The sequence below is a fragment of the Desmodus rotundus genome, chromosome 3 (assembly GCF_022682495.2).
Source record: "Desmodus rotundus isolate HL8 chromosome 3, HLdesRot8A.1, whole genome shotgun sequence".
Lineage (NCBI taxonomy): Eukaryota > Metazoa > Chordata > Mammalia > Chiroptera > Phyllostomidae > Desmodus > Desmodus rotundus.
Window position 1 is genome coordinate 138505276 of NC_071389.1, and position 72089 is coordinate 138577364.

A 72089-nucleotide genomic window follows, 5' to 3' on the forward strand; every position below is an offset into this window, starting at 1 on the left:
TGTAATATAATTTTAAATCCCGTTTTATCGTTGGGGAAGATGTAATGTGCCCACAGAGACTGTAACTGGTGGAACTGGAGTGGGATCTGGACCGTGTGGTTAGAGAGCCAGTGTCGGCCCAGAGACAGCACTGCTGTCACGGCGTGTGGCAGAGACGCATTGCTCTCTGAATGGCTGGCATTGTCACCTCCCTCTGGTCAGCATTTCCTCAGAGTTACATGTGACAGGTTGACTTTTTGTTTTCAGTAACAGAGCTATGGTTTATGGAACTAGGCACATCTCCAGAATCACAGATCCCTTTTTTAAGTAAAGGTATTTCCTTTGTCTGAATTTTCTCAAGAGACTTTCCTTAGAAAGACCCCCTTTGTTGGGCAAATGCAGAGAATTCTTTCTGTGTTCAACATGGGCCCTTGAAAAAAAGGAACACAAGTCCTTTCACGTTAGTGGCTGTTACCAGATGGCTCCATAACGTAAGCAGGATGGGCAACGTTGAAGCCATTTTTGGAAGATCTTAGTGAACACCACTCATCTGGCGAGATGTATGTTGTGCCTAGAACTTTGCCACCATACATTGTTTATTTGTTTTTAAAGTAAGAGGATTTATTTCTTAGGTAACACAAGTAGAAAACACCCTCAGGACTGCAACTGGAGAAGTAGTGGTGTAATGGAAACAGCTGTAGGAGCAATTCTTGTAGCTCTGTTTATGATCACCTCCTTTTGGGAGACGGGGAAGGAAAAGCAGATGTCAGCCTGTGAAATATTTTATAGAGAATTATTTATGATTATGTCACCTCGAGTAGAAGGAGAAGTAAAAAAGACACTTCATGCTTAGTTGAAATATAGGATGAATTGGGGATTTTTTGGCATTGGTGAGCAAGATCTGGCCCAGTGGGCAAGTAAGCCAATAGCAGTTGGGAAGGGGGATTAGTGAGAGACCGGCCTTGCTCATATGGACAGGGGTGTGTGTGTGTGAGAGAGAAAGATGGGAGAGGACGGGGCATGGTGCCAAGTACCTCCTAGTACATCTCTCTTAGCCTGTCAATTTTCTCTTTTTAAACAGCCTGTTGTTCTTGATGACATCTTACTCTATTTGTGGACTGAGAGGTTTTTTATATCTATTTCCTTCTACAAAAACATCTCCAGCTAACTCAGAGATGCCATTACTATATAGCTCTAGAAAAATCAAGAGACCACAGGCTTTCTGCCTCTGCCACTAACTAGCTGTGTGGCCTTGAGCAAGTCACTTGAACTCCCTGGGCCCCAGATATGTTATCAAGAAATGTCCTTGTCAATGCTAAGTTTTCAGGGCCAGCTTTCCCATGAAATCCACTGGAGATCTCTGTGCCGGTTCACATGTTGTATTTCAATGGTCACGAATGAAACTTGGTAAAGGCTGGTAGTTCGGTGTGGGAGAGAACATGGGTCTGCAGTAGATGGGTTCTGTCTGCAAGATTGGCTACACTTACTGTGCATTGCTGAGCAAGAAGATGTTACTTTATTCTGTAAGCTGAGCCCTGACAGATATACTCCTATCTCCTTAAAACAAATATTTGTGGAAAATTCCTGGGGTTGTTCATTCATAATAACTTTACTCTTTTTAAATGCAACATCCATTAAATAGTCTCATAGTATTGGATAATCATTGGGATCTTACTTCATTTTAAGATCTTACTGCGTATGATAATGAATGAAACCCCTTTATAAAATCATTGTCTCACTTCATTATAACTTACCTGTTTTCAAATCTGCTTTGCCAACTAATTTGTGAGCCCTTGAAGGTAGAACTCATGTATTATTTTTTTCTAGTCCCTCCTGCTGAGTATAGTATTCTGACTCACTGTATAGTTATCATTTTTTTAAATCTTCACCTGAGGATATGTTTATTGATTTTAGAGAGAGAGAGGAAGAGAGAGAGAAAGAGAGGGAGAGAGAGAGGGAGAGAGAGAGGGAGAGCCAAAAAGAGAAAGAGCCCTGGCTGGTGTGGCTCAGTGGGTTGATAGTTGGCCTCTGAACCAAAGGGTTGGAGGTTCTATTCCCAAACAGGGCACATGCCTGGGTTGCTGGCCAGGTCCCCAGTAGGGAGCACACAAGAGGCAACCACACATTGATGTTTCCTTGTCTTTCTCCCTCCTTTCCCCTCTCTAAAAATAAATAAAATCTTTGAGAGAGAGAGAGAGAGAGAGGCATCAATGTGAAGGAGAAACATTCATCAATTTCCTCCCATATGCGTTCTGATCGGGGATCAAACCTGCAACCTCTCAGTGTGTGGGATGAGACTTTAACCAACTGAGCCACCTGGTTAAGGACTCAATAGTTATCTTTTGAATAAAAGATAATGAACTCACCACTGTTAATTCATGTCACAACTTAGACTTCGCTCAGTCTCTCCACGCATTGTGTTAAGAAGGGCACAGTAGTGTGGGTCTCATGAGGCTCACCTGAAAGCCTTCTCTGGCTCCTCTGCCCTCCTATTCACACACTTAGTGGTAATGGAAGGGGTGTATTTCAAAAAGACCCCACAGATGATTATATTATATATATTTTTCATCTTCAGGAAGGAAAAAGAAACACACTCGAAAGTCATACATTTCCTGGACATTCCTCTGTGGGTTCTGGGCTCTGTATCTGTAGTTCCTAGGTTGCTCGAAACACTGAACAGATGTATGGGAACATGATTTGGGATAGAAGGAGACAGAGGCTTTCCCACTGTGCCAGCCTGCATGGGGACAGAGAGAGGAAAAACAATACCCCCTTCTCTGAGTGCCTGCTCTCCTCTCCATGCTAGGAGACCACACCCACCCAAACTGAAGTCTCATGCACTGGGAGTGAGCACGTTTTCAAGGCCAGTTTGTTGATGCAGCTGAGATAGATATACTGAGAAGAAAAAGGGGAGTAGAGAACTATTTCGTGTAAAAATAAATCTTACCAACCAGCCTTTCAAGCAATATAGCCTTTCAAATTAATATAGAATTGTTCACAAAGAAACTTCGCCAAAAGGAAAAAACTTCAAGTATTTGGAAATAGTAAACCAAAGTGATGAAACTGCACGAAGTAGAAACATTTGGATTGAGTGTTAATTGGAAACAAACCGGGGCTTCCATGAACTCTGTGGAAGTTTGAGATCTTCAGCTCCAATGCCAGGTCCTTGGAGCACTTTCTCTGACTTTCTCCCAGTCTAACGTGGCCTACCGGTCTTCATTCACACGCTCCTTCCTGTCACTCCCTCTCGTCATATTGCCCTGTTCCATTTTTTTTCTCAGAATGTACTATCTGAAATTATCTTATTTATTGGTTTTCTGTACAATGTCCTTGAGGCATCCTCTCTGTCTTACTTTCTACTGGGCCCCAGCTCCTTGGCATGAGTAGGTGCTTGGCAAAGACTTATGAACTAAATGACAGAATGAATATTATGCATGGTCATTGAAGACTGTTCCTTAAAACTATTTTCAAGATGGAAAAACTGTCAGGAAAAAACAGCAACAACAAAAAATCACTGTTTAGGACTTGCCTCCCAAGAATTCCTGGAGAGCTGCCCTAGCAGAGAGGCTAATGGTGCAGAGTGGAGAGTCGGAATTCCGGACTGTGTCTCCTGTAGAGCCCAGGACAGCATCCACTGAACATCTACCGAGGGAAAGTTTCAAGATTCAGTTCCAGTTTGTGCTCACGGCATTAGAACACATTATTCACTTTGAAACACTCATACGGTGGGGCCCAGAATGTAGCATGAGAATGAATATGAGATTCTTTTAAAAATAAATTCCATGCTTAAGGAATGACTATATTTACTAACCTCAAGAATTATTTTCTTCTTTGTGTCTTCCATGAAAACACAAACATTGAAGACTTTAAAAATCAACCATGGCACAAAACCTGTCCCCTGGTTGTTTTGTGCAGCAGCACAGAAGGTAGAGTCGACGATGTTAGTTCTGGTTCAAACTTGGTCACTTACTAGCTTGAGCGAATCACTCAATCTCTGTGGGCCTCGCTTTATTTATGTGTTAAAAATTTAAAAAGGCAGTAATAACAAACATTCTTTTCCCATCCGGGGTGGCGGTTAGACTCCAGGGATATAACCTATAAGGGAGTGCTCAGTAATGGTGCTAACTATTAAGGATTGTGAAGATATGAGCTGTGATGATGGAAAGATGTGTCAACCTAAATAAAGAGGTAAACTGAGGCAAGCTCCAATTACCAAAAATTGAGTTTCTTTGGGAATAGCAGAGGAATTGCCACTTGGGAAATGCATGCTTTACAAGCTACAAGGGAGTCGGTGGAGGATATGGGGTGGGCGGTATTTGTGGGCAAGGAGTGCAGAGAGGGGAATGAATTAACTTACTGCACCAGGGTCCAAGCAGTAAGTTAATTGGCTTGAGGATGGGGAAGGATTCTTGCCAGATGTTGATAGGTCAGGAGATAAGTCTCAGTCTTCCTTAAATTGGGCATTTAGGAGATATCAGCCTTTCAATTCTTAAGTTCTGTTCTCTTGAAAGTCTCCATTTTTATATTCTTCAGTTCCATTTTCCATTGAAATCCTTTCACAGATATAAGCATATTATGACTTTGTTACTGGTAGAGAATTCTGTTTCAGCAATTATAGTGAAATACTCAACTGCCTGAAATAGTAATACTCTGCCTTCAAGATGAAATAAAGTGGTAAACACCAGAAATAATGATAGAGCAGAAGCTGAAGTTATGGAGGCATTTCTGTGCTAATTGGGCAGAGTGTTTACCTGAAACTTAGCAAGTGAAATAAATGCCTAGAAATCTAATTATATGGTCTCAGTACAGTAAGAGACACTAAATGGGAAAATTATGTTCTGATTCCTCCTGCTTATTTTTATTAACATTCAAACAATTAAATCTTTTCTTACTCTGCCCTGTCTCTTCCAGTCCATCAAGACTCCCTGCTTACATTCAAAAGTCCTAGTTTCCTCATAAAACCTTTTTCATTTCCTGAGCCACCAGCCTTCATCATTTAGAACAGGCTAAAATGTTAACAGTGGGTACCTCTGGATCGTAAGATTATGAGTAACATTTTCTTATTATACTTTTCTGTACTTAACAGTTTTCCGCAATGAGCATTTGTTTTTTTCATAGTAATAGGAAAAAATGTAAGTAAATAGATTTAGTTAGGCAGCATTACTTAGAGTATTGTAGATACTACCAATCTTAGGAGATATCTTGCGAGAAATAAGATAGCTGACCAAATCAGTTCAGGAAATACTCCTTTTGAGAGAGTCCCAAAAGACAGTAGTATTTTCAACACTTGCAAGATCCTGCAAAAAAGAAGCCTGCCTAATCCAGCATTTTCTTCTTCCACAAAACATGTTTTTCATGTAAAATCTCAAAGTATTTTGTGAAACTAATGACCCAAGAATGGGCAATGTTTTAGTACAGAAATGCTATACCTGGGACATCGTTATACTAAAAATTATTAGTTGTTTATCTGAAATTCAAACTAAACTGAGCATTCTATGTCTTATCTCACAATCCTAGTTAACTCAAATTTATTAACACTGGGCTGTGGAGCACACTATAAGCAATGCCTCTTTATTCCAAGTGAGATGGTCCATGGACCATCAGCATCTCCTGGAAAGCTCTCTAGAAATGCACAATGTCAGGCTCCACCACAGGCCTGCTGAGTGAGAGCCTGCGTCGCATCAAGATCTGTCCGTGAAGTGCCCCCATGTTCAAGTTTGAGAGACCCTGATAAAAAGAATTCCTGACATGATGTTTTCAACCTTGGCTGCACAAGCTTTAAAAATATGCAGGGCTAACTCTCAGAGCATCAGATTTAGTTGATCTGAGGCACAATCTTAGGCATTGATATTTTTAACACCCCCTCACTAACACCCTGAATGATTACAATGTGTAGCTGTGACACTATGATTTATAGGAAATATATAAAATTTCAAAAAAAGAAATATATGTTTGATCATTCAGGTGATCAAAATATAGTTCTCATATATACAAGTATATTTAGTCTTCATCCATGGTTCCTGACTCAAAGCTCCCCAAACCATTGGGATTTCCTGAGTGATAAGTGCAATGTGACTATCTTTTGTTATAAACTTTGGTCTCTTGTCCTCAATTCCTGAAATCACTTCAGAACTATAAAGGTGGTTTGGGTGTTATTCATAGCAAGCATTTCTCCACCACAACTGGGTTTAGGCTAATGATGTGACTCTTGGAAAACACTAAAGATGGGGGACTGGTTGTCAGATGAACCACCCATGTGATTCGAGGGTTGGAACTTTCATTCCCACCCCACAGCCTCTGAAAGGGGAGAGGGCCGCAAGGTCGAATCAGTCCCCATTGGCTAATGATTTAGTGAAAGCTCCATAAGAGCCTAAAGAAGAGGGTTCCGACAATGTCAGGTTGGTGAGAGCATGGAAACCCCGTGCCCCTCTCCCCATGCCTCGCCCTTTGTACCTCTTCCGTCTGGCTGGTCCTGAGTTAAATCCTTTTATGATTCACTGGTGATATGGTAAGTAAAGTGTTTCTCTGAGTTGTGAGCCACTGTAGCACATTAACTAAACCTGAGAAGGGGGTTGTGGGAATTTGATTTATAGCCAGTCAGTCAAGGGTATATAGGTAACAACATGGAATTTCTACTGGCATCTGAGGTGGGAGTGACGGGGGCAGTCTTGTGAGACTGAGCACATAATCTGGGGTACCTGATGCTATCGCCAGGTGTATAATGTCAGAAGTGAATTGAACTGTAGGACACCCAACTAGTGTTGGAGAATTACTTGATGCAAGGAACCATCCCCCACCGGACTGGGTGTAGAAATTTTAGTAGCCAAGGTGTAACCTTTATTTAAAGTCAGGGACCCAACCAAGATGGTCTTTATCAGAACCACGTGTGGGGAGTTTCTCACCATTTTTGAGCCCAACCCAGGTCTAGTGAACCAAAATCCTTAGGTGTGTCTGCAACTTCAGAAAGCGTCGGGTACAATTCTGCTGTATGCTCTCTCTCCAGTTGAGAACCATTAACGTTTCGGCCCCCTGAAATGGAGTTCTCAGCGCTATCTGGCTGCCAAGTTACTGAGGGAAGAAGGCTCGACCATGGGAACTCGGCATTCAGCTTAGGTTAGTCTTCATTTCCCTCCTGTCCCCTGGCACCCACAGAACTACAAGTGGGAGGTCACAAAAAACAAGGCAGCATGGCCTTCAACTGCCAGAGGGAATCTCATGAATGTTCTAATTTCTATGAAGAATTGCTGTGATGCCTGAGGATGAAGGCGTTCGCTGTCTTCTACCAGATTAAATCATTTGGTTTGACTCTTGGGATGTGAAATGGCATCCCCAAGTCTATTTAGAATGCTAAAAGAGTCATGAAACGGTTCTAGCAGAAGTGGGGAATGATTTAATTAATTCTGGTGTATACGATCCAGTGCAGACAATATAAAACCCAGCTACAGAGAATGACAGAAAGTGCCTGTCAGGTACGATGGATCCCTGGGCTGACAAATGGGCCAACAGTGATAGTTACAGAAATCTCATCTTTTTCTCCAGCAGCACGTGGTAATTGAGTACAAATCTTGAAAAGAGGCAGACAGAATTTTAGTCGAAGAAAAGAACTTGCTAAATTGATTGAAATCATATGGATTTCTTCTGAGATTGAGCCTTCAAAATGTCTTTGTCTTTTGTTAGTTATTTTGCCACTTCTTTTGGAAGAAACTGAATGTCAATTGAAGGAGCACTTAAGAGCACTTAGGAGCAAATGGTTTACACATTCCGGACCATCTCAGGACAGCACGTCCTAGGTCCTCGTGCCTCTTCGATGACTTTCTTTAAAAATGAAACTAACCAGAAAATAACCCCTGGGCCCACAGTACACACATTTTGATGGCTCAACACATTGAAGGACACACCTGAAAAGCTAATGAATATTCTGTTAAGACACTCCCCTGAGATTTTCCCTAGGATTCCAGCTGGCCAAAGAAAGATTAAATACCTCAAGACAAAGGACATATGGAGGGCTCTCACAAGAGCAGGCCCTTGCCTTGAATTTCTGGTGTTTTTTTCCTAAACTCTAAGGGATCCCCTGAGACTTGCAACCAGAGGAGCAGTGGGCAGTGGCAGCTCATCCTGGTCGGACCCCCTGAACCTGTCTCTAAGGTCCCCTTTCTCTCTGACATTCTCTCTCCTGTTGCTTCTTCTACCTTAAGCCCTTCCTTTGTTTCACTGTCCCCAGCTTTAATAAACATACTCTCCCTTCCAAGTACTAACGAGGCCTGACCCTGCTTAGCTTCTGAGATCAGACAAAATCAGGCATGTTTAGGATGGTATGGCCATAGACAACATACCCTCGAAATCACCTGGACTTGTATTGTGCAATCTTTTCTACAGGAAGTCAAGAGTCCACATATCACTGGGAAGCCCAAGGCAGACCTGCTGTGGGCCCAGACCCCATCTGGTAATAAGTTAATTAACACTTTTCTCAGTCTTGGATTTGTGTTCCTTTTAGTTAAAAGAAAGAAATGCTTGAGTTCCTTGAGGAAGGATAAGAAATGGGATATAAATGCAGTAATAGCTGAGAAAGTGTCTTTGTTAGAAGCAAATAGGCCTATTTCTGGGCTTATGACCATGTTGGTGGCCTGGAGGCTTGAAGGCAAGTTCATGTGGTTGATGACATTGATACAAGGCAGCCAGTGGGCCATTTAGTTCAAAGGAGGTAAGCTGTAGTTTTATTCTTTTTCAGAAGTTCCATTCAAAAGGCTGAAATGTTTGAGGATTTTATTCCGGTTAAATGCATGTAGTTTACTATCTTTATGTTGTGTTAAACCCTCCTTTAATCGCAAAAGTGCTTAAGGACCATCTGGGGATCTTGTTAAAATGCAGTTCTGATTGAGGAAATCTGATGTGGTCTGGGGTTGTACATTTCTAACAAGCTCCTAGCTCCTGTCTGTGCTGCTGGCCTGCAGACCACGCTTTGAGTAGCAAGGCTGCAGAACTTTTGTTCAAGCTATGTGCATCAGTCAGAGTGTTCTAGAGAGAACCAACAGAATAGGTGTGTGTGTGTATGTATTGACAGAGAGGTATCACTTTAAGGAATTGGCTCATGCTATTGTGGGGGTTGGCAAGTTCAAAGTTCACAGGACAGAGGCTGGAAATTCAGGCAGGAGTTAATCCTGCAGTCTCCAGGCAGAATTCTTCTCCAGGAAACCTCGGTTTTTGCTCTTAAGGCCTTTGAACTGCTTGCACAGTCCCACTCACATTATTGAAGGTAATCTCCTTTACTTAATCTCCTTTACTTAAGGTCAACTGATTATGGATGTTAACCACATCCACAACATACCTTTACAGCCACACCTAGATCAGTGCTTGAGTAAATGATTATAGGGCAGCCAAGTTGATCCATAAAACTAACCATCACACCTTGTAACTCTTCCTTGAAAGGACTGTTTCCAAATATGTCTAACAAGCAAAACAGATAAAAGCGTAAGTGCTCTGTTTAAATTAGGAATCTGATCCTGGAGCCTGGCCCCTCATCCCCCAGCTCCTGCCCATTCCCAGCTCCTACCCACTCCCCTAAGGAACATAATTTTAAATCATCACCTTATGTTTCTCCACCTGTAAAATGCAGATAGTAGTAGTACTTGACTCAGGATTCAGTGAGATCATCTGAGGAGAAAAACATTTAACACAGTGCCTGGCACTATTGTGGGCATCACACATCAGCAGCTTTTAGTACTATTGATATTAATCAAAACAACTTCAAAATAATCCTTGCAGAGACATAAAAACTTGAAATATTTTAGTATAAAGCTTAGTGAGCTGCTAGGATGTATTTCCCCCTCTGCTTTTGCTGCTCACTTTTGGTGGCCAAGTGGTCCAGCTTCCTTTGCCTCCACTGTTTCAGAAAGTTTCCATTCAATGTAACAGATATTTCTAACCTAAAATTATTAATTGTAGCTATAATTAAGGTCAGAAAGAAAAGAGCAGCATGCAGGCAAGGCAGGGTGAGTAACTATGAGTGGTTATGCCAACATTTGATTTTAGACAAATTTGGGCTCAAGCTCAAGTTCCAATTAGTTACTGAATGCCTATAAACCCTATCATTATTTTTTGTCTATAAAATGTAGTAATATTTCATAGGGTTGTTTTGAGGATTAAAGAAAACAAATCATGCAAGTATTCAGTAAATGTAAAATACTGCTCGTGGGTTAGGAAAAGAGAGCTGGAGCAAAGCCAGGCCCAGGCCCTCCCAGGAATCACCAGGCTGTGGTGCCCATAGGATACCACAAGGAGGTTCTAAGAGTAAGTACAATAAATCACATGCAATCCTGTTTAAATTGTTCCAGGGGTCTACTGGGATACATCTCGCTCACAGCTGTGATGCTATGGGCAAGATAATCTCTCTAAGCTGCTGTTCCCTGTAAATTGGAGTCACAGAACCTACCTCATGGGGATTTTTTCTCTTAATAAACTTAATTTTGGAGTAATTTTGGATTAACAGAAAAATTGCAAAGATAGTATAGTTTTCCCTTAGATCTCTCACCCAGTTTTCTCCATTGATTACGTCTTATGTTATCATGATACATTTGTCAAAATCAACAAACTGGCATTGGTAAATTATTATTAAGTAAACTCCAGGCTTCGTTTTGATTTCTCCAGTTTTACCATTGATGGCTTCTTTGCGTTTCAGGATCCAATCCAGGAATCCACATTGCATTTTGTTGTTTTTTCTCCCCAGTCTCAACTAATCTACGACAGTTTCTCAACATTTTCTTATTTTCCATGACCTTGAGAGTCTTAAGGAAAATTGTTACAGAACCCACCTATGTTGTTCTGGAACAGCTGTGGGGTTTGATTGCCTGCCTCCAAGAAGCGTGACTCCCAATGCAAGAGTTTGGTGAGAAAGGAAAGAGGTTGTTTATTTAAAAGTTATACAGATTCAGAATAATGGCAGAATTCTGCCATTAAGTCCCATTCCCTTCAAAACACCTCAAAACACATAGTCTTACCTCTCTTTGTCAACCCAGACCAGTCTCAGGTACACCAGTCAGAGGTACCATCTTTCAGAAAAGCAGAAGTCCACAGCTCAGCATTCCTAGTCACAGTTGAGCATTCCGGGCATCTCCCACGAATCCGTGCTTGGTTGGGCAGGTCCCTGCCATTCCCAACACCGTCAGCCATGCTGCCGTGTACTCCAGGCAGGTTTCCTAGTGGGTCTCCTCTTGCTTACTCCAGGTCTTAATCCAAAACCATGTGGCACCTCCTTACACATCAGACCTCATGGTGGACATGGGTGGAAGGCCTCCTACAACTTTCAAACTGCATGGTGCACCCTCATGGATGCCTGCCCTTATTTTCAAATGCTCACCTGGAGCTTCCTGCGTGACCTCATCCTCTGCACTATACTTTCTGAAAGTCATGTAGACCTTTCACCCGAGTGGCAGAACAGCTTCCCTTCAGGAAAGACTTGCCATAGTGATGCACAATGTCTTAAACGCTGCAGTCGCTCTCCCTTCCCCCATCTCCCAGCCACGGGCCATGGGGATATCTTTGGGAACCCCTCACTCTGCACCCTGTTTCAGTATGGCCAGGCATCTTATAGAATGTCCCCTAGTCTAGGTTTGTCTGATGGGTCTCTCAGGGTTAGACTGGGGTTACCCTGTAAAGTTTTCATGGAGATTTAATGAGAGAATCTATAAAGCATTTAGGATCCTATTTGGCAGGTATTTTTATTATCGGTGTGCATTTTCGGTGCAGAAGGGTGGAACTGAGTTGTGGTTGACAGCAGAGATGGCAGCCAGCAGCCTGGGCCCAAGTCCTGCAGCTTTCTAGCTATGTGGCCCCGTACACATTATTAACCTCTGTTTTGCTCTTCCACCAGTAATAATAATAGCACTTTCTTCACATGGTTATTGTGAGGAGTGAATTAATGTACATGTAAATTGATTGATGTAAAGTACTTAATACATTCTGGGCACCTAACAAGCTCCTTTACTTTTTACTACTAATATCACTGGTAATAACAGTGTGAGGTCATCTCTCCCTCATTCATCTTTGCGATAATTCTGCATCTTTGTGTAATCATTTATCTCCAGTGACAATGCCTGTGGAAGACACAGTCTGCTTTGAGGGTGCCAATCCAAAGTGTCATTGTAAACACAGGTCCTTGGGCAGATTTCAGAATCACAAGAAAGTCCTTTAGTAGCAACCGTCGTGTGGTTCCCTGCAGGATTCTCTGCTTCCAAGTCAGCCCCATCTGAGACGGGGAGAGGGCGCCTGCCTAGGGCTTGCAGGGAAGGTCCCGGATCAGGCAAACGCTCAGAGGAGGGCAGCGGTGCAGAGCAGGGCCTCCTGCAGCAGAGCTGGGAGCCTGGGCTCCGTGGGGCTACCCCACCTCTTCTCATCATCACCAAGGTAAGAGTTCAAGCAGGGGTCTATTGTGCAGCTCACAGGAAGGATGACTCAGTTACACAACAGTGTAGTTTAATCCTGGAACAACCTTAAAATTATGCAATTAAAGACTGCACTTGGATGAAGTGTCAGAGCATATGATTTAACAACAAATCAAAAGGGATAGTTAAAAAAAAGTAAAGGGAAAGAGTGAAATAATAAACCTGGGAAGAAAAGGAAAATTGAAACCTGCAGCCTCCCTCTGCCCACTTCCTGCTGTCTCATTCCTGTGGTGCCTTTTTGTCTAGTCTTATTTGTCTTACTTACATGATAATCCCCTGGGGCGAGAAGGGTGTCACCTTGATTTCAGTGCAGCAATAACACTGAACAATTCCTTGGACGTTGAAAATGGCAATAACAATCACATGGCACTCAGTTTCGTCCTAAGGGGTCTTCTTTACCTCTTAATATTTTACCCATTCTTGATACACTGTTTTGAAGTGTGTTATACATTTGAACATTTTAATCTTCCCAGATATCTCAATAAGTGAGGGGGTGGCAGGTATTTATTGTTTAATAAATACTGAGTGCGAGACACTTGAGATCCCTCAGGAAGAAAACAGATCAAGACAGACGGCACTCATGAGCGAAATGAGCAAGCACAATGTGTGGTGTGTGAGAAGGTGGTAGGTGCTGTGGAAAAGAGAACAGCAGGGGGAATTGGGAGCAGTGGGGGATGAGGATGGAGGGGTGGCTTCTCAGTTCTCCCCATTTGCCAATGGGGGGCTGCATGAGGGGAAAGCGCTCCTCTCTCTCCCTGACTTTTCCCAGTCTCAGCTCTAAGTTTTGTCTAGTTGTCATTGATCCTTTGTTATATTTTCCCCCACTTTTAAAAAAGGTTTTATTTTTATTTATTTTTAGAGAGAGGGTAAGGGAGGGAGAAAGAGAGGGAGAGAAACATCTACTGATTGCTTCTCACAGGTCCCCAACTGGGGACATGGCCTGCAACCCAGGCATGTGCCCTGACTGGGAATCAAACTGGTGACCTTTCAGTTTGCAGGCCAGCGCTCAATCCACTGAGCCACACCAGCCAGGGCAAATTCCCCTTTTTAATGGGAAGAGTATTAAATGCAGTTCAGTACTTCGCACTGGAGCCAAAGTTTCTGCAATTGATTGGTACCTCAGTGGCATGCTTGTCTGTGTGACCTTCGGCAGATTAACTTCTCTCTGCTTCGACTTCCCCCTCTATAAAACTTATCTACCTCACAGGGTTGTAGAGAGGACTAAACATGCTTAGAAATGTGTCTGATACATAGTAAACACTCAGATGTTAGCTTGAAAAATGTGCTGTCCGGCCCTGACTGGTGTAGCTCAGTTGGTTGGGTGTTGTTAAACAAAAGGTCACAGGTTCGATTCCTGGTCAGGGCACATGCCTGGGTTATGGATTCATTCCCTGGTTGGGGTGTATACTAGAGGCAACTGATTGATGTTTCTCTCTCACATCGATGTTTCTCTCCCTCTCTTTCTCCCTGCCTTATTTTCTCGCTAAAATAAATAAATAAAATCTTTTTAAAAAATGTGGTGTCCATGTGCTGTGGGGTTGGAGCAGAGTCAGGAGTAGGAGAGTGTCTGCTACTTGGTAAACGAGGGTGGCAAGAAGTGCAAGGCCCATTTCTGTCCCTAAATACCCCTATACCCACTCCCCCAACCCACCCACACGGGACTCCCTCCCTCAGGAACCCAAGGCACGAGCTTGGTCTCCCTCTTATTCATTCAACAGCTGTATTGAGACATATCAATACCATGTTTGGGGCCAGAGGCTGCTTCAAAACTGAGTGTCTTCTCTCTTATCCCTGGTTTGTTCCCAAAAAGCACTCTTCTTTTCTGATTGTTTTCTGTGTTTTTTAAAAAACAAATTCTCACATCACGATTTCATTTTTAATTTAAACGTAATCACATAAAAAAAAATAGGCATTTGCTTTGTTGTACGGCTGCTGCACGTCAGATCATTTTCTGATGTTTGGCCTGTACTTTGTTACCATTAACAACGATGCCTCACACCCCACTTCCATAAAATAAAACAAGTAGCAAAACTTAAAATATTGAAAAGGGATGAAATAGGCCAACCATTTTGGGTTGGAGAAAATATTTATAATTTCATCTATTCTCAGGAATTCTACAAATCTAGTCTACTCTAAAACAGAGAATAACAGCTCAAGAATTAACACAAATACTGGCAAACAAACTCAGTGTATCTAGGCAACACCCCTGGTGTAACTTATTTCCTGAGTGTTGAGTCTCAGGGACTCTCCTATAGTAAATTATTAAGCTTAGTACAGGGTCTAAGATTGAGATAAAAGAAAAAAAGAAAAGAATGTTACTTAAAGTGGAAGGTCAAACACATTTAATGCATCTCTGTGATATGACAATCTCATCTACCCTTTATCACAATGGTAAAAGCAGAGAGTTAGACAAACAAAGCATAGTTGTAATGATTCCTTCTGTAGCTCTCTAGTTCTCACGTGGGTGCTTATCTTGACCTTGTCTCAAGTACAGGAAGTCCTCTTTGTCAAGGGAAAATTAAGGAGCTCCAAGTTTTCAAACCAGGTTTTACAGCATCTGGTCAGTCTTGCTTAAGGCGTTCACTAATCTTGTGCCCCATTTTTCTATAATTGGATCCCTACCTTGGGTTCTTACTTTGTACCTCAGTCCCTCTAACACTGGACCTAGACTGCCTGCTTCCATACCCTTCCACAGGCTCGTGTCCTGAACATCTTGGGGGAGGCCTTTTTGGTTCAGCCTGCCTAGATCTGCACAAGATGTAGATCTCCAAGCCCCTCCATCACTGTTCTGTCCGCTTGCCAGGACTTCCTCCTGTCATAAACTCCAGCCCGCACTCGGCCATCTCAGACAACCTCCTGCACCTGAATCTCCAGATAACGCTCTCTGCATTATGTCTGGATTTCCTCTGTTGCATCTGTGTCTCAGCCCCTCTGCTCTAGCTGATTCCACTGTTCACCAAATTCCTTTCCTGACCGACCTGAGAACTGGAGACTTAAGTTGTAGAAGGCAGGAAGAAATCAGGTTATATGAGTTAGAAGTTTAGTTCAGAATGTCAGTACTCCTTCCTTATGAGGTTGTTGTGAGGATATGCATCTAGATGGCACCTCAGAGGAAATCTGAACCTCAGAAGGACTTACCCTGATGTGGAGGAGAGATGGAGGCATTCCAGAAAGAGGGAACGGCCAAGTAGAGCCCAGATATCCCTGGGGCCCCTACAGGACCAAGAAAGCTGTCTATTGCTGTGGACCCCAGGGTTCTGAAATTCGAGGTCTTCGAAAGAGGGTCCCAGCACAGGAGACTGCCAGCCATGTTTTGTCTCATTTCCTCCCCAGCTAATTCTAGACATTTTTGATTAGACTGTAGGGTGCTAATTAGAATCACCAAGTGAGCCACTTCCCATTTACTCTTAATTTTCAAGCACCACCATAATGATGCATATTATTAAATGTGTCAAATTAGTTTAGCTCTAAATTTAAATTTAGTGTGACACTGAACTCCATTTATGTAAGTTCTTCTCAGTGGACTGTTCACATAGCAAGATGATATTTTGCAAAATCGTGAGCATTGGTTAAACATGAGTGCTGCATTCAGCTACTCATTGTTTTGTCTGTCTACTTATAAGTTTAAGTAATTCTTTATGTAACCAAAAGTCCCATTAAATCTAATCCATGTGTTTGGTATCTGCCTTTCCTCCCAGGAGCATCTTAATTTATTTACTATTCAGCAGGCCCTTGAATAACATCATTTTATTACAATATTGATGACATGACATAGGAATTTAACTCTCGTTTAAAATAAGTTAGCCTATGAAAAAATTGTCATTTTGCCTGAAATTTCAGGACCTATTGACAATGTTAAGTGAGTACTTACTGGATATTATCTTGTTTTTTTTTCTTATGCATATGTTTTAGAAATTAGTAAAGAGAGGAGGAATGTTCAGTATGAGAACGCTGGGGTATATGATTATTTTGTAATAAATTTAGATCACATATCTAGTAGCCTTTTCACATAATCTCTAAGGATTAATAAACAAACCTACATTTCCCATCCTGTGTCTTTACCCTTCTTCTCTATGCTTTAACCCCTACTGTATGATCTGTGTTGTTGCAAGATAAAATTCACTTCTGATTCATTCATGCAGGCGTCCAAGGACTCTTGTCGTTAATTACATACAGCACAGAGCCCCTTGATAAAGCTGACACTAGCCATCTCTTAGGTTGAATGAGTTTTATCCACCCTAGAATTAAGTGGGGTTGATGTGCTTTTGAGAATGTGATTGGATTCATATAAAAACCATGTTCTAATGAAAACATAAAAAGTTAAAATGGGGAAAATAATTGTATGTTATACTGACAGGCAAGGATTAGTACCTTATTATATAAAGAACTATTTTTGAGGATTCATTTATCCAGTCAGTCTTCACGCATTCATTAATTCAAGAAAACCCCATTAAGCACTGTATGTGTTCAGTCTCCCCTGAACACACTCGTAGGTTGAACTCCTATCCCCTACTACCTCAGAATGTGACCTTACTTTGAGATAGGGTCTTTCCAGAGGTAATCAATTTAAAGTGAAATCATTAAGGTGGGCCCTAATCCAGTACCATGGGTATCCTTACAAAAAGGGGACATTTGGACACAGAGAAATGCTAGGAGGAAGGCAGTGTGAAGAGACACAAGGAGAAGATGCCAGCTACAAGCCAAGGAGAGAGGCCTGGCCAAGATCCCTCCCTCATGGCCCTGAGAAAGAACCGACCCTGCAGATACCTTCATCTCGGACTTCAAGCTTCCAGGGCTGTAAGACAATCATCTTCTGTTAAACTACCCAGCCCGTGGTCCTGTGTTATGGCCGCCCTTGTGAACCAACACGAGCACTCACTGTGTGCCAGACACTGTCCTAGGTACTGGGAACATGGCCATGCAACAAATTGGCAGCATCTGTCTTCCTGGAACTCACATTCTAGCATGAGAAACGATCACCAAGAACATAAATAGATTAAAAAGTAGTGTGTCAAATCCAGATCTGTGCTGTGAGGAAATATGAAGTCAGTTAAGGAGACAGAGTGGTGGAGTATGTTATTTAGATTGGGGGGAGGCAGTTCGAGGAAAATTTTTCTGAGGAAGTGACACTTGACCACACACTCAAATGAAGGAAGGGAGAAAACTATGTGGTTCTCTGGGGAAAGAAGTTTTCTGGCAGAGGGAACAGCAAGTGCAAAGGCACAGAGGCAGACATATGTCTGACCCTCTTGCTCTTCCTTAAATGTGTCAATCAATGTGTTTGGAGCACAGCAAAAGAGGAGAAGGAGTAGCAAGAGACTATGGGGTCAGACAAGAAGGCCAGTGCCAGATAGTATGGGACCAAGCCTTGTAAGGGTGTAAGGTCTTATGCTGTATGATGGGAACCATCAGCAGGTGTTAAGCAGAGGAATGACAGGCTTTGCTTACTTTTAAAGGATCACTCTGGCTGTTCTGTGAAGAATAGATGGTAGTGATGTAAGAATAAAAGTAGACAAGTTATATAGTAAGAGGTTGCTGTAATAATTCAAGAGAGAAGTCCTAGTGATAAAGACCAAGTTGACAACAGCAGGGAGGATAAGAACTGGTAAATCTTGGATCTATTTCACAGTTAGAATCTACATGACTTTCTGGTAGAGTGGATATGAGATGTTAGAGAAAGAGTCAAGGATGACTTCAAGGTTTGGTGCCTGCAGCACTACGAATCATGATGCTATTTATTGAGATGGGGAGCACTAAAGGAGGAGCAACTTTGGGAAAGAGAATGAAGGTATCTATTGAACGTGCAAAAACCATTTAGGAGAGAGGTAAGAGCTAGACATGTTAAACTGGTGAGTTTTGAGGATAAACTTGATAGTCAAAGTCAAGATCCTGGCACCTAGAAAGTGGTGGTAGATATAAAAGAGATACAAGCCCTGAGTCTCCACACGAGAGAGAAATGAAAGAGGGGGATCCACCCAGGTAGCCTGAGAATGAGCAGCACTAAGTGGGGGAAGCAAGTTGTCCCAAAAATCAGGGTAAGAGCTTGTCAAGAAGGAGCTGGTGATAAACTCTGTCAACATCAGCTCACAGACTGAGTAAGATGAGGACTGAAAACTGCTCTTTGGTTCATGTGCTGACTGGGAGACCAGTGGTGGCCTCAAGTAGTATGGCTTTGGTAAAGTGGGAAGGTGACCACCTCATTGGTGTGGGTTCCAGAGAGTGCAGGGCGAAGAAGGGGATATAATATATCTTTTTATCATGTGTTCAAGGCACTTTTCTACAAGGCAAAATGAAGCAATGACCAGAAGAAGTGAGCCATGGAGGTTTGTTGTTTTGTTTTTATTACCATTGTTCTAAGCTGGGAGATAGTATGTCTATGTCATATCTTTCAGATTTTATGCTGAAGGAAATTATCCAATCGAAAGGGAGACATTGATGATATAGGAAACAGGATTCTTGCAGAGCTGGTAAGGGGAGTGGAACCCATGCACAATTGGAAGACTGGTCTTAGTGTGGTATCCTGTTCTTCCACGTTCAAGGTGATTCACCCAGTGCTATGGGAACAGATGCGGAGAGGTGGGGAAATGAACACTTGATTTGCTGAGTGAAATAGGAAGTAAGGTCTTCAGCTGAAGATGAGGAGGAAAGAAGGCCTGTTGGGACAATTGAAGACAAAGGAGAAGGGGTGAAACAGTCCTGTTAGAGAGGGGGTAAGTAGATAGTCTAGGAATGGATCAATATGTAAACCTGCTGGATGGGCTCCCTTGAGGTTTTTATCTTTATCTTTTTTTTTTTTTTTAGATTTTATTTATTTTTTAGAGAGGGGGAAGGGAGGGAGAAAGAAAGGGAGAGAAACATCCACATGCGAGATACATTGATCCGTTGCCTCTCACATGCCCCCAATTGGGGACCTGGCCCATAACCCAGCCATGTGCCCTGACTTGGAATCAAACCATCAACCTTTTGGTTCACAGGCTGGCACTTAATCCACTGAGCCGCATGAGCCAGGGCTCACTTGAGGTTTTAAAGTGAGACTAGTTAGCATGGTTGTATGTTTTTCCTTCATCTGTGTCTGGATACTTGGGTACAAACACAAGAGGAGGAAGAGTAGGAAGTGTTATAGACTGAATTGTGTCCCCCACCAAAATCCATATGTTGAAGCCTTAACCCCCAAGGTAACTATATAGGAGATAAGGCCTATAAGGAAGTAATAAATGCTAAATATGGGCATAAGGGTGGAGCCTTAGTCCCATAGAACTGGTGTTCTCATTAGAAGAGGAAGAGACACCACAAAGCTCTCTCTTCTGCGTATGCAAAGAAAGGCCACGTGAGGACATAGTGAGAAGATGCTGTCTGCAAGCCAGGAAGAGAGCTCTCACTGGAAACCAACTCTGAGGGCACTTTGATCATAGGCTTCTAAACCTCCAGAATGGGGAGGAAATACATTTCTATTGTTTAAGCCGCCCAGTCTGTGGAGTTTTGCTATGGCTGCCTGAGAAAGCTAATACAACCAGGGATGGAGTCTTACCAGATGAATGTTACAGAAGATGGACCGAGGAATGATGATAAATATGGAGCGAATGAGAAAATAGATGTAGAATGCTGAGTCTAATGTGCGTACCATGGCAATTGCTCAACCAATGGTAGGTACAGCTTGCTGCCTTCTGAGTACCTGCCTCTCTTCCGTTCCCACAGTGACAAGTACTGTGTGAGGAAAACAACCGTGTAAGGGGTCAGGGAGTTCACACTCACGTGGGGAAAACAGAAACAGTACAACATAATCAGCACTGTCATAAGAAATTGACAGCATTCTGATCCAGAGGAACTGTCGCAGAGGAGGCGACGTTTGAGCTGAGCGCTGAAGCTGAGGGAACAGAAGTTTCAGAGGAGAGCAGGACAATGGAGAGAGCAAAGCATTTATCAAAGCCTTAGTGCAGAAGGTGCGGATGGAGTGTGGCGGTGGGGGGGGAGCGAGAAGGGGTTCAGTGCAACCAGAATGTGAAAGGCCCGGAGCTGATTAAGCAGTAAGCAGAGGAGTGATGTCATAGGTTTATTTTTAAAGAAAGATGAAAGTCTGAAAGCATTGGAGACAATAAATTAGAATGGAAAAGAAACTTTTAGAAAGCATTTGCAACAGTCCACCAGGGCCTGAACATGAGACTTAAAGGAGCAATATTTGGGAAAGAATTCAAGGTTTAGTGGCCCATTAGAGGGGGATGTATGAGAGAGGTTAGGGTGTAACAATTACTCCAAGCTTTCTGGCTTGGATGACTGGGTGTATTGTAACACTATTAACCATAAGATAATAATAGGTGAAGATAAGGTAAATGTTTTGGTGAGGTTGGGGAAGGATGGTAGGAATGGTGTTAAGGAGTTCAGTTGTAGACACGCTGAATGGAAAAATCCATTTGATCATTTCATACAGGAAGTGAAGTCAAGCATGTGGTTGAGAAAAAAGATAGTTATCACTTACTGAGTGTTCATATGTTAAGCACTGCACTTTATGCGGATTATCTCATTTAATGCTAGCAACAATTTTATTTAGAAGTTATTTTGCTATTGTTTTTTACAAGAGTAATTTGAGGTTTAGTGAGATTACGTTATTTGCCCAAATTCATATACAGTAGTCCCCCCTATTCAAAGGGTATACATGTGAAGACCCCCAGTGGATGTCTGAAATTGTGAATAGTACTAAACCCTATATATGCTGTATTTTTTCCTATACATACATGGGCTTTATGGCTTCTCTTTGGCAGCATTACCATTATTGCACTTGGCGGCTATAATTAAGTAAAATAAAGGCTACTATAATACCAGTACCGAGATATTGAGACAGTCAGTCTGATTTTATTTCTCTGGAATAACAGAGACGGCTTCTAAGTGACTAAGGGGCAGATAGTTCATACAGCATGGAGACACTGGACAAAGGGATGATTCACGTTTAAGGTGGAACAGAGCAGGACAGCGTGAGATTTCATCATGCTACTCAGCACAGCACGCAATTTAAAACTTCTGAATTGTTTATTTCTGGAATTTTCCATTTAATATTTTTGGACTGTGGTTTACCATGGGTAACTGAAACTGCAGAAAGCAAAACCATGGTTAAAGGGGGCTATTGTAGTTGGTAAGTGGTCTGACCCCCATGTTCTGCTCTCTGCTCTTTGCCATGGAGATATTTCTTTTTATTAAGCAAGCCAAAGTGGAATCTTGGCAGAAAACAGTTTTTTAAAAAAATTGACAGAGAACCAAAAAACCAAAGAGAGGGCATCGAATGTTCAAAGGCATCCAAAGAGAGGTCAACAGAGATTGAGCTCTGAATTTAAGCCCAAATCAGATAAGAAGAGCATGAATACACTTCCTGAGAGCAGTCTTAGTGGGTGACAGGGCCAGAGGCCAATTGAAATGCTGAGAAGCAAAGGAGGCAGCTGTTTGATGTCCAGGCAGGTAAGATGGCACTGGAGGAAGGAAAGGAGGGCAGGCTGGCCACGTAGACAAGTGTAAAGGTGAGATCACCTTGGCAGATCTACCTCTAATCCTCAGTCTGGTGGGCTCAGAAACCAAGTTTGCCAGCACAGGGCTCCAAGCCCATGAGAACTTATGTTAAAAAACCAAAATGTTGATTGATTAATTGGTACTGAGTAATAAACTACCAAGCGAGCCAGATGTTCACGGCTTGCCAATGAGAGCATTATAGCTTTTAGGCAAAGCCTAGTTATAGTCAGACTGCTGCCAGGAAGCGTGAACTCAGAGCCCGGGGAATCACCTCACGATGACGGGTGTCCTCAGCCCGTGCTGTGCTGTGCATCCATCTCTACCGTGGAATATATTCCGCAGAGTTCGGGTGATCATGCTTATGGGCTGTGGTGCCTTCTCCTTGGGCAGCAATGGAGTTGCAGAGACAAATTTTGTTTTTCTGGATTTTTCTTTGGAGAAACCATCCTATTTCTTTTGGTTGAGTGCCTCCCAAACACAATCATTCTCATACTGTCTTCATAGTCTTTGCCATACCCTTATACCACCAGTGTGTACTATTGTTAGCTCAATTTCTAAAATTAACTTATTTAAAAATTAATAATAAAGATATTTTAAGAGAAACTTTTTTGTTATGAGCATGAATAGAAAGCTGGTATCCCTTGCCACAAATGGGATGTAAAGACATAGCTTAACATTTCTTTGACTATCTGTTTCCCCCAAATCTTCTTGAATATTAGCAGCGATATGCTTACTACCCTCTGGGAAGCATTTTCGCAGACAACGTATGGCAGTTTCTAGATATATACTTTCTCGGCCACATTCTCAATTACTGGAACGTCCCAAACCATCACCTGGGCAGGGGCAGATTTCCTGGGAAGCTAATAAAGTTTGAGCTTCAGGATACATCACTTTTACCTGTCCTTCCACATTTCTACCTTGCACGTTTGTACCTAACTTTGTGTTCTTTCTACAAAGAGAACCCCACCACCATGACCTTGTGTAAGGTCTGGGCCTCAAACCGGCATCCTCTCCTACTTTTGGGTCACTGTAAATGTGGATGACTCCCTACTATAAGTTTTCTTTTTCCTCATTTTATAAGGAAGGATTAAGCTTTTTTTTCAGGTTTGGTGATGTTTTTTAGTTTATTTGTGTACCACCTTTGTATGTAGAAAGAGATCTGATGAGACTTGAGGGTAGGTGTGTGTGAAGGGAAGGGTTGTGTTTAGGCTGGAAGGACTTGAACATGTTTGTGGAGAAGTGTGGATGGAGGGAGACTAAGAAGGTCTAAAGGAGGAGGAAATTGATGGAGATGGGATTTAGCTCACAGGAGAGGGGCTTGACCTTCAGACAGAAGAAGGCCCCCTTGCCCTCTAAGCTAACAGAAAGGAGGCAAGAAGAGACGTATTTCAGGCAGATGAACAAATGCAGGATGCTCTGACTCGTGTGGCCTCCATTTTCTCTTTGGACTCTGAGAAGACATCGTATGCCAAGAGTGAGGGATGTGGAGGTTGTGGGGGACATTTGAGGGGAAGTCCATGTTTGGAATTTTCAACATGGAACCTGCCAGAGGGAGCTCACCAGAGGCAAGAGAAGGCACTGTGGAGCACCTTTGATTAGCCAGACCTGTAAGGGTGCCGGGCAGTGCAGTGATGGGCTGCTTTCCCTCACAACTCTGAAGCCCTCACCGTGCGATTCTGCAAGGGTGGGAGTTGGCTGAGGAAGGGGAGCAAGGAGGCCAAAGAGACAGAGGAAATGGAGTTGCTGATAAATTTGTCCCTGAAGGGCCTAATCAGAGAGCAGGTTGTTTATAGATTGTAATGGGGGGACTACAGGGCTTTGTGAGGTCAAAGAGCATGTTTAGTGAGAACACTAAGCAGGGGAAGAACAGGCGACTGTGGTCTGAGCAGGACTTCTGAAGGTGGAAGAAGCAAGGAAACAGAGGATCTCCTAGAGGCTCCAGAAGGAACACAGAACGGCCAACACCCTGATTGATTCTAGCCCAGTGAAACCCACTGTGGACTTCGGACCTCCAGACCTGTAAAGTTATGATTTTGTGATGTTTTATGCCACTTAATTTGTGGTAATTGTTACAGAAGCAATAGGACACTAATAGCAATAGGAAGCTGAGGCTATTAATTGTTTTGAAAGAAAAGGAGTTTGAACGAATATGCAAGAGCAGTACCATATGGGAAGAAGAGTAGAGCCAAAAGAAACTGCCCGTGTCCATCAGATAGAGCAAGTGTGCAGGGTGAGCCATCTCCACTCAAAAGGCTGCCAAGGACACAGAGCCCTCCAGGGCCATCCAAGTCTCCGATAAAGCCCTGGAGGGGAGGAGGTGGTGCATGAAAAGGTTAAGAGTGTAGGAAACTATTTAGTTTTTTTATAGTAGAGCAAAACTTTCAAATAAACCAGTCAGTAAAAGACAAATGCCATGTGATCTCACTAATAAGAGGAACCGAATGAAAAAAATAAACAATGAGCAAAATAGAACTAGAGGCATAGAATCATGGAACAGACTGTAAGAGAGGAGTGGGGAGGCGGGGAATGGCGGAAAGAAGGGGAAGGAATTAGTCAAACAACATGTATGAAAGACCCATGGACATGGACAACATTGAGTAGATTGACTATGGAAGTGGGGGGCGGGCTGGGTGGAGTGGGTGGAGGGGGAAAAAGTAGGACTACCATAATAGCATAAAAAATAAGATAAAAAATGTACAATGTAAATAGTCAGAAGTCAGATCTCTGGAAGCAGACCAAATTGAATAGGAATAAGAATGCTTAACAGAGTCCGTGACCTTCAGGGATAGCATGCTGTGCACATGCCACGGGCCATTCCTGAGAATCACAGAAAAAGGGAGGCAGGGCCTTGAGAAGGGTAGCAAGGCCAAAGATGGAACTTTGCTCAGCAGTTTTAACGAAGTGCCTTTTGGCCTCCCCTTCAATTTAGAGGGCTAGTTTTGAAACATAGTGCCTGCCTCTGCTGGTCTTGGTCACATTCCAGAATAAAACTTTTGTTTTGTAGAGACTGAGACCAACTTTAGCCAGCAGAGTATTATCAGATGCAATGCTAACTAATTAATAATTATCATAAACAAGTCAAAATAAACTTGTTTCTTCACAAGCTATAATAAAAATTTGTTTCTGATCAGAGGTGTCTTGCCCACACTAAGCTTATAAGTGCTTATTTGATTTAAATGAATTAAGACAAGTCACAAAGTGCAGTAAAGGTTGGATTTAGCTCCATTTGAGAGCCAGATCAAAGAATCATGAGAGAGCTGCATGGAAGGTTTATAACTATAAGACCTTAAACCCTGATAGCTGGGCTCAGCCATGTGTGGGTCAAGGCCCTCCTTTGGCACCTGTGCCAAAGACCTGGAACGTAAGCAGGCTTGGTTCCTTTCTAGGAGTCCTACCCCCTGAATCCTGAGCAGAGCTGGCCTTAGCCACCCACCATTTTGTCTTCACCTGTGGACGTCCCTTCCAAGCAATGGTCACCCCAAGTGTCTCTTACCATAGCAGCTGAAAAGGTAAGAAAAAGTGTCCAAGAGAAGCAACAACAAACAGAAACATCCAGGAGACTAGTCACCGGCAAGGCAGAGCTTTTAACTTCTTTGTTAATCACATCAAAGGTTCCAGTCCTTCACACCACAGCCCCATTATGTCCTTGACTTTCAGGGCAAATAGTCCCCTTCCTTGGGTGGAGTGAGAGGATGGGGAGCACTGTGTTTCTCCCTACAAACCAGCAATATGATTCCATTTCAAATGCTAAGCTCTTAAACTAAAATTTACTGATACATGTTTCTTTCCTCCACTTTTTCCTTCCCATGTACAAAGCTAATTACTTCTTTAATTAAGCAGTCTTCACTCTTATTAGTGCTGTTGGCATATTCAAGAACATTTTCAGCTCTTGGTTCCCCAGTGGACCAAGGCATGCATTTTCAGGAACCCAGGGTATCTGGCTGAACTCAACTGAACTCACCAATCTAATCAGGTTGCTGAAGACTGATATTGGTTAGCTAATGTTCTTCAAAGCCAGACACAGAATAAGCTGCCTTGGAATCACTTGCCTGTGAATCCTGAGAAGTTGTGCAGGGAGATTTGGATGAGGATCCTTATGATTTCAGGGGATGTAGAAATAGGATTGAGACACAAAGAATCACCAACGTGTCCTCGTGCTGTGTTCCCATGATGCTCAGTCTCACAAGTTATCCTCAGTGCGGGAAAAGCACAGGGCTTATTCTGAATTATCTGACCACTTCTCCTTTCACATATACTGAGCTGGGTCCTCTCAGGGGTGGTCTTTATCCTTCCAGAGACCAGAATCTCCAACAGGGCCGGCTTCATGAATGTGCAACCTGCATAGCACGCAGGACCTGCACTTAGAAGGGCCCCGTGCTTGGTTTAAGGCTCTGTTGCTGCTGTCTTGACATTCTTAATAACTTTTAAATAAGGGCTCAGCATTTGTATTTTTCACTGGGCTCTGTAAATTCTGTAGTCTGTCCTGGTTTCCAATACGGTTTCATTGGTTGAGAACCCTCTGATTTCAGGGTTACTTCTTTAATAGTCTATAACCTCCTTTTGCATCCATTTACTTATGTGTCTGTATTTAGTTTTCAGACTGCTGGCTTCCTGAGAACATGGGCTTTCTGACCTCTTTTTTCTCCAGGGCCTTGAAGAGTGCTTGATAAATCATAAGTGGTCAGACAGTTTGTTGAATGATTAAATGCTGTAAAGAGGCCTCAGTGATATTCCCATAACCAAGGTAGCAAGCAGATCATTGGGATAGTGCCACATTTGGTATCAAGTTCACCATGAAAGGGGTCATTAGCTCTGGACACTCCCTCCCTCCCTCCTCCTTAATCACTTCTTTCTGTCTGAGCTGTAAACTGCTTTAATGCTTGATTGACCGCACGGATTCTCTTTCACCTGATTCCATAAGCTGAGCAGGGAACCTTGTACTGACCCAGACAGCCATGTTAATGGACCCAGCTGAGCTGCTGTTGTCAGGGTTCAGAGAGACAGTTTTGACCTTGGGTTTAGGCATACCTTCACCCTGGTCAACTGAGCTGCAGAGTCTGAGAGAAATACATGTAAGAACAAGCCATCAGGATTCCCAAGAAGATTATATAAAGTGGTGCCATACTGTGCACCCTCTATAGGTGGGTCCTGGCCCCACTGCCCTGGTGGGCTTGGGAGTCCCAGATTCCCATGTGCAGTCACAGGGGTGTGTGCTGCCTGGGCTTCATGAGGGCATGGGCAGAACAAGCTCCAAAGGTAGGGAAGCCAACAGCATCTTCCTGGGTCCTTCATGATGTCCATGGCTGAGGAGGCCAAGAAGCTCGCCGGCCGTAGGGTGGTGGAGAATCATGTGAGGAATAAGCAAGTGCTGGGAGCTGGATGTGGTTCTACATTTGTCCATGTTGTGCAGTGAACAGCTGAAAGAGCGAAACAAAGGAACCTGAACTTCGTCTGTATGCCCACTTCCTTCCAGGCCTGTCAACTCATCCTGCAATGTGGTTTAACTTTCAGTGACCTGGACTGACACCCAGAGATTGACCTTGCCATGGATGGTGCTGATGAAGTAGATGCTGATCTCAATCTCATCAGGGGCAGTGGAGGCTGCCTGCCCCAGGAGATGATTGTGGCGGGCAATTCCAGTCGATTCATTGTGATTGCTGATTTCAGGAAAGAATCCAAGAACTTTGGGGACCAGTAGCACAAGGGAATCCCCATCGAGGTTATCCCAATGTACTCTGTCCAAGTGAGCTGAGCTGTGACTCAGAAGTTCAAATGGCTGTCAACAAGGCAGGTCCCTTGGCGACAGATATCAGGAGTTTTATTTTGAACTGGAGGTTTGGCCGGGTACACAAGTGGAATGAAGTGAACACATCTATCAAAATGATCCCAGGTGTAGTGGACACAGGCCTATTCATCAGCCTGTCTGGGAGATCGACTTCAGGATGCAGGATGCTCAGTGCATATGAGGGAGGAGCCTTTCCATTGACCCTGTGGGAGTGAAGTGTATTCACCTTGAGTCTCCAGCCCAGAGCAGGTGGACATGCCTCTCCAAGAACTATAATGTATCTGTACCAGGTGAACAGCTGACAGGGTGATTGGAGAGTTAAATCCAGTCGTCTGAAGTATTGTTATTAAATGTCTTTTTAAAGTTTATTTTTAGAGAAGGGGGGAGGGGGAAAAAGAGGCACAAGAGAGAATCATCTATCGGTCGCCTCTCACATGTGCTCCAACTGGGGACTGACCTGCAACCAAGGCACAAGCCCTGACCGGGGATTGAACTATTAGGTAGAAGCTAGGAATGAGAGGCCAGAGGGGAAATGAAGCAGGCCTCCCCCTTTACAATCTAGTAAAGAACTTAAAACATGGGGCTAGAAACAAAAGGGAGACATGTCTCGCCCCTTGACCCAGCAGGCCTGAGCCCAGTCCAGTAAGATTGCCAGGCTTTCCAAGAATCACAGGCAAAACCATAATCATACAGGAGGTGGGAAGTCCTTGGAATTCTGTGTGTATCATCTTCGCTAACAGGGAAAGAAAGCCTTTTTAACTGTCCCAAGGTCTGGAGGGGAGAGGAGGAGGGAGAACCTACAAACTGACTAAAGCACATAACCTGTGAACCCCAATAGTTGATGCACTCAGATTAGCTGAGGGCCCGCTTGTAGCCAGGTGCTCAAGTATATAGAACAAACTTACTAATACCTTATTTTCTCTATATATTTCATAAATAAACTTGTTATCTCATTTTCACTATATGTGTTACCTGTCACTTAAATTCATCTCTTGCGAGCAAGACAAGAACTGAGGAGAGGCGGGGAGACCCCTGATGTGGGTCTCCCCAGTAAAAGAACAAGCAACCTTTCGCTTTGTGGGAAGACGCTCAACCAACTGAGCCGTGCCAGTCAGGGCTTAAATGTCTTTTTTAAAAAGACAAGTGTAAACATATGTATTTTTTACTATTAAAATACTACTTTTAAGAAATGAAGTAGAACTTGAGTTTATGTTTTATATAACACATTTACCAAAAAAAAAAAAAGAAGGGGACTTTTAAACTTCCAACTTGACCCTGCTGGTTAAGCTTCTGAATACTGAGTTTGTAGAATAAATCATAAATTCTCTTTAAACTGGTAAAATGAAGGGCCCAGCCAGCAGTGATTCCCTGGCGCCTTACTGGAAACATTGGAGTTTACTTTTCTACCACACTCCGGTTTTCAGTTTTTGTTGTGATCACGCACAATACCTTGTCCCATACTACTTTAAGATGAGTCTTACAGAAGTCGGTGAGTGTAGCAGTGTGGTGTGCAGTGACTCAGTGGAAACTACCAGGGAGAAAACATGGTGGTCCTTTTGCTAAGATCAGGGGTTTCATTCAGACGTCTGTTGTTGTGAGCAATTGGCCAGAAATACTTGCTAGTTCTGCTGTGAAATGTGACTTTTAAGTAACTGTGTTTTTGTTTTTAATATTTGATCTCTTCCTTTGTTATTACGTGCATGTTTCAGCATTGGAAGTTGTCTTCTCTTTATGTTGTTGGAAGGTTGAAAGAACACAGTGTGGTGCCACCTCCCCCCCCCAAAAAAAACCCCAGAGGCGCCATCCTACCTGCCCATGGCAGTTGGACTGTGAAAGTGGAGGGTGTGGCCACCAGCAGTACTGGAAGGGCCACATCTGTGCTGTGGGCCATAAGGAGGTATTTTCCTTGAAACATTTAAGATGCTAAGTCCCACAGTTTTTGTTGTGTTTTAAATACATTTGAGAACTATTTAAAGGAACCACCTATGTCTGAGGACCACAGATAGGATTCATTTTCATTAACTGCCTGGAACACAGTGTTGGATGTTATCCTAAGACAGAAAGAGTGAAATGATCAATTAGTAATGCCTGCACAGGCACCTATGCTTGTATTTACTGTGTGTCTAGCACAGTATGGAACACACAGTAAATGTTCTATGCACATTTGATGGCTGGATACATTATCAGTGAAGACTTCCTATTGAAGGGGTGGTTCAGAGCATGCCATCCCCAAATATGCCCCTTTGGCACATTGATTATTTTAAGCCAAAGGCACCTGAGAAACAGCAGTTGCAGGAAGGGGTCTTGGATCTCCACTTTTCTACCTAAAAGCAGGTCATAAAATTTCCCATGAGAAAGACGCCTTCCCTGTTACAGGAAGAGAACACTCTTATCACCAGAGACTGGGGCCGATGCCTAAAGGACCTGTACAAACAAACCTACTAAAATAGCCCTGATCTTCCATTAGTTTCCCCATATATTTTCTACTCACTATCTCACAATTTACTGCCTCCTAGCCCAAGCCCCTTTGTCTTGCCACCTTCCCCTAATTTATAGTTCCTTGCATAACATATAAGTTTTTTGGTCTAATGGCTTCTTTGGGTCTTTATTTTCCTTGCGAAGACTCTGTATACACATAAAAATATTAAATACAATTTGTATGCTTTTCTTCTGTTAATGTAGCTCATGTCAGTTTAATTCTTAGGCCAGCCACGTGAAAATCTAGGAGAGCAGAAGGAAGTTTGTCTTCCCCTACACCACTGATGCTGTACGTCTGCCGCTGGACAGACCTGTGAACAAGCTCTTCAGCATCAGCTTCAGTTTCCTTAGCTACAAAAAGACTTGAAATATCTTCTGGCCCTAATGTTATGTAATTATGTCAATATTTTGTAAAATGAAGACATTTGTGTTAAACAGTGCCCCCTGGCAACCTTATGTTCTCTGTGTGTACTTAAGGCTCCATTTCTTCAAAGCCCTGCTGGGGGGCCTGTCATTTTCTAATGCAACAAAAGGTGTAATATGTTTTTCATAGAATTGCCAGAATACATTTCTTTTCAGTCTGGATTGTGGCAAATCTGGATGGTGGCTAATGATGAAAAATGGAGATTTCAAGAATTCCGTCTTGAAATAACCACTGTGACTTAGGATCCAAATTCACAGCCTTGTTTCTTTAATGTCTTGTAAATCTAAGAGACATATGTCTTCTCCAGAGATTTGTGATTCTATGGAGGGGGCTGAGTTAAACATAATTAATTGCTTACTGCATTTTTCTCTTTCCTCTTCCCACCAGCTATCCCCTACTTCACACTCCCCCATCTCATACCCAAACAAGGTGCTCCCTCCTGACTTTAAGAGAGGTTTCCCAGGGATCTTCTTAAGAAAGTGACTCACAGAATCAGACAACTAGAGAGGGTAATTGGGTATTTAGGAGTCCCAAGCAAGATGAACCCAAAGAAGCCCACACCAATATACATCATAATTAAAATGTCAAAGGTTAAAGACAAAGAGAGAATCTTAAAAGCAGCAAGAGAAAAGCAGTCAGTTACCTACAAGAGAGCTCCCATAAGACTGTCAGCTTATTTCTCAACAGAAACTTTGCAGGCCAGAATGGATTGGCAAGACCTACAACCAGGATTACTCTACCCAGCAAAGTTATCATTTAGAATAGGACAGATAAAGAGCTTCACATATAAGAAAAAGCTAAATGGTTTACCACCACCAAATCAGTATTACATATATATTAAGTGATTTTCTGTAAGAAGAAGGAAAAAAAGATGAAAAATATGAATAATAAAATGGCAATAAATACATATCTATCAACAATTGAATTTTAAAAACATAATAAATGAACAAGCAGAACAAAAACAGATTCATAGACACAGAGAACATTTTGACAGTTGCCAGATGGAAGGGGATTTGGGGGGATGCGTGAAAAAGATGAAGGGATTAAGAAGTACAAATTGGTAGTGACGGAATAGTCATGGGGATGTGAAGTACAGCCTAAGGAATATACTCAATAATATTCTGATAACTATGTATGGTACCAGATAGATATGGGATTTATTGGATGATCACTTGGTAAGTTATATAATATATAGTCACTGGGTTCTATACCTTAAACTAATATATTATATATCAACTGTAAGTGAAAAATAAAAAATTATTTAAAGTAAAAAAAAACAAATAACACAGAAGACATCAAAGCAGCCATTCTCAATCTTAATATTCCTTTCTCTTTGTCCCATGTCTAAGAGGAAGCCACTTTTTACAGCTTCTGCTTTAAATTTTTCTGACAGTTACTTTTGCATCTATAAATAATATTTCCAGGCTTACCAACTTGACACATTGGCTCTTCCTCTACCAACAGGTGAGGACCTAACTTCCTCTCACTGTCTGCTGGGTACCTGCTGACCTTCCTGACTCAACTGTAGCACCACTTTCAGTTCCTCCACTGGTCCTCTCAGAACCTTTGAAGTGCCAACTCAGCCTCCACTCCTTGTTCCATCAACACAGACTGTGTCTCTCAAGTCTGTTTTAAAAGAGTGATAAGGTAATTTAACACGCCCCCATCTTCTACAGCAGACCTCCATCAATTTTTTATCCAATGACTCTCTAGAAACTTTGACTCTCCCTCCCTGACAAACACTCGTCATAAATGTATTTGCCATTTTTCAGAGCACTGCCTAACCATACTTCCCAGGTGCCATCGCTGTTAGGTATGGCTGATGGAATGTGTGGGGACGCGATGCCTGACCTGGTCCGGCCCATGTAGTCTTCCTCGATATCTTCCACTCTTTTCTGTGCTGGCTAGAGGTTTTCAGAACTGTTTTTTCCCTTTGTGCGTGCTGGAAAGGGCACCATATGATTCCCCTTGACTCAAGAAGGGAATTCACAGCTTCTGAAGGGCTTGTTCCAGAGAATGCTCTTACCCAGTATGTGGGTAATTATGTGTCAACTTAGTGAGGCTGTGGTGCCTCACCATTTAGTCAAACACCGGCCTAAGTGTTGCTGTGAATGTATTTTTTAGATGTCATTATAATTTACATTAAGTAGACATTAAGTAAAGCATATTATCCTCCATAATGTAGCTGGGCCTCATTCGATCTGTTGGAAGCTTTAATAGCAAAGACTAATGTTTTCTGAAGAAGAAATGCTGCTTCAAGACTGCAGTATAGAACCCTGCCTGAGTTTCCAGCCTGTTGTAGTTTTGCCTTACAGATTTTGGACGGGCCAGCCCCCACAATTGTATCAGCAAATTGCTTAAAATAAATCTCTCTTAATCACCTTATCTCCTTGCCTGTCTGTCTGTCTGTCTCCATCCCATCTGTTCTATTTCTCTGGAGAACACTGACTAGTGCACCAAAGAAAGAGCCAGTTCCAATTCCCTTCCACACGATCCTTTTAACATTCCTATCACCAGGTCATTCTGAGACTGGATTTAAGCTGTGTCTGTACACACACCAGACAATGCCCAAAGACAGAGATAAGCCACAAAGCTTTTTAAAGAATTAAAACATAATGGTCCCTTTCTCACCCCCCATATCCTGAGGATAGGACTCCAAAAAATATGCATCCAGAAGGTTGGAGTAAACTCTCAAAAACATCCTATTTCTCAACCCCTATCTGATCCCCTAGGTGTGCAAGAAGCCAGAAGGAGGATTGAGATGGGAGAGAGATACCGAGGCAGCACGCAGAAAGTCACTTTTATCTAGACTAAGGCCTAAGGTTGCAGATAGGGTATAGTGGCCACTTTGGAGAAGGAGTCAAACACTAAACAAAACAAAACAAAACAAAAAAGAAAGGAACACTGAAAAGTTAGCTCCTTGCCTGAGGCATTGGAGAGTGAATGTAGGAATTCACCCAAATTAATATCTCATCTAGTTCTGAGGTCAAGGTACTATGGCAGGGCCTGGGTAGCCAGAAAGTGAGAAATTCCTTAGTCCTTCTGTTTGCTGGGGGGAATTTCTTCCTGGTCTCTGTCGGGCTCATTGCCATAGCGCCTGTGAAGCAGTTGTCTGGAAAGCCTTTCTCTGGGGCTCCAAGATTAGGCTTTGATCTGCTCACCTCCTTTCTGTTCTTTTCTGCTCCAAACGCTCATTTGCTCTTATGACTTCAGTGTTCACCTCTCCACTGCCAGCTTCCAGCTCTTCTTCTCACACCGATCCCAGTGCCCTCAGTCCTGCTCCCCAAACAAGCTGGGCCTCTTGGTTTACTCCAAACTGGCTCCTCTCTGGGCTCCTAGCTTGCATCACTCACAATGGATGCCAAATGCCAGATGTTGGACCATCTCTCGAAGATTTACACAAACCACCTCCGCTTCTTGCCTTCAAACCACTGTTGTCTCTACCTTCACTCCTCACTGACCCCTATTTTGTTTCATTCTTCCAAATACTTCATCTGCTCCTGCCTCTTCCCACTTTTTAACTGCAACCCAAATTTTAGATGCATAGTTCATGAGCTGAATTATGGCAAGTATCCTCCTGGCCTGATCACCACAGCCTCCAAACAAGACATTCTCATCTTTCTCCTTGGACCATCTCTCTAGTTGGGACTAGTTTTTACCAGCCTCCCATGAAGGTAAGAGGTTCAGATATATTTGACTCTCACACCCCCGTTTCCTAATGTCCAAAATCAAGATCATCTGCTCCCTCTAATACTCCTCCCACCCCAAGTTCTTTTCTAACTGCCAAGGTTTGGAACTTAAAAGACATTTTATTTTATTTTTAAAGTTCTAACTGTTGACATTTTAATTGATTTCACTGTCTTATAAAAGGATTAAAGTAAAAATAATTTAATTACAATAGTTTATTTTATTACCATGAGGATCACAAAAGGGATCCTGTGAGTCAGCGTATCTTGCCCAATGAAAGCTTCTTTGCTTTTATTACTTAATGTGCTGTTAATTGCTCCCAGTTTGTTAGCTTGCTCACAATCTTCTAATTCTTTGGTATTGTTTGCCACTTTCAAATACTAATTAGAACTCCCAGCTTCATTTCTAACTGGAATTTCATTCTGGACCAGGCTCTACGTGACAGTCTGTTATTGAATAAGGGCCATCTTCTGCCCAGAAAGGACTTGGTCACTTCAGATTAACCTTGTAATAACAGAAGTAGTTTCACTCTTGCAGTTTTTTTTTTATTATTATTTTGGGGGAGATTTGGAAGGTGTTAACATTATTGATGCTGTCAATACCACACAAGAAATCGTCCAGGACTCCAGTGACATTTCTGGAGGTCAGAAGTCCAAATTGGATCCTCAGGGCTGCCCTCCGTCTAGATGCTCTAGGGGGTGATAATTTCCTTAGCCCATCCAGTTTCCAGAGGCCACCTGCATTCCTTATCTCGTGACCATGCATCACGTAGTCACATCTTCACTCCTTCTGCTCCCATTGTCACATGCCTTTTCTTTCCCTAAAGGCATTTAAAATCAGCCTTTGCCTTTATGCTCTACTTCCATTTAGCCTCAAACCCCAACACTTACTTCTGTGATTCTACTTCATCTCTGACCAGGCTCTCATCACCACCCACACAGGGCTTTCCACTCAGCCTCCCGACCTCAGTTTTCCCCTTCCACCCTCCACAGCCATAGTACTCTTCTTTAAATACCTCCTCCAGCCTGTTATCCATCTCCTCTACAGACTCTCAGGCTCAGTGACTCCTGGAGCACCATGTCCCCTTGATGCACTCTTGCAGAGGAGGGATAATGCTGAGCTGGGATACAGCTAGAGCTCTACCATATATTAATATTAGGACTAGAAACTGGTCAAGTTAGTTAGCTTCCCCGAACCCTAGTTTCCTTACCTGTACTGTAGTGATAATGTGAAAGCATCTTTTTAAGGCAATAAAACACTATATAGATGTGAGGCATAATTGGGGTATTAACATACTCCTTTGTCTGCGTTTTAAGATTCCCTGTAAACTGGTCCCCAGGCAGCTGGGAGATTTTCCCTAAATCCTGATCTTGAAAGTCTGAAGGCACAGGCTCCCAGGACATAGCTGGAATGTATTAAATTGTTTTCAGATATTGAGTTTCCCAAACTGTGACGTTCCCTATTGGTCTTATTCTGGGTTAGTAGAGAGGATTTAATCTGGGAAGAGGGGTCTTTGGGATCAGAGGTTGGACTTTTGTGATCCTTCCACACAAAGGCGGTGATTAATATGGCTGCATAGAATGAGCATGCCCAGAGAGTGAGGTGATGGGAGAGGACTGCGGACAGAGCCCAGGGCAACACCAGCACGGGGCTGGACTGCTTATTAGACTTCTAGAGCCCAGCTCAGTGCTCGAAGTGTAGTAGGTACTTGGTAAACATTTTTAAAGTTGTATACCATTAAATAGTATATATATATTTTATTCACTCATTGATTCCTTCACTCAGTAGATATTTATTAAATACCTAGAAAGGATTAGTTTATGTGCTGGATACTGAGAGTACACTGATGATCAAAATAGACAGTGTTGTGGGAGCTTACAGTTGGGGGTGGGAGGGTAGAGACAGACCTTAATCAAATAATCCGAACAATACAATCACCAACATAACATAAACTAGCCTAGTGTGTCAGGGAATGTGTGTCTTAAAAAGTGACATTGAAGCTAAGTCTTCCAAAGAGTGGCTGAATTAGGGAATATTCAATAAACTCTTATCAGCAACGACGGATGGCCTCTGCTAGCTGCCCCAGAGAAGAGGCTCTGACATGAGATTTCTGGGGGAAAGGAACGGGAGCTGTGCCCAATACAGGGTGCTGGGCCTTATCTGCACATGTGTCTCCCAGGGTTTTTTAAATGACCCTGTGCGTGGTGTTTCCCACTGGGTACAAAAAGTTGCCTTACTTAAGAGGTAGTATTAGAGAGAGGATCCAAATAAACACAATTAAAAATGAAAGAGGAGAGATTACAACTGATACCACAGAAATACAAAGGATTGTAAGAAATTACTATGAAGAACTGTATGCTAAGAAATTTGAAAACCTAGATGAAATGGACACATTTCTAGAAAAATATAATCTTCCAAAACTGAATGAAGAAGAAGCAGAAAACCTGAACAGACCAATAACAGCAGACGAAATTGAAGCAGTCATCAAAAAACTCCCAACACACAAAAGCCCTGGACCAGATGGTTTCACAGGAGAATTCTACAAAGCATTTAAGGAAGAGCTAACCCCTATCCTTCACAGACTATTCGAAGAGGTAGTATTAAAAACCCGAGCTTGAAAAACCCGAACTTGGAAAAATGGCACAGAGGTACGTGCAAAGTGTAAGCCCCATTTATACTAACTTGTCCTCCTCAGTTACATTTGTGGGCACATCTTTGGGACCATCGCAGTGGAGCCCCCTGTGCTTAGAACCTGTCCACCCCAGCAGCTGCCTCCGTGCTGTCTGGGGAGAGCAGCACACGCGTTCGGCCTCAGGAGAGAGACTTCAGCCTGTAGCTAGTACCTCCCTTTTACATAACTCAGCTTTTTCAGCTGCTGGATTTCTACACCCTAGAATGTTATTAATTCTCTTTGCCACTTGAAAGGGCACAAGACTAAGTAGGTTAAGGATTAAAGAGAGTACATGAGAAAGCATTTTCTTGTTTCATTTCTATAATTTTAAGAGAAAATGCTGCTGAGGAAGATGGGATGGAGTCTCCCAGCAGAAACCACAGGACCAGGCTGCAGTGTAATGGAGTGTCATGGAAAGCGCTCACTCAGTCCCTCCATTAACAGGCATCTTCTCGTGGATGCTAGAGCTCTCCAAGGCTTTCCTCAGGCTGGCTGTGAGGCTATGAGGGGAGGTTTTTTCCTCCCCTCCTTTAATACCTTGCATCAAACAGTGTTCTAATCATAAAGCAGTATGCACATGTGGGAATTGAAACGTAAATTATGGAAGCAAATATGATATGTGTGAGAAAAAGGGACCATGCTGTTTTATGCTTATGTTTGTCATCCTGTATTTTCATCTTGCTTTTTTTAATTAATTTTTTTCTCATCACAGAGCTTTCAGGAATCTGTCTCTTCATTCATCTTTCATGCTGTTTCTTAGGGCAATTTCATACTCGATATTTTTGCATTTTATAACATGGAGTGGGAGAGTTGCATAAAACAATTCCTTCACATAATACAGAGCTGTGATATCTTCTAAATAAATATCTAGGTCACAGCTAGATTATTAGACCACTTAAATAGTTTGAAAGGACACTTTTCTTAACTTTAGAAGTTAGTACTCAATTTATTTGCTTTTATTTCCTGCTATTTCAATGACTAGATTCTTCCTTTTATTTAGCAAAGAGATTTGTTCCTCCTGTCTTTTTGTGTTTGCAAGTCTGTGAAATCTCTATCAAACTGAATGCACACAGCTCTGAAAACTGGGCTGGACTCATACGGGGTCTGGCTTGTCCTTGATCTTCAAAATTATGACCCCTCACTCCAGGCACTGTTTTTCTTTAGTCAATAGTTTTTTGTGCCCGAAAGTCTCACAGGGATACTCATGGAAACAAAAATACAGAACCCCAGGGTTTGGAGAACATCATCCCCGAGGCAAAATGCTTTTGTTTTATGACTGCCCTTGCTCTGAAAACAGCATGTTTTCAAACGGCAAGAGGCTGAAGCGAGGAAATGAAAGAAGACAACTGTTAAAGTATAGGGAAGATAAAACTGGCCATGATCAGAGAAAAAGGCAACTGAGGCTCACGTTCAGCAGGAGATCCCATCATCTCCTATTTTTAGAGCTTTTCCATTATTTGTTGTATTTAGCATTTAAAAATTTAGCATTTGCAGGGTCAGCCTGGTTGGAAGTGCTTGGATGGAGCAGGTACAGGGCACATGGAGTTGGCCTCCTTTCAGGAATTGGACATGAATTCTTTTACTCCATGACTTTTGTGGGCAAGTGAAAAAAATATATTCAAAGTAGCTTTACTAAAAATGGGAAATTCACTTGAATAGGTATTAAGATGTCTCACAGAACCCAGGGCAGTAAGTGGGGGGAATGGCTGCAACCAGAAATCAAAGGCCATGGCAGTTGCTCTCACTCTCTCACTCACCTACGGCAGTTGGCCGCACTCTCTCTGATTCAGGGTCCACGTGATTTTTTCCCCTTGTTTCTGCACATTGCTATTTTAGTCATTTCACTTTCTCTGTAGTGATGCTGTCTGTGCTGCTTGGTGCATTGGGGCTCTCTCTGTGCCTTCTCAGTTCCATTGTCCCTGATAAACGGACTAGCCCTTCAATACCCAAACTGCAAATGTTCAGGATAGAAAAGCTATTGGCTCAAGCTGACCAATGAATGTCTTCCCTCTGGATCATTCATTCACTCTTATCCAATCAGTTGAAACCCAGTGGAAGGGGTGGGGTCACATGGTACAAACTCAACTTTAGGGATCTACACCTGCATATGTGGAATTGTTTTCAGAAAAGGAGGATTTGGCGAGGCAAAAATCTCTGAAAGCTATTCATTACATTACATAGCAAAGCTTTATTTTTCATTTAATGTGTCAGCTCTGAGAGGGAAATAAGAAAGTCCTGGTTTGTCCACTAAAATTCTCGGCACAAAATATTCATACACTGACAAATAAGATAGAAAGGTGCCAATTAGTGTAGGAGAGGAGAAGCAGAAGGGTGGTAAGCATGGATGATAGTATTTAACTTCATAGTCAGTTTATTCCTATGGTCTTGTAAAATTATTCTCATTTGGAAATGACTCCAAGTGACTGCTGTACCCTCACACAAAAACATCCGTATTCAACATCATTAGACTTCAGGGAAGTGCACATTAATGCCACACTGAATATCATTTCACACCATAGAACAGCTAAAATTAATAGGACTGACAATGTGAGTGTGAGAACGTGGAGAAAGGGGAAGTCTCGAACATTTCTGATGGCAGTATAAAGGAGTACAACTTTGAGAAACTGTTTGGTTACATATAAATCTACCCTCAGACCCAGCAATTTCCCTCCTACATACAGGGTGGGGCAAAAGTAAGCTTACAGTGGTTCATATGGTAAAATAATACAATAATTAATAAATAACAATATAAGAATAAGTATGTTTCACATACTAACAACTGTAAACCTACTTTTGCCTCACCCTGTAATACCCAAACAAAATGAGTGCCTATATTCAGCAAAAGACATGTACGAGAATGTTTATAGAAGTTTCATTCTTAATAACCCCAAACTAAACAACCCACCTGTTCAACCATAGTAAAATGGATAAACAAATTGGAGAATAGGTCTATAACAAAATACTACACAGCAATAAAAAAGAATAACTACTGCTACATGTAACACTGATGAAGCTTATAGATACATTCTTGAGTGAAAGAAATCAAAACAAGAGCATACTGCATGATTCTATTTATATGAAATTCAAGAACTGATTATAGAAGACTTCCATCAAGAGGGAGGTGTAGGCAAACATGGCTCGCCTCCTCGCACAGCAAAAATTACAACTAGACTACAAAACAAATATCACCCAGATTAGTCAGAAAATCAAGCTCTATGGAATTCCAACAAGCAAGAAATTAAAGAAGCCGCATTCATCTAGACGTGGAGATACACGGAGAGGTGCAGAGAGGTGGAACGGTGAGGGGAGGTGTGGAGACACAGAATAGGTGGTCTTACATCACGTGTGGTGGATAAAAATTGGGAGGGATACCTCAGGAGCGTGGGATCCCAGCCCCACACGAGACCACCCAGACTAGGGTTCCAGTACCAGGAAGGTAAGTCCCCATAATGTCTGGTTCTAAAAACCAGTGGGGGTTGCAGCAGCAGAAGAAACTGCAGGATTCTCAGGACTCTTTTCTTAAAAGGCCCACAGTGGACTTAGGACTTACACAGACTCACTCCTTCTGGGATTCAGCACCAGGACAACAGCTGGAAGAACTCCAGTGGCATACAGGGAGAAATTGAAGTGACTAGCATCAGGGCAAGTGCCAGGAGACAGCTTCCTCCCAGACAAAACTCCAGGGGCCAGGCAGCGGCATTGTCCCCTCTCTGAGCCCTCCCCCACACGGAGCCACAGAGTGGTGACCTAGGTTCCCTGCCCTGGCAATACCTAAGACTCCTGCTCCATCCAACTTACTGGTGAATTTGTCTGAAATAGGCCACGCCTCTAGGACTGGGAGGCAAAGCGGCTCTCCCTAATACATAGAAACAAACACAGGGAGGCTGCCTAAATGAGGAGACAAAAAAATATGGCCCAAATGAGACAACAGAAATAAACTCCAGAAAAAGAACTAAACAAAATGGAGATAGCAATCTATTAGATGCAGAGTTCAAACACTGGTTGTCAAGATGTTCAAGGAACTCACTGGGTACTTCAACAGCATAAAAAAGACCCAGGCAGAAATAAACGTTATACTAAGGGAAGTAAGAAAAATTTATAGGGAGCCAACAGTGGAGGGAATGAAGCCGAGAATCAAGTCAACGATTTGGAACATAAAGAAGAAGAAAATATTCAATCAGAACAGCAAGAAGAAAAAACAATCCAAAAAAAGAGATTAGGCTAAGGAGCCTCTGGGAAGTCTCCAAATGCACCAACATCCAAATCTTAGGGGCAGCAGAAGGAGAAGAGGAAGAGTGAAAAATTGAAAACTTATTTGAAAAAATAATACAAGGAAATTTCCCTAATTTGGTAAAAGAAATAGACATACAAGTCCAGGGAGCACTAAGAATCCCAAATAAGTTGGACCCAAAGAGGACCACACCAAAACACATCATAATCAAAATGCCAAAGGTTAAAGATAAAGAGAAAATCTTTTTTAATTTTAATTTTAATTTTTAAATATATTTTATTGATTATGCTATTACAGTTGTCTCATTTCCCCCTCTTTATTCCCCTCCACCCTACACAATCCCTCCCACCCACATTTCCCCCTTTTCGTTCATATCCATGGGTCATATATATAAGTTCTTTGTCTACATTTCCTATACTATTCTTACCCTCCCCTTGTCTATCTTCTACCTACCATTTATGCTACTCATTCTCTGTACCTTTCCCCCCTTTCTCCCCACCCACTCCCCCACTGATAACACTCCGTGTGATCTCCATTTCTGTGATTCTGTACCTGTTCTAGTTGTTTGCTTAGTTTTTTGTTTTTGTTTTAGGTTTAGTTGTTAATAACTGTGAGTTTGTTGTCATTTTACTCTTCGTATTTTTTATCTTCTTTTTCTTAGATAAGTCCCTTTAACATTTCATATAATAAGGGCTTGGTGATGATGAACTCCTTTAACTTCATCTTATCTGGCAAGCACTTTATCTGCCCTTCCATTCTAAATGATAGCTTTGCTGGATACAGTAATCTTGGATGTAGGTCCTTGCCTTTCATGACTTCAAATAGTTCTTTCCAGCCCCTTCTTGCCTGTAACGTTTCTTTTGAGAAATCAGCTGACGGTCTTATGTGAACTCCTTTGTAGGTAACTGTCTCCTTTTCTCTTGCTGCTTTTAAGATTCTCTCCTTCTCTTTAATCTTGGGGAATGTAATTATGATGTGCCTTGGTGTGCTCCTCCTTGGGTCCAGCTTCTTTGGGACTCTCTGAGCTTCCTGGACTTCCTGGAAGTATATTTCTTTTGCCAGATTGGGGAAGTTCTCCTTCATTATTTGTTCAAATAAGTTTTCAATTTTTTGTTCTTCCTCTTTTCCTTCTGGCACCCCTATAATTCGGATGTTGGAATGTTTCAAGATGTCCTGGAGGTTCCTAAGTCTCTCCTCATTTTTCTGAATTCTTGTTTCTTCATTCTTTTCTGGTTGAATGTTTCTTTCTTCCTTCTGGTCCACACTGTTGATTTGAGTCCCAGTTTCCTTTGCATCACTATTGGTTCCCTGTACATTTTCCTTTGTATCTCTTAGCATAGCCTTCATTTTCTCATCTAGTTTTCGACCAAATTCAACCAATTCTGTGAGTGTCTTGATTACCAGTGTTTTGAACTGTGCATCTGATAGGTTGGCTATCTCTTTGTCACTTAGTTGTATTTTTTCTGGAGCTTTGATCTGATCTTTCATTTGGGCCATTTTTCCTTTGTCTTGGCATGCCTGTTTTGTAGTAAGGGGCAGAGCCTTAGGTGTTCATCAGGGTGGGGCAACCCATGTGGCTGCGTTGTGATGCTGGATGTTGGGGAAGGGACAGAGAGGGAACAATACTGCTTGCTCTGCTCTCGGTCAGTTTTCAGTCACTTCCCCCTGTACCCACAAGCAAATTGGGCCTTTCTGGTGCTGATTTCCAGGTGGGTGAGTTTGTGTACATTCTAGGACTCTATGGGTCTCTCCAACGAACTCTCCTGTGAGTCTGGGAGTTTCTCCTCCTGCCACCTCAACTCCCACAGGTGTTTTCAGTCAGAGGTTTGAGGCTTTATTTCCCCAAGCTGGAACCCTGGGTTGTGCAGTCTATCTCACTCTCCAGTTCTTCCTCCCGGTTTATCTGCACTCGAATGTGGGGCTGCCCAGTCTACAAGCTGCTGCCTTGTCGTGAGTGCTCTCTGCCCAGCTGCCCATTTCTGCCCCTCCTACTGGTCTGGATGAATGTTTCTTCCTTAACTCCTTGGTTGTTAGACTTCCATACAGTTTGATTTTCTGTCAGTTCTGGTTGTTTTTTGTTTTTAAATTTATGGTTGTCCTTCTTTTGATTGTGTGAGGAGGCACAGTATGTCAACCAATGCCTCCATATTAACCGGAAGTCTCCAAGAGAGAATCTTAAAAGCAGCAAGAGAAAAGCAGAGAGTTACCTATAGGGGAGTTACAATAAGACTGTCAGCTGATTTCTCAAAAGAAACTTTGCAGGCTAGAAGAGACTGGCAAGAAGTATTCCAAGTGATGAAAAGCAAGGACCTACAACCTAGATTACTCTACCCACCAAAGATATCATTTAGAATGGAAGGGCAGATAAAGTGCTTCCAAGACAAGGTGAAGTTAAAGGAGTTCATCATCAAGCCCTTATTATATGAAATGTTAAAGGGACTTATTTAAGAAAAAGAAGACCAAAACTATGAACATTAAAATGGCAATAAATTCACAGCTATCAACAATTGAATTGGAAAAACAAACTAAGCAAACAAGCAGAAAAGAAACAGAATGATAGATATGGAGATCACTTGGAAGTTTATCAGCTGGGAGGGAAAAGGCGGAGAATGGAGGAAAAGTTACAGGAAGTAAGATGCATAAATGGTAGGTACAAAATAGACAGGGTGATGTTAAGAGTAGTATAGGAAACGGAGAAACTGAAGAACTTATATGCATGATCCATGAACATGAACTAAGGGGAGGATTGCCATAGAGAATGGGGGGGGTACTGAGTGGAGGGGGGCAAAGGGAGGAAATTTGGGACAACTGTAATAACATAATCAATGAAACATATTAAAAATTAAAAATATATAAAAGAGGAACAAGTAACAAGGTAAAAAGAATTGATTATAGATTATAATTGTTTTTGAGGGTTGTTGACTGATGGGAGGCATGAGGGAGCCTTGCGGAGTGACAGAAATGGTCTATATCCTGATCTGAGTGGTCATTACACAGTTGTAGACGTGTAAAAATTAGCCAAACTACACACTTAAGGCCAGTGAAATACAGTTAAAGGCCAGTGAGTACCTTGAAGTATGGACAATGAAAATGGGACCTGGGATTTACTTTCAGACACTGAAGAAAATGGACATGTGTGTGGTGGATAAATGAAATGAGATTTACAAACTGTAGATTGTTGTTAAAGTTGGTGGTAAGTACTTGGCAGTTCATCATCCTTTTGTAATTGTTAGAAATTTCCAAATTAAAAAAAGTTAAATACATGGAAATTTTCCAGTGATGAAGAATTAGATAAAAATGCTCCTTTAACACACTAGAAGGTATACAAAGGTCATCTAATCTATCTTGTTGGTATAATTTTGTTAAAAGAAAAAAACCAGATTGTATATTTCTAACAAAACATCTCAATTTAAATAAGCAAAAGTGTCAATGTAAATGTCTCTCAAAAGTCTATGCATTTTTAGTCCATTGTTAAATGGAGGCCGGGCAGAGAAGGAGGGGAAATAAAAGAGGTGTTGTAGTGTGGGGTGGGGCCGGTCTAGTTCTCCTACAGAAAAAGTGATGCCAGTGGAAAGGATGCTAGGAGATACAACTGCAGAACAGAACCATTAGTGAAGTTTAGTGAGTAAGTATTGCAATAGGAAGGCTGTCTCAGAGAAAGAACACACAGAAAATGAGAGAAGGCAAGGAAGACTGCAGGGAAAGGCAAAAACAAGATCATTAAAAATAGAACTAAACCTCCCCATGCCTCTCAGAGAGATTTCATGCAAGCTTCTGCTCGAACCCACCATGTGCTTCTCTTATTTCAGAAACTAAGATGATCCCCGCTCTGTGGTGACATCCCCCCCTGGGAGTGGAGCACAGCACCTTGTCAGCTCACATGAGGAAGATATTATGGAATTGAGGCAAATCCCTCAAATTTGCTCTTTCTTTCTCATGGAGCTTAGATAGAGGGGCTCAAGAAGCTTAGTTATTTAACCTGTGTCAAGAAACAGGATCCAGATGCTTTTGAGATTAATTAAACGGGCCCACCCTGAGGTTCACAAAGAAAGGCTAAATCTTGCCAGGACCTGGAAACTCACATGGAGTGCCTGTCAGGGACGTGACATGGCGCTGAGGAAGGCCCCGGTGGAGATGGAGTGTGAGGGGAGATTATGTCCTCTGGGTGTGCTTAGTGATTGTACCTCAAAGGATGCTGTGAACTTATCTCCTCAGGGAAAGGCACTGAAGATGAGGAAGAGCCCTGCTGTCCTCCAGGACCCCATGATTACTGCCTTGCACAAAGAGTCCTCCTGTCAAAAAACAGAGGAAGACAATTGCAGAAGATGCCAGTATTTCTAGCCAGGACAGGTTTGGAGCTAACTAACATGCCAGTGGAAATCTGTTTTTGCTGTCCCTGAATAGTCCCTGAGGCAGAGTGGAGTGTGTGCCAAGTGTACTGTACCCTTATCTCCCCCACCATCTGCATACCATGTTGCCCAACACCAAACAGTACTCTGTGTCTAGTCTACCCTTCCAACAATACTGAAGGGAGGGTCCTGTTACTTGCTCATGGGGTCTCATCAACCCAAAACATTTAGAGGTAGTATTCTGAAAAAATTCGTGGTGTCAGATTAGTATGTTTGAGGGCCATTCTCTATGACCCTGGAGAAACCCTAGCAAAGGTCTTTGGCATTGAGAGAGTAAGTGAATTTTTTCTTAAAAATTTAAGTATAACACAGTGAAAGGCACTCTCTTTTTTTAAACCTAAAAATTTTTTTATTTATTTTAGAGAGGGAGGAAGGAAGAGAGAGAGAAACATCGATTTGTTGTTCCACTTATGTATACACTCATTGGTTGATTCTTGTATGTGTCCTGACCAGGGATCGAACCTGCAACCTTGGCATATCAGGGCAATACTCTAACCAACCAAGCTACCTGGCCAGGGCCTCAACATTCATTTAGTGTGGACTTTAACGATTGCAAAGAAACACAAAGGTAGAAGGTATTAAAGAAATCATTAAAAACTTTCATAAAACTGTTCATTTTTATGAGTGAATTTGTTAGGAAATGTAAAAAAGCGATTTATTTATGGGATAGTTCTGTTGTATTTCAGAGCATTCCAGAGCCTCAGAGAGAGGAATTTGTAATAAAAGGCACCTATTATTCAACTAACATCTATTCTTAGTGTTTCCCAGATATATCCACTTACCACAGAGTTTCTACCCTTCTTGAGACCCATGGACTTGAACCAAACACGACACTTTAAATAATTACTGAAAAGGAAGATGGCCATCACACATTGTACTCTGTGGTTTACAACCAGTGGGGCAACTTATTTAGAAGTCTAAAATATCTTCGTTTTTAAAACATTAAGCTCACGCAGTGCCAAATGGTTATCTGATGTTACAACATTCAAACAAACCAGAGACAATGGGAGGCACTACGCATCAGTAGGTCAGAACCAAAGAATACCAACGGTAGTTCTTCTGTCGGGTGTGTTCTCATTCCTAAGCTCTTCTGTGCTTTCTTCTCCAACTGCGGCGAGCTGTTTCCTAAGCAGGTCTGAGGTCCCAGAATGAAAGCCTTGTTAAAATTAGACAGGAGAGGTCTTAATGGTTTCTGCTATAAAAAGTTTTATTTACCTTGTGTGAATTCTTTCCTCTTTGAATAAATCTGTTATCTGGAAGCTGGGAAACTGGACTTTGTCTTGCCTCGTGTTCACCTCTCTTCCTTTGAGGGTGGGGGCCTAGAGAATGGCCCATCTTCCTAACGAGTCTCAGGCCAGCGGTGGAGAGGTGAGGGTTCAGCTTGCAGTTTGGGACAGTGGCAGCTCCTGATAGTCTTATATGAAAAAGATTTAAAAGGCAGTAATCTGAGGGTTTGTCTCAAACTGTATTTTTCTAATAATTTATATAAAGTGCAGAAAAGAGCCCACTGCTTCATGTCTACAGGCAGGTGGAATCCCATAGTCTCTTCTCTCCACCTCCATTTCTATAACAACTTTCAGCTAATTCTCTCACAGTAGTCTTGGATGACTTTTGCCTTTGAATGAATCCATAGAGAGTAGAGACTATGATTACTAATTTATTTATATCCTGCTTATTTCCAGTATCTTGAGGCTTAGAATAGCCACTTGTTCTCAGCTTTTTAAAAGACGATGCTCTTGACAGTAAATTGTAATCCGTGTGCACAGGTGTCACTGATAAAGCTAATTCAGGATCGCTCAGCACTCACAAGATGCATTTTCCTTGGTTGGGGGTCTTTGGAGCTATCGGAAGGGCCTATCTTATGTGCTATTCTTTCTAGATTCTCTACCAGGAAAATTATTGTCTAAAAGCAGAGGCTGAGCTTGGGTATGAGCATCGCGAGGATTTGTAGACCCCTGAAATTGTAGGCAAAATTTATTAGGGAAGGACTTTTTTTCTGGAAAGTCTATACATTTTTTCATTAGATTCTCAAATGATTCCGTCTCCCCCAAAAGTTAAAATCCATTGTTTGTGATCAAGGTTCATAGGTGGAAGTTCGGGAAAACTCAGGAAAACTTTGGCCTTCCATACAGGTCTTCATTACTCAGCTGTCACTGTCCCATTACCCTGTACCACCTGAGAGGTGAGTCATCTGTGTTTGACTAGACTCTCAGTTGGTTGCTATAGAGATAGGAATTCTAAAAGGGACTTCTTCTTAACGTTGTCAGAAAAGCCACATATTAGTTGTGAAAAGCTGAATTTCTCTCCCAAGGTCTTGTCAAAAATTCCAAAGGCAGTGAGCCAACTCTCAGGGCACTAACACGAATTTAATGACAGAATGTCTACTTTCATTTGTTTTATAATCCACAGATTTCTAACACATTTAGGTATTTTTAGCAATAGGATCAGGTGGACTCAACAATTGTCATTTTCTGTAAACGTTGAATTCTCTTTTACCAAATGCAGATACAGCTAGTGTGCCAGCCATGTCCCTGCCGTATTTGAGCAAATGACCAGCATTTCAAAAATCATCAAGGAACATGTATAAAGGACCCACGGACAAAGCCAAAGGGGGGAAGGACTGAGGGTGGGAGGTGGGGTTGGGTGGGGGAGGGGAAAGTGGTGGTGGGAAAATGGAGACGACTATACATGAACAACAATAAAAAAAATTTTTTTTAATTATCCACAACAATGTTCACCTCCATGGATGTAAATGATTGAGAAGTAGGTATCATTAAGGACGACAAGCTTTTAAGGATAGAAAAGGCCTTTTACCCAAAGAGCGGAAATCCAGGCACATGCTGTTAGCGCCGTCCCAGCGTCACCTCATTTGTCTTTAGAGCAGGTGCCGCAGAGCCGAGGCCTCCAAATTCCCGACTCGGCCTTGATGTGGTTTGTGTTTCGTTTTTAATTTTCTGCCCCATAGTTTTGAGTTTTTGCTGTCGTTAAGCTCTGACTATAAAAAGGACACGTGGTCATCACCCTGCCGAACACTTCTTCGAAAAGGAACTTGAGCGCCTGCAGCTGAAGACCTCGGAACGGATTTCCAAATCGCAGCCCACAAACCTTTAGAGGGTGGTGAAGTCCAGTTACACCTTTGCCACGTGGACTTATTTTTTTAAATAAAATAGTAGCATATAAAATGTCACAAGGAATCATCTATAGTGGTTACAATTTTATGAAATTTTTGTTTATGTATGTGTTTTGGCAGTGATGTGCTCACAAGTGTTTAATGACTGGGGCCCTGTGAAGAAAGAGGCGTTTTTGTGCGTACCTGTTCATAAATCTATTATAAATTTTACCAATAGAAAGTGTGTATAGTGCACAAAGTACAAATAACAAATACACAATACCCTTTATTGTAAATTTTGTTTACCAGTTTACTTCACAGAATGTGTTCATTGATTTTTGCCAAATTTTTGTATCTATAGCCAACCTATGGTTGCAATTCAACTCTAATTTGAGAAAAATCAGATCATGCATAAATGCTTGATTTCTATCAGATTCAACAAAGTAATCCCTCACACTACTGATGAATGAGTGTATTCTGACATGACTGTTAGAAGATATTTTCATTTATGTTAAAAGATGAAAGTGAAACAATAAAGATATGTCAGGATTTCACTAGTTCATGAATCACATGAGTTAATCTTTGTTGAATCTGATCATAGATCATAATTTTCAAATACTAGAAGAATATCTTCTCAATTTTTTGGTGCTACTTATAATGTAACAGCTACAGACACTTAAATGCAATCTGCATTATAAATATTTTCTCACCACCTTCAAGAGAAGAGTATCAACAAAACAATTAATCAAAGATGATTTATAGTGTTTGCCAATTTCTGAGCGGTAAATATCCCCTCTGTGGCTAGTTCAAGCTACCACAGTGACATCATAGGACACAGAGTCAGAAGGAGGTACCTTAGCACATCATTATATGATATTTCTATCACACAGATGCAAGAGATACAACCTCATGAGCAGAGAAATTAGTAAAATAATTTGGAAGCAATAAGTTTTACGTATTTGTTAACCTTTGCTTTTAATAGAATTTAACTATAAATTTCTATAATTTAATTTTAAATAATGATTGTGTCTAATAACTGACTTACAAAATGTAGGAAAATGGAGCAATCAGCTCTCAGGTTCCCACACAAGCTGGCTCCAGCACACCATGGCCCGGACTGCCTCTCAGTTGGTCTTATATCACTTGAGCCACACTGGCCTTCTTTCTGTCCTTTGGGCACGACAAGCTGGATCCTGTCTCAAGCCTTTATGGTGTCCTTCCTCTGTCTGAATCCCTGCCCCTTCGCTTTCACAGAGCTGGCTGCTTATCATTCACACCTCAGCTCAAATATCACCTTCTCCGAGAGGGCTTCCCAGACTACCCCTTCTAAAATAGCCCACTTTAAAGGCACTTACAATGATCTTGTTCATTTATTTGTTTCTGTGGGTCATTTCCCCCACTAAGGGTGAAAGCCTGAGAAAATGGGGGTGTTCTCTATTTAGCACTCCTACCCTCAGCACCTCGGATAAATGGCTGGCAACCTACATAGCTCAACTATCGCCTAAACTCTTACCTTCAATACCACTTTAGCCTTTCATTCGTACATGAAACACCTACATTGCATGCGTCTCCAAAGGAACTATAATTTAAATAATTTTTTCCCTTCTCCTGAGAAAAGTGTCCATTAGCTTTTCACAGTCACCTGCTTCATGGGGCTTCACAGCAGCCTGTTACTGCCACTTCTAAAAGTCATGGAGGAGGCAATGGACCGCCAGCTTGTTTGAATGAGCAGGGCAGATTATTTTAAGAAGATAAAAATTTTCTAAATACTGCCGTTTACAGATAGGTTTTAGGGAGGAACACTGTAGGTGACATAAACCTTCCTTTCTGAAAAAGAAAACCCCAGTGTTGGGTTCTGATTAGTGAATGGGACACAATTGGCTCATCTGAGCTTTCATCTCAAATATGTCCGCTGGCCTGAGTTAGCTGCCCAGAGTCCAGCTGATCCCCTTTCTCGATCACAATCCTCAGGTTCACATGGAGAAGCAAGAAAAACATTCTCAGATCTTGTATCACTTTTGAACATTCGAGTTATTACTCTGGGAGGGCTTTCTCAGAGGTAGAATAAGCATTATCTCAAATTTCCCATGTGTATGCCAGCCATAATGAAAGGTTGCTAAGAAATACTTTTATTTCCATCAAAGAACTACCATACTTCAGGGAAGTGGAGCCATGGGTGTTTCCCACTGCCCCAGGCTCTAAAGCCCTTCTGAACAGGTTCATTTCAGTTCCTTGTGTGTTAGCTAGAATCATACTGGAAAATCTCTACAAGATGAAATATTAATATGTTCCTAAATTATGAGATTATTTTCTGTGCTTTAAGCATTTAAAGCAGCTATGTGAAATAGCTATGAGCAAACATTGCAAGATATGGTCGACACTCATTGCCTCGCCTCTTGTAGAGCTGACAGTCCTTTGGATTGCCAAGATTTCCCACCAATAATATATAATTTGCACGGCTCCTCACTTTCCAGTAATTTCTTCCACCAGAAATTGGTTTAAGACAAAGACGAGAGGTATGGAGCCTGGGATGCTTTAAGGAGGCTACGGGAGAAAATAAATTCTGCTCCTGTTAGGAGAAATATACAATGCACTGCAAATATGTTGAATATATTCTGATTTCCAAATCCTATTTCAGAGTTTCCTGGCTGATGCCCAGCAGTGGTTTGAAGGTACAGAATGGCAGAACTGTTTTGTACTTTTCTTGCATAGCTTTGCTGAGCTCCAAGGTCAGTCACTGCTTCGGTCCTAGTGCCGATTTATCATCACAGCACAAAATGTCAATACTCTCTATTCTCATACCCTAATGGCAAGATTATGACAGGGTAGGCATTTTTCACCTTGTTCTTATGTCTTTAACTTCCTAGGGAACACCACGCTGCCTCATTTTACCTTATCAGATCGGCAAAGCATGAAAGCCTGGCAGCACCACCTGTTGCCAAAGATGCAGAACAATGGGAATATTCACACAGTGCTGATGGGGGTATAAACTGGTCAGTCCTCTTGGAAATCAGTTTGTCAATAGTTAAAATAGTTGAAGATATGCATAGTCTCAGATCTAGCAATACTACTTCTAGGAATAAACTCTGAATATTTGTATAAGAAAACACTTATAAGAATGTTCATTATAGCCTTATTTGCAATCGTAAAAATTGGGAACAGGACAAATTTCAATCAAAAGTAGAATCGATAAATTGTATATTTAATGTCATAGAATAGTCTTTAGCAATTAAAATGAACTAATTAGAGCTGCATGTTTCAACATAGACACATCATTAAAATATAAGGGTAAGCAAAATTTAAAAAACAAGTTGCAGCCCTGGCTGGTGTGGCACAGTTGGTTATGTGTCATCCGTAAACCGAAAGGTTACAGGTGTGATTCCTAGTCAGGGCACTTGCCTGGGTTGCAGGTTCAGTCCCCACTTAGGGCGCGTATGAGAAGTAACTGATCTATGTTTCCCCTCACATCAATACTTCTCTCCCTCTCTATCTCCCTCCCTTCACCTCTCTCTAAAGAAAAAAATAGTTGCATAAGGGTGTATATTGTGAATGCTATTCATATTATGTTTAAAAACAACAATCAAAGCAATGATCTGTCCTGTTAACAGATACAATATTACATAGAAAGGTTATAAAAGCATGAATGGAATTGGCAAACACCAAATTCAGGGTAGACAGAGAAGTTTTTTCTGTGTAGGTTATTTTCGTTCAATCAACTGGGGTGAACATCTTCTGTGAGTCAGGCATTGTGCTGGTTGCTGGGAGTCAGACAGCCCGCATCCCCAGAGGGCGTGGACTGTATGGGGGGCTGGTCCTGGAACCACTCCCTCTGGCCTCATGGCAGTTACTTGGCACCTCTGTTATCATCCTCTGCTGGTTTCAGGTTTCATTACATCCTTCCTTCTATGGCAGTGATATCCAGTAGAACTTTCTGCAGTGATCAAAATATTCTATATCTGTGCAATCCAATATGGCAGCCACTAGCCAACATGTAGCGTTAAACACTTGAAACACAGCTAGTGTAACTGGGCAACAAATTTTTAATTTTAATTAATTTTCATTTATATAAGTACATGTGGTTTGCGGCCACCATGAGGGCAGGGACTATGTGTTTCTCATCCTTGTAGCACTGACTCAAGTCCCAGCTTCTCACCCCACGGGTGCCTGCCGCTGCCGCTCACAGAAGACATTTGATAAATATCTGTTGAACTGAGTCCTTGTGGTACTGTTCACTGGCAGCTGCTCTGGGGAAATCCACTAGATCTCTGTGCTGTCATTCATCTCTTTGTCAAATGCACAGGGCACACTAGTTCTGTTCCAAGCTGAGGTGATCCAAGCCTAAATAAAACACAGTCCCTTTCGTTGAGGAATTTATGGTCTTGTCTGGACAATAGTTCTTTTAGAGATAGAACAGAGACTTAATCCTGAAGTTGTCCACGATCTCCTCCGGCTTAACATCCTATAAATACATTCACTGAATAATTCATTTGTGCCTAAAATCACTTTGAGAGTTCATGCAAATGGACAGTAAATCAATACAATGAAGCTCTCTGAACTTTCGAGAGCCCTTTGGTCTCATTCAGTTATTTAACAAACATTTACTGAACGCCCTCTCTGGATGTTCTGATTGCTTCTTCTGGATCCCATTGGTGATGGAAGGATTCTTACCTGAGGATTATTGTGACGGCCAAATGCTCACGCGCTCGCGCGCGCGCACACACACACACAGCCCAGTGCTGGTCAGATGAGATGGAGAGCTGTTGGTCAATCACACAGAGTCACAGCCTAGGGTGGGAGGGCACCACGCGCCATGGAGGACCACAGAGGGGTTCCGCTCAGGTACAGAGTGAGCGGCCAGGTACTATGGAGGCAGGTGCATAGTATCAAGAAGGTGAGGTTCCTTCTCCCTGGTTCCTGTGGGAGAATGTGGCTTATTTAAATAATTCCATGGGCTGGTAGAGACCCACCATGCGAGAATAAGCAGCACCTGTGTCTGGTCCCGCTCATAAGGAGCGTTGTTTGGCTGGAGGACCTTTCCAGGAGGGCGGCAAAGGGCGGGCAACTTGCAGGCAAACCATATGGGGCATCTCCTTTACAGATGTAAAGGCAGCTCATAATACTGAGCCTTAATTTAGGCCTTACACCACAATGGCCAGGCACTATACTAGGCACCCTCATGGGCAAGACAAGAACAGTGGCTCCTGCCCTTATGGATCTTATGGTTTAAGTTTCGGGGACATATTGATCAAATTAGTGGATTTTAAACGCGGTTTACAATAAAGATGTGGCTTCCCATCTCTCTACTCCGTCCTGGGTCCCAGGAGCCAACAGAATGAAAAACGGCTTCTTTTGGCCACTAGAGGGCATTTCCTGCTTTCTGCATAAGCTCTTGCTTCCTTGGGGTTGAGCTACAATTGTGGGTTGAGTGCACTGATTGATTCTTAACATCAGAATCACTTGGGAACATTTTTAAACAGATGCTTATGCCCAGTGATTCCGATTCAGCAGGAATAGGATTGAGTTTGGGGCTTTGTAATTTAAACATGTTTCTCAAACGATTTTGATAGAGATGAACAACCAATTTAGTGAGATAGCCTATATCCTGATTTTCAGGGTTTTATTTTTTCTAGCGTTATTGAAATGTAATAGACATATAACACTTTGTAAGTTTAAGATGTACAATGTGTTGATTTGATACACATATACTGTAAAATGATCAGCACCATAGCATTAGTTAACACCTCTGTCACCTCAAATGATTACCATTTCTTTTTTGTGGTGAGAACATTTAAGACCTACCCTCTTAGCAACTGGCCAGTATGTGATGCAGTACTATTACCTGCAGTCACCATGCTGCACATGAGACCCTCGGGACTTACCTGTCGTATACCTGGAATACGAGTTTGTGCCCTTCGACCAACATCTCCCCAACACCCACACCCCTGGTCCCATCCCTCTGCCCCTGGTAGCCAACATTCTACTCTCTGCTTCTATGAGTTTGGCTTTTATAGATCCTACATTTGTGATATCTATAGTATTTGTCTTTCTGTGCCCGGCTTAGCATAATGCCTTCTTAATGTACAATATGTGCTTCTTAAGCACAACGCACTGAGCATAAGGCTGCCCTGGGTATGGCTGCAAAAGTGCGTTGAGTGTGAAGCCCAGTGGAGGTGGGAAGGCTGACTCTATCACCAACCCTGTGCTGTGTTTGCCATCAGGCTCCCATAGCCCAGTGCTGGAAAACTATGTTCTTTGGTTTCTGGCTCTAGACCAGCCCCTCTGGCCAGTGGAAACTGTGTGAGTAGTGGGGACTTGGGGGGACCAAAAAAGACAGAAGGGTATTGTACCTTCCCCATCCATTGGGGTTGGCATGATATCTTTCTACCTCCACACCTACTTCCATACCATCCATGCCTACCTCTCCCCATCTGACTCCCTAGCCAGACACAAAATTCTTCTCTTCTGCTCAAAACAACAACAACAACAACAACAACAAAACACACACACAAATGCTCTCAAGCATTCACTTCTGCAACTCGATAGCTGAAGGAGCCGGCAGTCTGCCAAGAGCTAGGTCTGAACAGAGTCCAGGCTCAGGTAGGGCACCGTGCCATCGACAAATATGAATATACAGGTTATCATCCTCATTTCCTGACTTGTTCCCATCTCATCCAATTCTGAGAAACAGGAAATAAAGGGTCATAGTAATTGGAAACACGTGATTTTTCATCACTTTTACCCTGAGTCACCAAGCGTTTAATTGTCCTCTTTCTGTTAAGGTTTTATAGTGGTGGGTTTTATTGTTATTGTTTGTTTTGTTTTCTGAGCGACATGGGCTTCCCTCAAGATCTTATTGTTCTTGAGTGATATTTTTACAGTTGCTTGTTGTGAAATAAGTGTAATTACTTGATTATAAACATTCCTGGGGAAAAAGTTCAAAGGACGACTCTAGGCAAAGAGAGCCACAGAGTTATTTAAGGATTACAGACTTCCTTGCAAGGCAGTTAAGCTGAAGTATGAAAGAGGTACTCCCTGAAGATAATGTGAGTTCATCTACAAAAGGCAAGCATTCCACTCTCAGGTAGCTGACAATTCATTCCCACCCTCTGGTGAGTAAAACACCCTTACGCCCACACGCACAAGCACTATTCTATTTATTAATTGTCAGGAAATTACTTTAAAACTCCCAGGGCTAAATAATAAATGTCCCCTTCCAACCGAGATGATTACATAGAGGAAGCCGGTCTATCTGGTCCTGAGGGGTGGACATCAGAGCAGCTGACTGAGCATGCTGGGACCTTACCAGGCCTAAGAACTACTTGAGCTGTTTTTTGTTTTTTTTTTTAAACCCAGCCTAGGAGGCTCATTTCTGTGCCTATGCAAATTAGACATTCCTCAGCGCTTGGTCCCGAATTACTCACTCGTATCACTCACTTTACCACACAGGAGCAGAACGAGAATTCACGGAATAGTGTCTTGAATGGGGTTGTCTGTCCCAGGGCCCAAGACATCCGACAAAGTGGGACGTACTCTCCAGAAGCACAGGTGTGTCAGGGTGTGGACTCATAAATTACCCTGTCTTGAACTAGATGTGTAATTAGAAATTCCTATCAGATATGCCTACTTCAGATGGTGCAACCAGAAAGAATAACAATATTTATATTAAAATGATGATAAATAATTTATTATGAATCTTGTCTCTTTTTTTCATGGCTGTCTCCATTTACAAAACACATTTTTCTAGAAAAAATCAAACTTCTGAAGAGAGAATAGAAAAAAGTTGTTTTTAAAGCCAAGTGACAACTTGAATAGCTAGTAGTAACAGCTACCATTTTCCTGAATGCCTATACCTTGCTAGGCAGACTACAAGCTGTACCTCATTTAATCTCCTAACAACTATTATTTTGCCTATTTTATAAATGGGGAAACCAAGACTCAGAAAGGCTAAGCAACTCAAGTTACCCAGTGGTAAAGGATGGATGGGGCACCCATATGCAGTTGGGTAACTCAGTCACTACACACCATGACACCAAGCCGAGGGGATGAATAGAGACTGCAGTCCAGCCTGTGACCCACCTGCCACTTCGCATACCAGTGGGGCAGCGGCCAGCCACTTTCCTGGTATGAACAAAGGCACCCTGTGAGCTAGCTGGGGCCCTGAGAATACCCTGGAGGCAGACCCACTGACCTGACTCCAGAGTCCCTGTGCTTCACAGGACACTACCTTACCAAGCACATTTTCCTACATCAAAGAGTCCCATAAACCTGCCAGACAGACTATCCTGTTCCTTTCCCCTGGTTGGGCCTAGGGAGGGGCATAAGGGGAAGGATGAGTCCACCCCAGAAAGGAAGTGGATAGATTCCCTGTCACTTTTGGAGCAGCCTGGTGTTTTTGGATTGCTGGGAGAGGTCCTGATTGGAGCAACATCCGCGTGCTGTGCTGGAGGTTTTCTTGGCCTGCTTTGCAGAGTCACCCGACTGTGGGATTCAGGCGGCTCTGGATGGAGCCTGCAAATGCCTGACGAGAGCCACCGCATCAGTGCGGTGAGCTAAGAGACAGGAATTCTCGCCTGACTCCACCACAGGCTGGCATTTTGACCTTTGGGCAGTCTCTTCACCTCAGTGACTTCCGGTTCGCATTTGAAAATTCAGACAACAATCATGGGTGCCCCTGAAGTCCTCAAGGGAATGGTGCTCGGAAGTGACACTAGGAAACGTCTTAAAGCAGGCAGAATTTGTCTTTGGTACTTACCTCCATCTGTGCAGTTCTTAGATTTCTCTTTTCCTCAGCATTCCCCTCTTTTCTAAGCTTTCTGTCAGGAGGGGGAAAGTGAGCTGATGAAAACCAGTGAGCACTAGAGATGTTAGGGATTAAAAATATAGACTTTCCCCAAATCATCCTTCCCCCAAAGAGAAGACAAAGGCTCTGCACAAAGGATCGAATCACTGGCTGAATTTTAGCAACAGATCAATGAGCTGGGTCTTCCCAGAGCCTGTAAACCACAAAGATAGCATGACTAAGGATTAGTTTGCCCTGGGAAGACATTATACAGTGCATAAACAAACAAAAAAATCACCTGTCCATGTAAGTCATATATTGCACAGTCATCTTACACAGGTGTTACTTTTTGGACAAGAAGGAACACCTCACAGCATTTTTCAAACATTACATATTTTTTTCTTCTCCTCTTGTTGCAGATATTTAAGTATTTTATCTTCCTTCAGAGAAAAGGATTCACAGATCCTAGTGTTAGCTGCTTTCTTCTCTCTTCTGGAAGAAAGGGAACAATGGTGGCTAACATTTATATAGCACCTACTATGTGCTAGCAGCATAGTCAATGTTTTAGGCCTGTTTATTCACTTTATCTTCATAATAGCCTGCTGTTGTAGATAATGTCACCATCACCATTGCCAGCATCATCTTCATTATACAGATGAAGAATTCAAGCTACAGAGGAGTTAAATAATTTATGACCAGTCCACGGCAGTGCCTGGCTCTAGAGACCACGTCTATAGCACAACGCCATGGGCTCCTACCTCCTCCTGCAGCCCGACTGCCACCTCCCATGACAGACCCTTCATTTTCCATTGATAGCCAAACAGACTTAGTGGAAAGGGTCATCCTTAACCACTTCAGAGGCTCCTGAATTGTCTTTATACTTCTGTTCAAACCTCTCCTTCCTACTCCCTTTTCTCTCTTCTTCTTGATTCAATTTCGTCTATTTGAGACCATTTCTCTTCTGTCCTTGTACGGAGATGGTGTTAGGTTCTCTCACCTGTGTTTAGAAACCTGCGAAACCAAGGGGGCTCGGAGTGTCTCAATCCGTTTCCCTGCCTCTCAGTCCAGTTTTCAGGCTGACAATGCTAAGTCTATATTTTAATTGCAGTTATATTTAATTATGACCATGACTGTGGCAGGTGTGATGCTCAGGAGAAAACAAATAGAATTGATTTAATAAACATATTTCAATACCCATGAAAGATATTTCCATTACTCACACTGACAAAAAGAAAATAAGACTTACTTGGAAGCTTAAGAGAACAGCGAACAGACGCTACTTACTATAGTTAGCAGGTTTGTATCAAGATTCTTTATGGGAATTTCTCGTTGGTTTGCATGCCCTTCCTCCAAGTCACGAAGCGTGTGCTCTCTTTTGCAAGTGAGATTATTGAGATTTGAAGAGGTTGGGTGACCTGATTCAAGTGGGTCTGAGATGAGGCAGGACCGAGTGTGCATCTATGCTCCTCACTGCTGGGTCAGCAGCTGGTCCACAGGCCTGGGCGGACTGGTTCCTTTGCTTTTGATGTCATAAGATATAGTGAACCAGACAATCTTCACTTGAAGATTAACATCTTCCTATGGAACGGAAGCCTTTCTTCTTGCTGATAACCTTGCCAAGATATGGGTCATATATTTCTTTAAGAAACATCAGTCGGCTTGATAAGAAAAATCATCCACCTCACTTACATCTCTCAGTAATATCTGATAGGAGTATCGGGTACCAAAGAAATAAAAGATGAATCTCAACTGTACTCTATGCTGCAACTATATACAAGATCTGTCTGGAAAAAGTCCAGCCATTGTCAATATAACCAGAACAGTTTGCACGACATCGATGTAACCTGGCAGCCAAGGAGAGTGGACTGGAACTTGTATGTGTGAACAATGACGACTTCACTGTACTAGTCAGTGGGAGTGAGTGAGCATGTGTGCTGTGTGGCTGTCACATTCAAAATGACTGAGCGAGCAGAGCAATGAATCTGCATCAAGTTTTGTGTAAAGTTTCCTTGGCAGAAACTATTGGGATGATTCAGAAGGCTGTCAGGGACAATGCAATGAGTGCAGTACAAATAAAGCATAGCACAAATGCTTCAAAAGATGGTCAAGAATCTTTTGAAAGTGATTCACCTTCTGGAAGGTCTGCAACAAGCAAAACACCTGAGAATGTTGAACGTGTATGGGCTGCAAACCACAAAGATCAGAGAGTGATGGTGCCAGAACTAGAAGCTGATCTGGGGATTACAAAACTACTGTGTCTGAGATTTTGATGCAGGATCTTAGCATGAACTGTGTCGTGGCAAAATTCATTCTGCAGGTTCTGCTACCAGAGCAGAAGGAACATCGTGCTGCAGTTGCTAATGACTTCATTCAAACTGCTACCAATGAACCAGATTTCCTCAAGAAGGTCACAACCAGAGATCAATGGTGGGTCTAAGGAAACAAAGGCCCAGTCATCCCAGTGGAAAGCGCCTGGTTCTCTACTCCTGAAGAAGGTGCAGCAATGTTGCAGCGAGATCAAGACAGTGTTAACTGTGTTTTTTAATTAGGAAGGTGTTGTCCATCATAAGCACCCCCTTCCAAGCCAAATAATTAATAAGGAGTACTACCTCAATGTTCTTCATCAGTTGAGATGCAATATGACAAAAACTGCCACAGCTATGGGCAACTGGTGATTGGCGGCATCATCATGACAATGGATCCGTTCATGGGTAACATCTCATGCAGACTTTTCTGGAGAAACATCAAATCACCCAGGTGACTGAGCCCCACTACAGCCCAGATTTGGTGCCCTGAGACTTCTGGCTTTTCTCAAAACTAAAATCACCTTTGAAAGAGAAGAGATTTCACACCATCAGTGAGAGTCAGGAAAATAAGATGGGGCAGCTGATGGTGATTCCCTCAAAGGATTTTGCAGGGTGTTTTGAACAGTGGAAGAGACACAGAGAACTGTGTGAGCTCCCAAGATGCCTACTTGGAAGGGAACTGAGGTGTCATTTTCCTATGTACAATGTTCCTTGCATCTTGTATCTTCTTCAATTAATGTCTCTACTTTCCATAGCACATGGCTGGATACTTTCTGGACAGGCCTCCTATATGTCATATGATTTATGAACTGTCATATATGTAATGATTTACATGATATATATACATCATACATACCTATTTACAGGTGGAGCAAAAATAGGTTTATAGTTGAGTCCATGAAATAGTTTATTCTTGTATTATTATCTATTAATTATTATGTTAATCTCCATTACTGTAAACCTGCTCTTGCACCACCCTATATATTGTACATATATATGCACACCCACATATGTGCATAAAGGTAACCGTGCCTTTTATACTGTATTTTTCCCTTTTTTTTCTTGGCTCACCTCCTCTGGTCTCCTCTCCCTACTCTCACATGAGTCGCCCTCTACAGGAAACCATGTTGTGGCCTTGCCTGTACCCTTCCTTGGACTTGTCATTGCTCATGTGATCCTATTTAAATAAGTACTTACACGTTTGTGCATTTTATACAGGCGCATGCCATTTCTTTGGTAACAAAGTGGGATCATATTTCATGCACTTTTCTGCATCATGCTTTCCTCACCCAGCACTTTCTGGTGCAAATCCCTTTGCGTAAACTTGTATAGCTGTAATTCAGTCTTTTTAATAGCTTCATAATATTTTGTGAGTGAGCAGTACCATAATTTACTTGGCTATTCCCCTGCTGATGGACATTCACCTCGTTTCTAGACTTTTGCTACCAGAAACAATACTATAATAAATATCCTTTTATGTACTTTTCATTTTATCTCTATAAGCTAAATTCCCAGGAGTAAAATTATGGATCCAAGTATGCAGACATTTGTAGTTGATGTTACCTGATAACCCTCTAAAGAATATTTTTCTGGCCAATTCAAAATGAATTTTTGTGTAAAATACTGACATTAATTTTTTCACTATTATTTACATTAAGATATTTTTTCTAGCTATAGAAGTTGCCTATTCTGTTCATGACTTCTCTTATGATATCAGTTTTCAATTTTACATAAACACGTCTATGTTTTCTATCATAGCCTCTTGATCTTCCTCTTTACCTCCCTTTCTCACCTAATCCTTCTTGACTAACACTCAACTTCCCAGAATCAGCTCAAACTCAGGTCACCTCCTGTGTATCAACCACCTTTCCTTCCGTTGTCCCCCTGCCCTCCCCCAGAGGTAATCTCCCTCCTGCACAAACTCACATAGCACATTGAATTGTACTGGTTTGAGTTGTCAGCCCCGCTGGACTACAAGATTCTGGAAGGCAGAATCAGTGTCCTCTTCACCTTTATTAAACCCAGCACCACACACAGTGCTATTACACAAGCTACTCAATATTTGGTGCACAAATAACATATTTGTTTTTATGTAAATTTTTTTGTTACACCTAGTTTAAATAACTTACTTAGTGCTCCTAAAAAACAAGCTGAAAACAAAAGATTGGGTTAACTCAATATTCCTGAATGAGTCACAACAATGCATATTTGTGATGCTTAAATAAATATTGTAGGAAAAAATAGCATTTATTCATTTCACCACAGACTCAGAATTCCTACATAGAGGGAATAGGAACCAATGTGTGTTTTTATAGACATTAAGTCCTTGTGCAAAGGTGAAATGCTTTCTTGTGTGAGGTGCATGTTTTCGATGATATAAAATGAGATCGCTATTGACACAGTGCTTAGATGGCCACTGTCCTTGAGGCCACCCTGCTGCCTTCCAGGATTTTCGTTTGCTGTTTTCCTGCCAGAAAATATCCTATTGGTGGTGGGGTGGGGGGAGGTTGAGAATCTGACCAAATAAAATTTCCTGTAGATATGTGTGTAATGTCCGTATCAGATTTTACTTCAGCATTTTCATCTTTTGTCTACTTCTGTGATCATTGAGGAAGAAAATTGAGGAATATAAACATTAAGATGAAAGGCTTGACTTTGCATAATTCCTTATCAAAAGCTTATTTCTTGCCCTGGCCACCATGGCTCAGTTGGTTGAGCGTTGTCCTGCAAAGCAAAAGTTCATCAGTTTGATTCCCAGTCAGGGCACATGCCTGGGTTGCAGTGGGGGGTGGGGTGGGAAGGTGGGGAGAGTCCTGGTTGGGGCGCTTGTGAGAGGCACCCGATCGATGTATCTCTCACACATCAGTATTTCTCTCTCTCTCTTTTCTCCCTCCCTTCCCCTCTCTAAAAATAAATAAATAAAATATTTTTAAATATTAAAAAAAAATTTTAAAAAGCTTTTTCTTAACCGAAACAATCACCTTGAAAACTATTAGGTTAAAAATATAAAAAGGTGATTACCTTGAAACCCAGAGTTTGTTTATGCCTCTGTAATATTTACTGTTTCCAAGGCAACAGTAAACTCAGATTTATCTTAAAGTTAAATTTGCCTTAAATGAGCATGTACTTTCTAGCAGATAATAGGTGCTCCGTATTTATTGGATCAAGAACTGATGAATTGTGGTAACTGACAACTTCATTTATAACTTCGTTTATAACTTTATATTTAAATTTGTTTTAAAATACACCCAATGTTCTCTAGCCGATGGGTTTTTTTTAATAAAAAAAATTAATCCTCAAAATGTACATTTGGCAGAAACCAATATTGCTCAAGGACCTCAACAGGAAACCTATGTTTGGCTTCTTTCCCTGGCAATTCCGGGCTAAAGGCAGCTCATGTAAATTTTTTGTGGTTTTGGTGCCAAGTGTAAATGAACTAGAAAAAAACTAAAACTAAATCTAAAAGCAGGTTTGTCTCCAAAATTTGATTCAGGAATATGGGCTTTGTCTCCATGTTACTGGGCCAATGATATGCATACCAAGGAAGGTACGAAATTTGATGTGGGGAGCAGCTCTAAAAAGCACGAAATGATTGCAGTCTTGTGCCACCACTTAAGGCATTTGGAAGAAAAATCAGAGACTAGAGCTCACTTGTACAAACTGTCAAACAATGTATCAATTCTTTATCAACAAATTAAAATATAAAATATTGCCCAATCTTCTCTTCAGCCAACATTCTACTCTCCCAACATCTGGGAAACCAGGCAGGGGAGGGAGCAGATTGCTTCTAAATTGCTCTGTGGCAGCCAAACATTACTTAAACTTTCAAGGTATGAGATGGAGCCAGGGAGAATATTAAACAGAGTAAATAGTTTTCGCAAATCTTTCACAGATCTTTAGCTTGAAAAATAAATGAAAACGAACAGTTTTAGTTTGTTTCTTTTGCTCTTGGTACCATTTTCCAAACACTTAACCCTGATGGAAAATTGTTATTTCGTTAACAACCCTCATCAGCATAGCTCTGTGGGCACTGGAGAACAGAACAGGTTTTACTGGTCCACCCGCAACAAAGTGGCTGAATCACGAACATGGACAAGGGGATGGAGAGAAGGCAACCTGCTGTCAGAGGCACCCAACTCAAGTGACACTCGATATGATTAATTTGTGGGCAGTTTAGTTGGAGAGCAAAGATAAATCGAAGGCAGAGACAACCTTCCGGAACTCTGTTCTCCTTCCAGAGTCTGGGTTCTATTCTCCTGCACCAACCAGGTGCTTACCTCTATTAAAATGAGACTGCTAACTAGCTTACCATTCACGGTCTTGCGCTTTTCAGAACAGTGAACTCAGACCATGCCAAACGTGTTTCGTTCTCAAGCTAGGAAACTCTACGGCTGCCTCATGGGCCTTCCCACCTCAGGACTGATGAAATTGTGCCTCCCTCAGGTTCTCCATGAGGCTTCCTCCCAATGCTTGGCTAGAAGAACAGGTGAAAACAGTGTCATTCCAGGGCAGCTTGCTCCTTCGCAAGTCTTGCATAGGAAGTCTGGAGTCTCACTTCAAAATGGAAGAGTATTTGGAAACTAGTGTCTTGAGGCCTTTGCCAAATATGAGTCTGAAATAGTTCCATTTTAACATCCTGTTGCATATATAAAAACCTTTCTATACCCAGGGGACTTGTGGATGTTTTATCATTGTTTCATTTTTAAAAAATGGCAGCAATCTTCCATTAAGAGCTTTACTTTTTAAATCTACAAAATAGAGTCTAACATAGAACTAAATGAATTAGCCAATGAAAAATCCTTAGCATAGTGCTTGGCATGTAATAAGTGCTAAATAAATGCTAGGTAGTGTTTAGTATTACTATTATTAGATGCCCTTTCACCTACACGAAGGAAGAAATACATAAATTTGAGCATCTCAGTTGGGTGTAACACTTTCATAAATATTTGAGATCTATTCAGCCCCTTTGATGTCCATGAACTTGATGACTGTGTATGAGGTAATCACCCCAGCACTAATTCTTTACACTAATTACCACTGAAAGCTGTTTCACTCCGCTTGGCCCACTAATGGGGAAAATCCACTGATTAGTCTAAGAGGTGAAGGGTGATAGATGAAAATATTAATCCCTTCGAGCACAATACCTTCAGTACAACTGCCTGAATTTGAAAGATTTCACGACTTGGAAAGATTCCATTCACACCCCCGCTGAAGTCCCCCTGACCCTCCTGAACACGGACTCTCCTAATCTTCGTTCCAGCAATCTCATCCCCCTCCTCTGAGTCTCACAGTGTAAATTCAGAGCACGGCTTGTGTTTAAGTATATTACTTTTGTAATTGGTGTTTAATTGCCATATAACCTATTCGTTTCAGGTGTACCACATAACGGTTTGATGGTATTTGTATGTATTACGAAACGACCACAACAATACGTCTAGTTAACATTGGTCACTATACATAGTTACAAAACTTTCTCTTTCTTTTGATGAGGACTTCTAAGATTTACTCTTAGCAGCTTGCAAAGATGTCATAGAGTGTTACTAACTCATAGTCACCATGTTGTACATTACATCCCCATGACTTACTTACTTTATAAGTGAAAATTTGTACCTTTTGGTACCTTCATGCATTTTGCCCTCCCCCCTTCCCAACCTCTGGCAACTATCCATCTGTTTCCTGTATCTATGAGCTTGGGTTTTGTTTTACTTTTTAAAAATTCCACATATAAATGAGACAATAGGGTATTTGTCTTTCTCTGATTTATTGCATTTAGCACAATGCCCATCCATGGGTCCATCCATGTTGTCACAAAGGGCAGGATTTACTTCTCTTTGATGGCTGAACAATATTCCATTGAATATATGCACCGCAGCTTCTTTATCCATTCACCTGTCAGTTAACAGTTAGGCTGCCTTCACGCCTTGGCTGTTGTAAACAATGCTGCACTGAGCATAGGGGTGCGTGTCTTTGCAGATTAGTGTTTTGCATTGCTTTGGACGAATACCCAGACGTGGAATTGCTGCGTCCTTCTTTGTCTCTTGTTATAGCCTTTGCTTTAAAGGTTATTTTGTCTGACTACCGCTGAAGTGTTGCTACCCCAGCTATCTTTTAATTTCCATTTGCATGAAATATCTTTTCTCGTCCCCTTACTTTCAGTCTGTGTGTGTCTTTCAGTCTGAAGTGGGTCTCGTGTAGGCAGCGCGCATGCCTTGTCTTCGCCTCCATTCTGCCGCCCAATGGCCTTCGACTGAATCCACTTACACACAAAGTCATTGTTGATAGCTGTGTAGTTATTGCCATTTTATCTTCACATGTTTAATTTTTTTTTCCTTTTTCTTCTTGAAGCCCCTTTAACATTTCTTATAATACTGGTTTGGTGGTGATGACTCCTATAGCTTTTCGTTGTCCAGGATCAAATTAGTGTTTTTATTTTCTTCAGAAAAATACCCAAAGTGGAGTTGCTCAATCATATGGTAGTTTTATTTTTAATTTTCTGAGAAAGCTTCATACTATTTGCCATAATGGCTGCACTGATTTACATTCCCACCTACAATGCATAAGTGCTCCCTTTCCTGTGCATTCTCGCCAGTACTGGTTATTTCTGGATTTTTGACAATAGCCATTCTAAGAGTGTGAGGTGATATCTCACTGTGATTTTGATTTGCATTTCTCAGGTGATTAGTGATGTTGAGCATTTTTTCATATACTTGTTGGACATTTGTATGTCTTGAGAAAATGTCTATTGAGATCATCTGTCTGGTTTTTAGTCATAGCATTATTTTTTTTTGATGTTAAGTTGTGAGAACGCCTTATATTTTTGATACTAACTTCTCATCAGACATACTATTTGCAAACATTATCTCCCATTCAGTTGGTTGCTTTTTCATTTTGTTCATACTTTTTTGTTTGTTTTGCGGAAGCTTTTTAGTTTGATATAGTCTCATTTAATTTTGTTTTTATTGTCTTTGGTTTTGGAGTCAGATCCAAAATATCATCACCAAGACCAATGTCAGGGAGCTTATCACCTATGTTTTCTTTTAGGAATTTCATGAGTTTAGGCCTTACATTTCAGTTTTTAATCTATTTTCAATCAATGTGGGGTATGGTACAGTTCAATTGTGTTTCATGTGGCTGTCCCAACGGCATTTTGAGTATGCCCGTTTTATATTATAACCAGTGCATCTTGCTGTCACCATCAGAGTACAAAGGAAAGGTGTGCCCTTCTACTATCAAAGTAATAATTCAAAGTTTCACCTGTACAAGAGTGACTTTTATCTTTATAGAGTTTTTCCTTGATAAGCCAAAATTCCCAGGAGGTTGTCTAGTCTAACAGCTGTCCTGTCGCCTCACAGAACATCTGCTTGGTGCACTGGAGTTGCACATTCTCTGTGGCTATTGCTGAGGTTCCTGCAAAAAGAGGTGGTCCCATGTGATGGACACCCTGTAATGCATGTAGAGAAGTGTTTAAGAACACATGTACTAAAGGTGTGTTTACAAGTGCAAATGAGTAAATGATCACACACATGCATGGACACCCGCACACACACAGCCTCTTTTCCAGAGCCTCTGCTTTGATGGTAGTGATATAGACAGTGGTTTCTTTCACGGGGGTATGAGATGAATGCAAAATGAATTAAGTCTGTCTGACCCCCACATTATAGCTCTTTAGTTACACAGCTCTTTCAGCTTGCATGTACTCTTGGTCACTTCCCAAGATCACCAACAGTGACAAAGTTGGTTGGGAAAAGAGTCCCTACTGTCAGTCATGGGTTGAATCACCTCTCATGACAATTCAGACTTGAAAAGAAACTGAACAGCTGGATCAAACTGCCCTTTCCAGAGGTGAGATTTTTTTCTGGGGCGGGGGTCCAGTGTCCTCCTGCTTGGTGACATTGAACAGACCAGTTTGATCCACTAGAGATGTTGTATTAATATTAAGGAATGGAGTTGGTGCCCATATCCCTCTCAAATCTCCTTGGCCCTTGTACCACTTTGCCCATTTCTTCCAGCAACATCTGGGTCTTTTAAAAAAGGCCAAGCAGGTACAGCTTTCCCAGACAAAGAACATCTGTGCAAGGCAACTGAATATAGCCCCAGCTAGAAAGAGAAACAATACTCATTAAAACAGCATCCATTGTTTATGTCTGCCTGACAGTTTCACTTAAAGCAGGTGGGGGAAGGAAATTTAATGTTCTCCCACATGGGTACCTTGGTGCCCATGGGTTGAACCAGTTAAAAATGTCAAATGTGCGATGATTTATGTCAGTATTGGGAAGATGTAAACTCGAGATAAACTTAATGCAACTGACCGAGAGTTAGACATCTAAGAAGCTAGCAGGAGAACAAATCCTCTAGACTGTCCATGGCGAATGACCTGGAAAAAAACCAAGGACGCTGCATAATTTTAGGGGTTGACCAGCCTCAACACAGATCTGGAATTGCCTCATGCAGCACACACCACACGCAGTGATTGGTGGCAGTTCACAGGCAGTGGCTTTTATGGTGGCGACATCTCTATCGTCATTGGGAGAAACTCCTGACCCAGATGCCATACATACTGAGTGCCTGGCATCCCCTGCCACCCGCACCTCCCAGTGCTGGCTGCACAAATATGTATTGTGGCTTCAGGAGGTGATTTAGATAATTTGCCTATGGGAGACAGTTTATACCACATGTAGAAAAAACAGCCATCAATACTTATGACACTGACCATTTAATTCTTCTGCATGGAACAAAAAGAATTTTGTCTGTTTGTTGATCTGTTCTTTACTTGGTAGCAAAAGATATGACAGAGAAATTGGTTAAACTGTATACTATTTGCCTTTCAGATTATTTTTGGCATGTAATCTTGTCTTAACTGAATGGAACATGGCAGCAATGTGAAATTTTAAACTGTTTGAAAAATACAAGGTCAGAAACCTAAAGAGAAAGAAATCTAAAGAAAAAGCCTAAAATTTTTAGGTGGAGCCTGGTTCCCATAGAGGTTTACAAAATATTAAAGATGACAAAGTTCTAAGTTGCAGGAAAAAATTTGGCTTCCCTGATTAAAAATAGCTAAGTACATGTCTTGCCATATTTTCTCCCCTATTTTCTATTGGTAAAACTCCAAACTCCTTAGCCTGAAATACAAAGAACTTGACAACCCAGTCCAAATCCTCTATGTAGCTTTATACCCTACCCCATCCCCCCTAAAATATACACTCCAATCTCATAGGACTACCCACCATTCCCTCCCTGTACATAATGGATAATATTACGTAGTCCATTTGGTTCACAGGATGCTGTTCTAAGAGGCTCTTTCTACCTTCTCAATCTGAAAAACTTAGCTCAAACTTCACCTCTTAAGAAAAGCTTTAAAAATGATTGTTTGCCCCTCTGTGCTCCTATAACACTAAGCATTTAATTAAATTATTCTATTTTACCACATGGTACTGTGATCATTTGTTTACTCATCTATCTCCCCTGTTAAACTTGAGCTCCTTCAAGACAAAAACAGTATTTCAACCTCTACATCTGCCCTGGGTCCAATGATGCCTGGCACAAGGTATCTACTCAACAAACATATTCATTTGGTGTTGCTGAAAAATTCCTCTTTTCCTGACCCAGAAGCAAAGTACCCAGAACCAAGCTTAGCCTGGCGAGGTCCTGAGACCAACCCATAGTTACCCAGGAGAATGTGAAGTTAACCTTACTCTGGTGATACAGAATCAAATGGATGTTGATGCTTGATCTGCCCTGAATTTATGCCATAGCTATAGAGCCTGGGCTTTGGTCTTAGGAACATACTCTCAACTCATCACTAGATTCATACTTTCGTGTGTCCAAATTTCTGTTTTGAAAACATGATGTCCCAAGGACAACCAAAATGAGGTTCCTCCCTCTCTCAAAACAATGGAAATTGCAAGACATCAAGAAGCTAGAAAAAAAAATTCATCCCTAATTCCTTATAAAACACAATGCTAGGAGTAGCTATGCCTGTATTGCTTCAAGTTCTTGACTTGAAGGTGAGATTCTCCAAGTATTTAAATCATTGTCGTCATGGCTTGCTTAGCAGTAAGGGCTTTTCTTAGAGACACAGGTAAAGGGGAGAGATGTAGGGGGTTTGTGAAGGTTCTAAATCATTGCTGCAAATGGGTTGACATTCCTCTCATCTAGTAGTGGCACCTAGACCCCAAGTCCTTGAATCTGGGTGTGCACGTGACTACTTTGACCAAGGGGGTAAGGCATAAGTGTTGCAATGTGATTTCTGAGGCTAGATCATAAAAGATCTTGCAGCTTACTCCTTGTTCATTGGAAGACTACTGTTGGAGCCTTAAGCCACTATGTAAGAATTATGACTATTCTGAGGCCACATGGTTGCAGAGGCCAAGAATAGATGTTTCAGTAGATAGCCCAGACTTCTAGCCATCCCTAATAGTGCCATTTTGGACTCTCTGCACCAATTATTCCACCAGTTGAATATTACCAGAGACCTCCATCAATGTCTTTTGTAAAAGAAAGATCACCTAAGAAAAAGCCCAGCAGCTAATTAGAATTTAATTAGTCTAAAAATTGATTAGTTTAATAACTAAGGCAGAAAATACAAAGAATCGGCCAAAATGGGAAGACAAAGAAACAAACCCCAAAAGAAAAAACAAGAGAATTCTCCAGAAGAAGAGCTAGATGATATGGAGGCAATTTATCAAATAGCGAGTTTAGAGTAATGATTGTAAGGATACTCAAGAGCATGAAAAAGACACAGAAAAAAGGATGAGTCAGAAATAAAGAATGCAATATTTGAGGTAAATAATACATTGGGAGGAATAAACAATAGGTTATATGAAGCAGAGGATCACATCAGTGATTTGGAAGAAAGGTAGAAAAAAACACCCAGGCAGAGCAACAAAAAGAAAAAAGATTTTTAAAAAATGAGGAGAGCTTAAGAAGCATTTTCTGACAACATGAAGCAGAACAACATCCACATCATGGGAATATAAGGAGAAGAGAGGGAGCAAGGGATCAAGAATCTCTTTGAAGAAGTAATGACCAAAAACTTCCCTAATCTAGTGAAGGAAAAAGATGCACAAGTCAGGAAGCTCAGAGAGTACCAGACAAGTTGGACCCAAAGAGGCCTACACAGAGACACATCATAATTAAAATGACAAGGCTTAAAGACAAGGAGAGAATCCTAAAAGCTGCAAGAGAAAAGTAGGTAGTTACCTACAAGGGAGCTCCAATTAGACTGTCATCTGACTTCTCATCAGAAATATTTCAGGCCGGAAGGGAGTGGCATGAAATATTCAAGGTGATGAAAAGCAAGGACCTAAAACCAAGGCTACTTTACCTAGCAAGGCTATCCTTTAAAATCGAAGGAGAAATCAGAAGCTTCCCAAACAAGAAAAGGCTAAAGGAATTGGTTAATACCAAACCAGAACTGCAACAAATGTTAAAGGGCTTGCTTTAAGAAGAAGAAAAAGAGAAAAAAAAGAAAAGAAACAAAGGAAACACTCTAACAATAAAATGGCACTACATACATATCTATCAAAAATCACCTTAAATGTAAATGACATAAATGCTTCAACCAAAAGACACAGCGTAGCTGAATGGATAAGAAAACAAGACCCATATATATGCTGCCTCCAGAAGACCCATCTCAGATTGAAAGATACACACAAACTAAAAGTAAAGGGATAGAAAAAGATATTTCTTGGAAAAGGAAAAGAAAAAAAAAAAGCTGGGGTAGCAGTACTGTATCTGACAAAATAGACTTTAAAACCAAGGCAATAGTAAGAGACAAAGACGAACACTACATAATGATAAAGGGAACAATCCAACACGAGGATATAACTCTAGTAAACATTTATGCACCCATCATAGGAGCACCTAAATATGTAAAGCAAATCTTGATGGATATAAAGGGGGAGATCCACAGAAATACAATCATAGTAGGGGATTGTAACACCCCGATGACTTCAATATATAGATTTTCCAGACAGAATATCAACAAGGAGACAGCAGCCTTAAATGAGAATCTAGATCATTTATCATGGAGCATTTATCACCCCCAAAGCAGCAGAATATACATACTTTTCAAGTACACATGGAATATTTTCTAGGATGGACCACATGTTAGGACACAAAATAAGTCTCAATAAATTTAAGAAGATTGAAATCATATCAAGCATCTTCTCTGACCACAATGCTATGAAACTAGCAATCAATCATAACAAGAACACTGAAAACACAGAAAGAAATGGAAACTAAATACCATGTTATTAAACAATGAATGGATCAACAATGAAATCAAGGAAGAAATCAAAAAT

General features: G+C 41.7%; 1 long non-coding RNA gene and 1 pseudogene across 1 annotated transcript; both read left to right on the forward strand.

Annotated features, from left to right (window-relative positions):
* The first annotated feature begins 19822 nt into the window (after positions 1–19822).
* LOC123478281 (uncharacterized) lies at positions 19823–46331 on the forward strand. Its single transcript, XR_006653444.2, has 3 exons — positions 19823–20059; positions 32060–32242; positions 45400–46331. It is a non-coding gene; the product is annotated as an uncharacterized lncRNA (long non-coding RNA).
* On the forward strand, positions 26812–28633 carry LOC112318988 (ribose-5-phosphate isomerase-like; annotated as a pseudogene).
* Positions 46332–72089: the final 25758 nt, after the last annotated feature.